Source organism: Drosophila ananassae (assembly GCF_017639315.1).
Source record: "Drosophila ananassae strain 14024-0371.13 chromosome Y unlocalized genomic scaffold, ASM1763931v2 tig00000097, whole genome shotgun sequence".
Classification (NCBI taxonomy): domain Eukaryota; kingdom Metazoa; phylum Arthropoda; class Insecta; order Diptera; family Drosophilidae; genus Drosophila; species Drosophila ananassae.
The window spans coordinates 203,698-264,645 of NW_025319059.1; the positions used below are offsets into that span (position 1 = coordinate 203,698).

The following is a 60,948-nucleotide window of genomic DNA, read 5'->3' on the forward strand; positions in this document are numbered from 1 at the left end:
AAACTTCAAAATTGGAGTTTTGCAAATAACCTAAAGCTTAATGGACCGAAATGTAAACTTATGTCTTTTTACCGATCTAGTCCTCACCAGGCTATGTACTTTCTCTATGGGAACGCCTTAAAACGATTAACTTAGGTTAACGATCTAGGTGTCCTATTAGATTTGAAACTTAAATTTACCGACCATGTATATACCATGGTTAATAAAGCTATGGGTGTGCTTGGTTTTATTAAAAGATGGTCAAAAGAATTTAATGACTAACTTAACTAAAACGTTATATACATCACTGGTCCGTCCGATTCTTGAGTATGGATCGTGTGTCTGGAGTCCTCAATATGGAGTACACCAAGATCACATTGAATCTGTACAAAAAAACTTCCTTACTTTTGCTCTTAGGGGGCTTAATTGGGATGCAAATCTTTATCTCCCCTCTTGTCATAGTAGACTTTTACTAATCAACTTACCATCATTAACAACTCGTAGAACGATGCTGGGTGTCATGTTTTTATATAATCTTATTTATGGAAACATAGACAGTCAGCATTTACTAACACGCTTAAACTGTAACATTCCTAGTAGAAGGACCAGAAACTTTCGTCCTCTGCTCCTCAGCCATTGTAGTTCGACATATGCCCAACACGATCCGTTCAGGGTATTATGTTCGGACTACAATGGTCTCTACCACATCTTGTCACTTTGCTCTACTAACAATCTTAAATCGCTTATATTAACCGCCTTATCTGTGCAACACTCTTCCTCGTAATATCTTTCTCCTAATCCTCGCTTATCTATCTCGGATCTATTCCCGCGATTCGAGCCGTACGTTACGCGGCAGCGTCCCTCGGTCGGTTGGACGGGAGGTGGGCTGTACGTATGCAGTGGGAACCGCGCAAAATTATGACATATGGCAAAGAGAGCGAAATAACAAAAGAAACAAATAAGATAATTAGAAATAACGCCTTAAGAATCTGTATCTCAGGTTTGAACGGATCAATTTCAGAAACCTTGTTCTCACTAAATCTAACTGATCTTCATAATGCCCTAGCAAAAGTTCAAGAGCTTGAGTCAAATAATTTTAGAGCTCAATTTGCTAACAGATATTATGGCTTTCAAACTGAGACAAATAAACAAGCCAATTTCTTTAGGTTCAATCCAGCCCAGCAAAAACCAAATTACAATAAACCACGGGCAGGTTATCAATGGGTAAACCATCAGAACCAAAATTGGCCTCAGCGTAATAATCATGATTCTTATGATAATTTCCAAAGACAAAATTTCCAAGGTCAACAAAAAGAAGAACCGATGGAAATAGATCCATCAATACAAATTCTTAATAGACCTAAATGGCAATCAAATAATTTCCGTCAACGGAATTATGCATCCCAATCCCAAGATCGTCCGTATTTCAATCATCCAAATCAACAAAATTTTAGTCGTCCGAATAATACTTTCCACCAAAATCAAAATGGTCCAAATTTTCCGATAAAAAGGTTACATGAGGGAACAGTAAATCACCCGCAAAATAAAACAATGAAAGTTAACAACATACAAGAAGATTGTTTTTTAGAAGAAGGTACAAGGAACAAGGAAGAAGGAACAAACCTACCTTATTTAGTACGAATCAACAAAAAATATAACAAAGAATTTATAGTGTTAATCGATACAGGCGCAACAGCTTGTTACGTTAATAGCAGAATATTTTCAAATAAAAACGAACTTCCAATACACAAAAGAGTATCAACGGTCAATGGATACTCGATAATAAAATATTACCAAATAATAACAATTTTTAATACAAAATACATCTTTTATGAAATCGAAGGGTTAGAAACTGACTTGTTAGTCGGCTATAACTTACTGAGAAAAATAGGAGCAATAATAGACACGAAAAGAGGTGTCATTTGCTATCATGGGAAAGAGGAAAAGTTACTTTTTCATAGTAAAGTGTTTAACGAAACAACTTCGCACACCGAGGAAAAAAGTAATCATTCTCTAAATGAATTCATGATTAACAAATATTTCAACAAGATAAAAGAATCCAAAGTCAAATTTGAAATAAACAGCACAAAGTCCGACGCTTCAAGTGATAATGTTTCTATTAAAACTCATGATTATAATACTGAAGATTTGACTTCAATTTCTCAAGCTTCGGTCACAAACGATATAATAAATAATATTCAATTAAAACCGGAGGGCCAAATGGAAAAACTCCGAGAAATAATTACAGAACATATAAAGGAGGAACACACAAAAATAAATATGCAAATCCCGTTCAGAACGGATATCAGAGGCGAAATAAACCTCGAGCACGACAGACCAATATATAGTAAGCAGTATCCTTATGCCCAATCGGTGGCAGAATTCGTGAATAAAGAAATTAAAAGAATGTTGGATGAAAATATAATCCGACCCAGTAGGAGCCCATATAATTCTCCAGTACTTGTAGTGCCAAAAAAGGGGTATAATGAAGACGGCACTCCAAAATTAAGACTTGTAATCGACTTTAAAAAATTAAATGAAAATACAATTCCTGATAGATACCCAATGCAGGACCCAAGCGTTATTTTAGCCAATCTAGGAAAAGCAAAATTTTTTTCCACAATTAATTTGGAATCGGGATTCCACCAATTACTTATGTGAGAATCAGACATATGTAGAAAAAACTTCTTTTTCTATAAATAACGGAAAATATGAATATCTGAGAATGCCTTTCGGGTTAACAAATGCTCCAAGAATTTTCCAACGAGCCATGGATGATATACTAAGGGATCAAGTAGGAAAAATCTGTCACGTCTATATGGACGATATTATAATCCTTTCAAATTCATTAGAAGATCATTATAACGATCTGGCCAAAATAGTTAACATTTTATTAGAAGCAAACATGAAAATTTCCTTAGAAAAATCCAAATTTTTTTAAAGGAGACAAGCTTCCTTGGTTACGTAGTTTCACACAATGTAATTAAAACGGACCCAGAAAAAATTGCGGCAATTCAAAAATACCCAATACCAAAAAATATTAGGGAACTCAGAAGTTTCCTTGGATTAACAGGCTACTGTAGAAAATTTGTCCGCAATTATGCTTTTATAGCAAAACCATTGACCACGTATTTAGGAGGCCAAAATGGAAAAATATCAAAAAATATGTCCAAAAAAATGTTAATACAGTTAGATGATGCCGCCATAAAAACGTTTAACGACCTCAAACAAAATTTATCAAATCAAATCGAATTAGTCCAAGCAGATTATAGTAAAAAATTTATTCTAACAACAGACGCTTCAAACCTAGCACTGGGAGCGGTACTATCACAAGAGGGCAAACCGATAACGTTTATATCAAAGACCCTAAATAAAACTGAACAAGCGTATGCAACTAATAAAAAGGAATTATTAGCAATAGTTTGGGCATTAAAAAATCTCAGAAATTATTTATACGGAGTAGTAGGAATAGAAATACATACTGATCATCAACCGCTAGCGTATTCTATATCCGACAAAAACCCAAACATAGAAATGAAAAGGTGGTATTCATTTATACAAAGCTTTACTCCAATTATTAAATACTAACCAGGAACAACGAATGTCGTGGCAGACGCTTTGTCGAGAATACAGATCAATAATCTAACCGAAACAGATTTATCAGATAATGGATCAGAAAATAATACAATCCATTCCGCAGAAAGCAGTTTTGAGAATGTAATTGAAGAAACAAAAAAGCCACTAAATCAATTCAAAGTTCAATTCCTAATCACTACTGAAAGATTCACTATTCACGAATCAATAAACATATTCAATAACACAAGACATATTATTGAATATGACACTCCAGAAAATTTAGTATCAATTTTGAGAGAATACATCCAACCAAATGTAACTGTAGGCCTCCATTGCACACTAGAAGATCTATATATTATACAAAAACCTTTAAAAGATAACTTTGTAAACAAATTTCTTTTTACAAAAATTTTTGTCCAAGACGTAGAGAACGATGAGGATAAAGCCATAATTATTGAAGAGACTCATTGCCGCGCTCACAGAGGTTTAAAAGAAAATTACAAACAAATAAATAGATTGTATTATTGCCCACAATTATTTATAAAACTAAAGGAATATATAAAAAACTGTACAATTTGCAACCAGAACAAATATAATAGACATCTGATAGAAATACCAATAGGCGAAGCACCCATACCAGTTAATGAAGGCGAAAATCTTCATGTCGATTTATTTTACGCAGATAAAAAAACGTTTCTTACTTGCATCGACGCATACTCAAAGTTTCTAACAGTAAAGGAAATCGAAAATAAATCTAATATTGAGAATAAAGTTTTGGAACTCTTACAACATTATCCTTTAGCAAAGATAAACATGACAGACAATGAACCAAGTTTTACATCAGCACAATTCAGATCATTCGTAAGCAGAAGTGGTCTAATAATACATTTCGCTGATCCAAGGCACAGCACTTCGAATGGGCAAATTGAAAGAGCACATTTAACACTTACAGAAATAGCTAGGTGTATTAAAGATGAATATAATCTTACAGATTATTCAGAAATAATTATAAGAGCTGCTCAAAAATATAATCAAAGAATTCACTCGGTGACAAATGAAAAACCATCCGACATTTTATATAATAAAATAAATCATAACAATATTCCAATAAAACTACAACAGGCTCAAACTAACATGCTGAGTACCCATAACAAAGACAAAAAAGAAAAAACATATAATGTAGGAAAGATAATATACGAGAAAAAATATTAGGAGAGAAATAAGTTAAATCATAGATACAAAAAACAAGCAGTTAAAGAAGATAAAAAAAATAAAGTAATAATAAACAACAGAAATAGAATAATTCATAAAGATAATATTAAGTTTTAAAAAAATCCTTTTCTAACTTACAGGTGACACTGATTCTCGCACTACACCTATTTCTGATCATAGTATCAACAACGTCCGAAATTATAAATTATTCAAATCATGACTTCTTCCTTTAAAAAGACAGTAAAGATGTCCTAACCTATGACTCTTATGCTGAGTTATTCCATGTCACCAACATTAGTTTTTATAAAGAAATTATTGAGACAGAGTACAACCACATAAAAAATACTAACAATGAGAAATTATATTGGGAAATTTCATACAATTTAAAAACTATTAAATTAATTTTATCACAATTACTCCCATCAAGAACTAAAAGGGGTATTAACGAAAATTGAAAATAATAACAAACAGCAAATTATAAATTCCAAATTGTTTGAGGAAATAAAAACACTCTCATATAATTTAAAATCAGTTTTTACAAGTCAGGAATTACCTTTAAGAAAACATCGTTTACACTTGATTACTTATGATTTACAAAATTTAATAGACACAATAACTTTAGCAATGATTGATGTATTTAATACCAAAATTCTAAACAATGACGACATTGAAGAAATATATAAACATGAATTAAGACCTGTAGTTAAAACAGACTTAATGGACATTTCAGAATTTAAAATTGCTTTGCATAAAGAATTATTTATAGTCTATATAAAGTATCCAATTATTAAAAATAGATGCGACATATATTACGCCAGAGCAATTTCTCATAATGATGGAAAATTAATTTTAAGTAATCAAGTTGCAAAATGAGAGGATACATATTACGAAGTAGATAATTTTAAAAATGAACTATTCAATAATTATTGTATATTAAGCAAAGAAAAATCATGTTTAACTCGTCTTCTAAACGGTGAAAAATCATTATGTAATAAAATAAGAGAAAAGAATAAAAAAATAGACATAATTCAAGAAGGTTCCATATTAGTAAATGGAAATAATATTGTAAATGATTCTTACTTGCAAGGATCATATCTAATAACGTTCAATAGCACCACAATAATTAATAATATATCATATACGAATATAGAAAATAAGATATTAGATTATATTACAGCCCACAATTATAATAATTATAAAATATCCGAATATATTATTTCAAACAATTTGGAACTATCATTTGATAAAATAAATACACTAAACCCATTTATTCAAATTAAAAAGACAAGAATACCATTAACACGGATTGTAATAACACTAACTTCAACATATTTAATATGGTTATCAATTTCAAAACTAAGAAAAATTTATGTCACCATAAAACCACGGCTTAAAAATATTTTTCAAAGAAATAATCTGCCAGACATAGAAAAACAAGAAGAAAACATCGTGGCAGAATTAACGGCTCATTTAAACTCCATCTCTGCACCGTCTTTTAAATCGGACGCTTTAACTTAGAAGGGGGAGTGTTATCCAACCCCTGCTTAACTAATCTAATACAATATATAAACATAATTTTAAATCACAGAAGCCTCTGCTGGATGAGTCATATCCTGTTTGTCTGTCTTCCCCTCATTCGTGTCTGAGAACCACCAAGCAATTATCCCACACTAAACATCCAGCTCTAACTGTAAACATATTTCTGAAACTTTTCCACGGTCTGAGCCAGACTGATAAACAAGTTTCTCTTAATGTCTCTTAGAACAATTGTTTAGATTTACAAATAGCCCTTTTTGAGGTTTCTCTCTTAAACCGAAGTTTGATGGTAAACCGATAAGATTAGCAAAGGCAGTCTTGTCTTGATTGAGTTTTCAATCGGGATCGCACTAAGCTCAAATAAAATATAATCTCGGAGTGAAAAGTAAGTTTAACATTAAAAGTCGATTTAAGTGAAAGATTGTTAAAATATAAGAAATAAAATAAAAATAATTTTTTTTAATAAATAAACTTCGGAACAAATTTAATTCGCACTTCATAGTTATGGCATAATACTAAGCATAAAACATCACAGGGTACTGCCAGGACACAAACTACAACTTTGTGTTGACAATATCCTCTCGCGACTCTGTGGTCTCCACTTCGTTCCACTTCTGGATCTTGCCAGAGCCAAAGACCCAGAAAAAGAGGGCGGGCAATATGTAGGCAACAGCTCCAATGATAAAGACTCAATGCCACTGATCGATGGTGCTCTAACGGTGAGAGAAAGCTATTAAACTCAATAAACTTTAGAAGAATCCTGCTGACAAACCTCTTCTTTTGTAAAGGCTGCCACAATCAAGGGCGAGAAGATTCCTGGCGTAGTTCCAATGCAGTTAATGATTCCATATAGAGTACCCGCATAGTTAGGTGCCAAGTCCTGGGAGTTGGCCAAGTTGGAGGCAGTGGCAGCTCCGTTGAATCCCAGCGAAATGGTCATAATGGCCACACAAACGTAAGGATCTCGTCGAAAGTAAGCCAGAATAATAAGCATAACACCTGGCAAGATGTGAGCTATCCAGGAAGGAAACAAATAATAATATTACAAAAAATAAAAATATGAGCAAAAAGGGAAGATCATCGGAGATACCTTGAGTGATGAGTTCGAAGAAGGGATCCATGGCACAATAAATTAAACAAAAAATAATTATAATAAAACAAATAAAAATGCTTTTAGTGGGATGCCGTTAAAAAAAAAAAAAGAAGAAAATAAGATATGAGACCAAAAGTATAATTTTTGATGGACGAGAATCTTCAGCCCGAAGTTTGGAAGTAAGGTATAATCACACCGAAATAACAAATAAGAAAAATTAAACTAGAAAATTAGAGGTCAGTCCACAAATACCACGTCTGAATGACGTGAATCTAAAGACGCCTTTGATGATAGGCCAAGTATTTTTTTAAATTTAAATAATAATTAAAATAAACTTAAAAAAAAATAATAAGAAAAGCAGTGAGGGGCGTGAAGCTGATAGAGATCATGATAGGATCCAAGGGATGGAAGTAAAAATAATTAAAAAAAAAAAAAACGAGAAAATAAGAAAACAACCGAATCCTCGTATAACCGAGGCCCAGAACTTGACAATTTCTTATTTTCAGTTCAAATAAAATAAAATGAAAAATAAATATGAAGAAAAAAAGTAGATGTTGTTTGCTTGAAAGCCACTATTTATACGAAAATCTCAGAGCCATTCTCTGAAAAAGTTCAAAGGTTGCTTTGTTGATTTTCAGTTTTTTGACATCTTACTCCTGTACTGTTAGTAACATTAGTAATGTTACAGTTAGTGTTATTATTCTCTAAAACACTTGAATAATGCCCCAAAAGAATAAAAATAAAGTAAACCTTATAAAGGTGCCTTCCACTTTATAAGATAAGCTACCATTGTTCTCATCACCTCCACGGCCCTCACAATCGTCCCCCATGTAGTCGAGAGGAATGCCATATCTCAAAAAATGCAAATAATCCACAAATGCAGAAAAGTGCAATGTAGAATTTTTGGACAAAATGGTTGCTTCAGTGACTCGGCAATAATCTGCACGGCTTCAACCTCGGCCATTTTGTGCGCTATTTATGGTAATTGTGCTAGAGTTGCTAAAACCGCCGCCGCGTTATTTTGCGTACTGGACTAAAATTAGTTAAACAAATTAAAATATACAACCCAAGGGAAGGGGTGCCCGCAGGCTAGAGGTGGGACAAACACAATCGATATTTCGATGATCGCATATATCGATGCATTGACCCTCACTACACTCGATTAATACATTCGGTGTACTGTTATCCATAATTTGCGTTTGTATAGCGGTTTATATATATAATTTTTATAATGGTTTTAAAAATAAACTTTTCTAATGCCAAAAGCTTTTTATTTTATACTGTTATATTTTATAGCTTACGCATTAAAGCATTATATAATTTGTTTATTGACGCACTAATCGCTTAAAAGAGAATGTTAATTAACCATCAAAAGCTGCGCTTTATTGCATGTCCTCACATCGATTAGCGTTTGACTATTTAGTTCAAATTTTTTGTCTGAATGGAGAACGCAATTAACTTCTGCAATAAAAAACCCCCCAGCCAGGCTAAGGTCGTTGTGCCAATCTTAGATCAACTGGTTTTGCCAGTAATTCACAGCCCAAGTGCGCTAAATAACAACAAATTATATTTGTTAATAATTAATACAAAGCTAAAGCTTTAATAGGACTCTCCAAAAACAAGCGCACTTCATAGTTATGGCATAATACTAAACATAAAACATCACAGGTGACTGCCAGGACACAATCTACAACTTTGTGTTGACAATATCCTCTCGCGACTCTGTAGTCTCCACTTCGTTCCACTTCTGGATCTTGCCAGAGCCAAAGACCCAGAAAAAGAGGGCGGGCAATATGTAGGCAGCAGCTCCAATGATGAAGACCCAATGCCACTGATCGATTGTGTTCTAACGGTGAATCCTGCTGACAAACCTCTTCTTATGTAAAGGCTGCCACAATCAAGGGCGAGAAGATTCCTGGCGTGGTTCCAATGCAGTTAATGATTCCATATAGAGTACCCGCATAGTTAGGTGCCAAGTCCTGGGAGTTGGCCAAGTTGGAGGCAGTGGCAGCTCCGTTGAATCCCAGCGAAATGGTCATAATGGCCACACAAACGAAAGGATCTCGTCGGAAGTAAGCTAGAATAATAAGCATAACACCTGGCAAGATGTTAGCTATCCAGGAAGGAAAAAAAATAATAATATTACAAAAAAAATATAAATATGAGCAAAAAAGGAAGATCATCGGAGATACCTTGAGTGATGAGTTCGAAGAAGGGATCCATGGCAAAATAAATTAAGCGAAAAATAATTATAATAAAACAAATAAAAATGCTTTTAGTGGGAGGCCGTGGAGCTAATAGAGATCATGATAAGATCCACGAGTTATAAAAAAAAGACTAACAAAAAAAATTTAAAAAAAAAATAAGAAAATAAGATATGAGACCAAAAGTATAATTTCTGAAGGACGAGAATCTTCGGCCCGAAGTTTGGAAGTAATGTATAATGACACCGAAATAACAAATAAGAAAAATTAAACAAGAAAATTAGAGACCAGACCACAAATACCACGTCTGAATGAAGTGAAAAGGAGTGAGGGGCATGGAGCTGATAGAGATCATGATAGGATCCAAGGGTTGGAAGTAACAATAATTAAAAATAAAAAAAAAAACGAGAAAATAAGAAAACAACCAAATCCTCGTATAACCGAGGCCCAGAACTTGACAATTTCTTATTTTCAGTTCAAATAAAATAAAATAAAGTGAAAAATAAATATGAAGAAAAAAAGTAGATGTTGCTTGCTTGAAAGCAACTAACTGAATGACTGGGAATGTACGAGAGACCTCTATTATACGAAAATCTCAGAGCCATTCTCTGAAAAAGTTCAAAGGTTGCTTTGTTGATTTTCAGTTTTTTGACACCTTACTCCTGTACTGTTAGTAACATTAGTAATGTTACAGTTACTGTTATTATTCTCTAAAACACTTGTATAATGCCCCAAAAGAATAAAAATAAAGATAAGATAAGATTTATAAGATAAGCTACCATTGTTCTCATCACCTCCACGGCCCTCACAATCGACCCCCATGGAGTCGAGAGGAATGCCATATCTCAAAAAATGCAAATAATCCACAAATGCAGAAAAGTGCAATGTATAATTTTTGGACAAAATGGTTGCTTCAGTGACTCGGCAATAATCTGCACGGCTTCAACCTCGGCCATTTTGTGCGCTATTTATGGTAATTGTGCTAGAGTTGCTACAACCGCCGCCGCGTTATTTTGCGTACTGGACTAAAATTAGTTAAACAAATTAAAATATACAACCCAAGGGAAGCGGTGCCCGCAGGCTAGAGGTGGGACAAACACAATCGATATTTCGATGATCGCATATATCGATGCATTGACCCTCACTACACTCGATTAATACATTCGGATTATAGTGTACTGTTATCCATAATTTGCGTTTGTATAGCGGTTTATATATATAATTTTTATAATGGTTTTAAAAATAAACTTTTCTAATGCCAAAAGCTTTTTATTTTATACTGTTATATTTTATAGCTTACGCATTAAAGCATTATATAATTTGTTTATTGACGCACTAATCGCTTAAAAGAGAATGTTAATTAACCATCAAAAGCTGCGCTTTATTGCATGTCCTCACATCGATTAGCGTTTGACTATTTAGTTCAAATTTTTTGTCTGAATGGAGAACGCAATTAACTTCTGCAATAAAAAACCCCCCAGCCAGGCTAAGGTCGTTGTGCCAATCTTAGATCAACTGGTTTTGCCAGTAATTCACAGCCCAAGTGCGCTAAATAACAACAAATTATATTTGTTAATAATTAATACAAAGCTAAAGCTTTAATAGGACTCTCCAAAAACAAGCGCACTTCATAGTTATGGCATAATACTAAACATAAAACATCACAGGTGACTGCCAGGACACAATCTACAACTTTGTGTTGACAATATCCTCTCGCGACTCTGTAGTCTCCACTTCGTTCCACTTCTGGATCTTGCCAGAGCCAAAGACCCAGAAAAAGAGGGCGGGCAATATGTAGGCAGCAGCTCCAATGATGAAGACCCAATGCCACTGATCGATGGTGTTTTAACGGTGAGAGAAAACTATTAAACTCAATAAACTTTAGAAGAATCCTGCTGACAAACCTCTTCTTTTGTAAAGGCTGCCACAATCAAGGGCGAGAAGATTCCTGGCGTGGTTCCAATGCAGTTAATGATTCCATATAGAGTACCCGCATAGTTAGGTGCCAAGTCCTGGGAGTTGGCCAAGTTGGAGGCAGTGGCAGCTCCGTTGAATCCCAGCAAAATGGTCATAATGGCCACACAAACGTAAGGATCTCGTCGGAAGTAAGCCAGAATAATAAGCATAACACCTGATAAGATGTGAGCTATCCAGGAAGGAAACAAATAATAATATTACAAATAATAATATTACAAAAAAAAAAAAATAAGAAAATCAGTGTGGACGGAAGTCCTTGAGGTGGCGACCTGCATGCCTAGGCGTGCGCGAGGAAACTCTATATATAGCCGAAGAACAAAAATTTTCTGTAGGCAACCGATCTAAATGAATGATATACCAATCGAAAGGTATTGTTTCAATTAGATAATTTTTGTCGAAACATATTCCAAAAGTTATTTGGTTTGGGAGGAATTAGGGTGAAAGTAAAAAAATTTTTAATCACTAAAGTGGGGCTGGTGGACACATTTTAGTCCCAAGATAGAATATTCGCATTCTAGAGCTAAATACGCGTGGATTGGTATCTCAATCGACCCGATCCGACATTTCATTCAGAAGTTATTCGATTTTTTCTTCTTCTTCAAAATGAAGCCAGTTTGCGTCGGTTTTTCTGTTTGCACTATTTTTTTCTTAAAAATTCTGAAAAAAATTGGAAAATGTTTGTTACTATCATATGAGCAACTATTGTTCTACAACTTTTTGAAATACCTTAAGCGTACGTCAAAAAATTAAAAAAACTTTGTTAATGAAAAAATGCATAACTTTATAATTAAGAAAGATATTAAAAAGAGCTTTACACCGCTGAAATGGTTTTTTAAATATCAATTTCACTTTCTTTGAGACCAAACGTCTATATAGTACAAAAAAAAAATACACTGAAAATAAACTTTTTTTTAAGAAAAAAAATTATTTTTTTTAAATTTGCTCGACTGATCCTTTTTATATTGCACGTGTAGATAGCTTTTGAGATGAGGCAACTTTTGATATACCGCTCATATCTGGCAAAATCCGTTAACTCAAGATATAGTCCTGTAAGTGCAGCTACCCATTTTGTGCAGCCTCCTGTGAAGCTTGCATTTACTTATACATGTGTGTGTATTTGATTGGCAACTTTGCTTTTTGGAGTCTGCATATATTTGGTCAATACCCTAAAAAATATGGAGCATATGTTTTCAGATTTTAGTTTATTTATTTAAAAATAAAATCCAAATAAAAAAGGGCTTTAAAAGTAAAACGTAAACATTGACTCATCTGGGACTCGAACCCAGGCCCTCCGTATTAGGAACCACGACGCTCCCCACTCGGCTAACCTCGAACTTTGTTGATGTAATTCTGCTTTTTGTTTCAGTGTCTCATGTCTTAATAAGAAGACCTGCAAATGCACAATTTTGCGAGTAGAAAGATTTATATGCATATAATGCATATAAATAAAACTCTGCTTTACTTAAATTACAGCCACCAACGTTTTTGGGCCAAATTATGGATAAAAAGCTATAAAAAAACTAGGCAAAGCAACTCCGCCAATACTTTTCTAATATTTATTATTTATTATTTCATATCGCACACCCAAAATAAATTGTTACATTCAACAACTGGTTTAACTAGAAAAGTTTTTTTAATATTTTATCTTTGCGCATTTATTTTAGATATAATACAAGTAGTGTATCCACAGATACACTTAATGTATCTGCAAATACCCTAGATAACGAATCCCCCATAAAACCAGTATACCCTGCCATACCTATCAAATCGTATATAAACAACATTCCAGAGCCTACTGTGGGAATAATTCAAATAGGCTAGACACAAACCCTTTCCCATAGCATTATCATTGGCATCCAGACATAAACATAGACGTAAACCATTCACACGCCTTTATCGACGACAGTAGACGTAAACATCAAACCCCTTTTGCTCCAAATTCATAAACAAGTGCCCATCCTGGGAACCTACATGTCAGCATAAAGCTCTGACCAATCAAAACTATTCAACCAAAGTCCATCTATGCTGCCAGCGTCGCTGACACCGATAAAAGCTATAGTTATAAGAAAATTGAATTTGTAAAATCAGTTTATAATCAACGATCAATCCAATAGGATATCTATATAACTCATTCTTGAATTTAATAATAAAGCTTATAAAATAAAAATCCTAATTTTTATTTTTTTATTTTAAATCGGGAATTAAAACATATAATTTACATGTTTATTATATGATTGATCGAATATGCCATAAATTTTTTTTTTTTATAAATTAGAAGGATGGTACTTAGTACAGATTGCATTGTGGGCAATCTTATCCGATTTGCAAAATTTTATTAGGATAATTGGCTTAACTTTGTTGTTTTTGAAGCTAGAATGATGGGACTATCTATTGTTTCCGTTTTGGGCAATCTCATGTTTCATAAGAATTGGCCAACTATATCCTATTGGCAGCTATAGGATATATAACTGAACGATCGGAAATGGCACAACCTTTCTATTTTTACAGATGCTTGGGGCTGTTTCCAATATTTTTATTAGAAATTTTGTTGATGGTGAAATTCTCATAAGGATCGGACAACTATATAGGATCCGATATATATAATAATAATATAAGCTTCTGCTTAACTGCAAAGGTATATTAACTTCGACTCCGCTTGAAGTTAGCTTCCCTCTCTTGTTTTTTTTTATAATTTATTATATAGTGGAACTCTTATAAGTATAGGCCTCTCATCTGTTAATTTGTTAAAACAATTTGGTTTCCCAAAACTACGAAACAATTTTGGATTTTAAATACATTTTTGGGCAAATTTTTAATTAAAATTTTTAAACTAACCAAATTCCAAAACCTCTTTAAATTAAAAATACGTATAACTTCAGAGCCACTGAAGCTATCGAAAAATTCTTTACGTCTTTGGAAAGGTTTTTTTATTATTCCACCTTCTTGAATGTCAAAAGCTATAGACTTAAAAAAAAAGAGCTATAGCTTAAAAAGCTATAGACTTAATACTTACAATTAAAGTATTACTAACTGTGTGAATCGCCAGTCCAGAGGTTACTTCTATATATATATATTCTATATATTATGCGTTCTGTTTTAAATAATTGAAGATCAATATATACAAAAAAAACATTTGATATCATATAAAAAAACCTCTTGACGAGGTAAAGTACCGGTGACGAACCTGCATGTTATCCAACCCCTAGCTTAACTAATCTAATACGATATATAAACATATTTTTAAAATCGCAGAAGCCTCTGCTGGATGAGTCATATCCTGTTTGTCAATCTTCCCCTCATTAGTATCTGACACCAAGCAATTATCCCAGACTAAATGTAATCCAGCTCTAAATGTAATCATATTTCTGAAACGTTTCCACGGTCTGGGCTAGTCTAGTAAACAAATTAGCCGGCTCGCCGCCGACAGTCCGAATTTGATATATCTCCCGATCTTACCAGTTTTCACCAATGAGTTAACACTATTGCATCAGCCAATTGTCCGTTCTCTTAATGTCTCTTTGGGCAATGGTTTAGATTTACAAATAGCCCTTTTTGAGGTTTCTCTCTTAAGCCGAGGTTTGATGGTAAACCGATAAGATCAGCAAAGGCAGTCTTGTCTTGATCGAGTCTTGAATCGGGATCGCACTTAGCTCTAATAAAATATAATCTCGGAGTGAAAAAAGTGGGCTTAACATTAAAAGTCGATTTAAGTGAAAGTTTGTTAAAATATAAGAAATAAAATAAAAATTATTTTTTTTAAAAAATAAACTTCGGAACAAATTTAATTGGCGCCCAACGTGGGGCCATGCTAAAAAAAGGTGTTTCAAAAATAAAAAAATTAATAAAATAAAAAATTAATTTAAACAGAAATAACGGCGTGGTCCTAAGAAAACACATAAGTTCCCTTAGAAAATCGGTGAAAGTTAACCCTCAAAAGACAACTTCCAAAAAGATTATATTTTAAAAAAAGAAGAATATAATAATTATAATAAACAAAAAAACTTTTAAAAAAGACTTAAACAAAACGCAAAAAAAACATCTATCTAAATAAAGTGAAAAACAAAAAAAAAAAAAACTAAATGAAATAAAATTAAATATTCAAAATAACATTTCAATAAAATAAACAATATATATTGTTAACAAAAAAAACCAAGACAATCAAACAAAAAAATCACAAAAAGACAATCAAAAACAAAATCAAAAAAAAAGTGTAAAAAAATCACAAAAAGACAAAAAAATAAGAATAAATAAAACACAATAAAACACAAATAATAAGAAAGTGTAGAAAAACAATAAATGGCAAAAATCGCAAGAAAGTATAAAAATATAATAAAAAAGTTAAAATTGCAAAATAATATCCATCGAAGGAAGAATAAAGAAGGAGAGAAGACGCAGAGGAGAGACGAAATCAAAAAGCTACAAAGCCGCTGTGAAACAAGAAGACATCAAACAACCAGAAAAGAATTATCAACACCGTGAGGATAATTATAATTATTAGTTATTAATAATAGATATAATATCTAAATTCATACTATACATTACCAAAAAAGAAAGAAATTACTAAAAATAAAACAATCTGGAAGATATAATTAAAAGTTTAGAAAATTTGAACATGGCAAACGGAGGTGGAGATAACACACACATGATAGGTAGTGGACTAGGTAGTAGCAGTAGCATAACGATGGAATTAATAAACAGACTAATTAATGTCCAATTGAATGATTAAAACGCAAAGGTAGATGATCTAACCTCGAAGTTAGAAAATAAAAGCAATTCAGTAGAAGATTACAAGGTTCAGATAATTGACCCGAACGTTACCTGTGAAACAACTTTGGAGGTGGTAAAAGCACTTCCCAAATTTTACGGGGAGCAAACCCAATATGTAGGCTGGCGAGAGGCAGCAGAAACAGCAATGGGACTATATAAAATAAACAGTGAACAATATTTTATTGCATTAACAATATTAAGAAATAAAATCATGGGAACGGCTCATGATGCGCTTACAAACCATGGTACAGTGCTGAATTTTAACGCCATACTGTCTAGACTGGATTTTATCTAGATAGAAGGTCTTCTGGATATCTAGATAGAAGACCAATCCACGTACTAGAAGAGTTAAGCAGAGTTAAGTATTCTAAGACAGGGAAAATTGTCAGTAACAGAATTCTGTAATGAAGTCAATAAAAAAACAAGAAAGGAAAGCTAACTTCGGGCGGTGCCGAAGTTGATATACCCTTGCAGTTGAGTCGCAGTCCGCTAGGTGGCGCCACGCATCTTATATTATTAGATATATAGCGGATCGTATATAGTCGGCCGAGCCTTATGAAATTTGGCATATCGAATTATTTTGCCAAAAGAGGAATCCATTGAAACTCCCATGCTTCTAACTTGAAAAACAACGTAGTTATAGCATTTCCGATCAATCAGTTATATGACAGCTATAGGATATAGTTGGCCGATCCTTATGAAATTCGACAAATCAGATTTAATCTGTACCAAATCCCATCTTTCTAACTTAAAAAACAACAAAGTTATGCCAATTTCGATCGTTCTATGACAGCTATAGGATATAGTCGGCCGATCCTTATGAAATTTTGTACATTTTGTACTCAACCCTCCAACTTAAAAAACACCAAAGTTATGGCATTTCCGATCAATCAGTTATATGGCAGCTATAGGATATAGTCGACCGATCCCGGCCGTTCCGACTTATGTACTACCTGCAAAGGAAAGAAGGGTGTGTGCAAAGTTTCAACTCGATAGCTTTAAAACTGAGAGACTAGTTTGCGTAGAAACAGACAGACAGACGGACAGACAGACAGACGGACAGACAGACAGACAGACAGACGGACAGACGGACAGACGGACATGCTTATATCGACTCAGGAGGTGATCCTGATCAAGAATATATATACTTTATAGGGTCGGAGATGTCTCCTTCACTGCGTTGCACACTTTTGACCAAAATTATAATACCCTCTGCAAGGGTATAAAAACAGCGTAAAAATCACAAAAAGACAATCAAAAACAAAATCAAAAAAACAGTGTAAAAAAATCACAAAAAGACAAAAAAATAAGAATAAATAAAACACAATAAGAATAATAAGAAAGTGTAGAAAAACAATAAAAAGCAAAAATCGCAAGAAAGTATAAAAATATAATAAAAAAGTTAAAATTGCAAAATAATATCCATCGAAGGAAGAATAAAGAAGGAGAGAAGACGCAGAGGAGAGACGAAATCAAAAAGCTACAAAGCCGCTGTGAAACAAGAAGACATCAAACAACCAGAAAAGAATTATCAACACCGTGAGGATAATTATAATTATTAGTTATTAATAATAGATATAATATCTAAATTCATACTATACATTACCAAAAAAGAAAGAAATTACTAAAAATAAAACAATCTGGAAGATATAATTAAAAGTTTAGAAAATTTGAACATGGCAAACGGAGGTGGAGCTAACACACACATGATAGGTAGTGGACTAGGTAGTAGCAGTAGCATAACGATGGAATTAATAAACAGACTAATTAATGTCTAATTGAATGATTAAAACGCAAAGGTAGATGATCTAACCTCGAAGTTAGAAAATAAAAGCAATTCAGTAGAAGATTACAAGGTTCAGATAATTGACCCGAACGTTACCTGTGAAACAACTTTGGAGGTGGTAAAAGCACTTCCCAAATTTTACGGGGAGCAAACCCAATATGTAGGCTAGCGAGAGGCAGCAGAAACAGCAATGGGACTATATAAAATAAACAGTGAACAATATTTTATTGCATTAACAATATTAAGAAATATAATCATGGGAACGGCTCATGATGCGCTTACAAACCATGGTACAGTGCTGAATTTTAACGCCATACTGTCTAGACTGGATTTTATCTACAACGATAGAAGACCAATCCACGTACTAGAAGAGTTAAGCAGAGTTAAGTATCCTAAGACAGGGAAAATTGTCAGTAACAGAATTCTGTAATGAAGTCAATAAAAAAACAAGAAAGGAAAGCTAACTTCGGGCGGTGCCGAAGTTGATATACCCTTGCAGTTGAGTCGCAGTCCGCTAGGTGGCGCCACGCATCTTATATTATTAGATATATAGCGGATCGTATATAGTCGGCCGATCCTTATGAAATTTGGCATATCGAATTATTTTGCCAAAAGAGGAATCCATTGAAACCCATGCTTCTAACTTGAAAAACAACGAAGTTATACCATTTCCGATCAATCAGTTATATGACAGCTGTAGGATATAGTTGGCCGATCCTTATGAAATTCGACAAATCAGATTTAATCTGTACCAAATCCCATCTTTCTAACTTAAAAAACAACAAAGTTATGCCAATTTCGATCGTTCTATGACAGCTATAGGATATAGTCGGCCGATCCTTATGAAATTTTGTACATTTTGTACTCAACCCTCCAACTTAAAAAACACCAAAGTTATGGCATTTCCGATCAATCAGTTATATGGCAGCTATAGGATATAGTCGACCGATCCCGGCCGTTCCGACTTATGTACTACCTGCAAAGGAAAGAAGGGTGTGTGCAAAGTTTCAACTCGATAGCTTTAAAACTGAGAGACTAGTTTGCGTAGAAACAGACAGACAGACGGACAGACAGACAGACGGACAGACAGACAGACAGACAGACGGACAGACGGACAGACGGACATGCTTATATCGACTCAGGAGGTGATCCTGATCAAGAATATATATACTTTATAGGGTCGGAGATGTCTCCTTCACTGCGTTGCACACTTTTGACCAAAATTATAATACCCTCTGCAAGGGTATAAAAACAGCGTAAAAATCACAAAAAGACAATCAAAAACAAAATCAAAAAAACAGTGTAAAAAAATCACAAAAAGACAAAAAAATAAGAATAAATAAAACACAATAAGAATAATAAGAAAGTGTAGAAAAACAATAAAAAGCAAAAATCGCAAGAAAGTATAAAAATATAATAAAAAAGTTAAAATTGCAAAATAATATCCATCGAAGGAAGAATAAAGAAGGAGAGAAGACGCAGAGGAGAGACGAAATCAAAAAGCTACAAAGCCGCTGTGAAACAAGAAGACATCAAACAACCAGAAAAGAATTATCAACACCGTGAGGATAATTATAATTATTAGTTATTAATAATAGATATAATATCTAAATTCATACTATACATTACCAAAAAAGAAAGAAATTACTAAAAATAAAACAATCTGGAAGATATAATTAAAAGTTTAGAAAATTTGAACATGGCAAACGGAGGTGGAGCTAACACACACATGATAGGTAGTGGACTAGGTAGTAGCAGTAGCATAACGATGGAATTAATAAACAGACTAATTAATGTCTAATTGAATGATTAAAACGCAAAGGTAGATGATCTAACCTCGAAGTTAGAAAATAAAAGCAATTCAGTAGAAGATTACAAGGTTCAGATAATTGACCCGAACGTTACCTGTGAAACAACTTTGGAGGTGGTAAAAGCACTTCCCAAATTTTACGGGGAGCAAACCCAATATGTAGGCTAGCGAGAGGCAGCAGAAACAGCAATGGGACTATATAAAATAAACAGTGAACAATATTTTATTGCATTAACAATATTAAGAAATATAATCATGGGAACGGCTCATGATGCGCTTACAAACCATGGTACAGTGCTGAATTTTAACGCCATACTGTCTAGACTGGATTTTATCTACAACGATAGAAGACCAATCCACGTACTAGAAGAGTTAAGCAGAGTTAAGTATCCTAAGACAGGGAAAATTGTCAGTAACAGAATTCTGTAATGAAGTCAATAAAAAAACAAGAAAGGAAAGCTAACTTCGGGCGGTGCCGAAGTTGATATACCCTTGCAGTTGAGTCGCAGTCCGCTAGGTGGCGCCACGCATCTTATATTATTAGATATATAGCGGATCGTATATAGTCGGCCGATCCTTATGAAATTTGGCATATCGAATTATTTTGCCAAAAGAGGAATCCATTGAAACCCATGCTTCTAACTTGAAAAACAACGAAGTTATACCATTTCCGATCAATCAGTTATATGACAGCTGTAGGATATAGTTGGCCGATCCTTATGAAATTCGACAAATCAGATTTAATCTGTACCAAATCCCATCTTTCTAACTTAAAAAACAACAAAGTTATGCCAATTTCGATCGTTCTATGACAGCTATAGGATATAGTCGGCCGATCCTTATAAAATTTTGTACACGAGATATTTTGGTCAAATATAACATGTGTGGAAAGTCTCAACCCTCCAACTTAAAAAACACCAAAGTTATGGCATTTCCGATCAATCAGTTATATGGCAGCTATAGGATATAGTCGACCGATCCCGGCCGTTCAGACTTATATACTGCCTGTAAAAGAAAGAAGGGTGTGTGCAAAGTTTCAACTCGATAGCTTTAAAACTGAGAGACTAGTTTGCGTAGAAACAGACAGACGGACAGACGGACCGACGGACAGACGGACATGCTCATATCGACTCAGGAGGTGATCCTGATCAAGAATATATATACTTTATAGGGTCGGAGATGTCTCCTTCACTGCGTTGCACACTTTTGACCAAAATTATAATACCCTCTGCAAGGGCATAATGAACTTATTAATAAATAAAACCATTATGACATATGGTAAAGAGAGCGAAATTACAAAAGAAACAAACAAAATAATTAGAAATAACGCATTAATAATCTTTATCTCTGGTTTCAACGGATCAATTTCAGAAACCCTGTTCTCATTAAATCCAACTGACCTTCCTAATGCCCTAGCAAAAGTTCAAGACCTTGAGTCAAACAATTTTAGAGCTCAATTTGCTAATAGATATTATGGCTTTCAAACTGAGACAAATAAACAAGCCAACTTCTTGAGGTTCAATCCAGCCCAGCAAAAACCAAATTACAATAAACCACGGGTAGGTTATCAATAGGTAAACCATCAGAACCAAAATTGGCCTCAGCGTAATAATCATGATTATTATGATAATTTCCAAAGACAAAATTTCCAAGGTCAACAAAAAGAAGAACCGATGGAAATAGATCCATCAATACAAATTCTTAATAGACCTAAATGGCAATCAAATAATTTCCGTCAAGGAAATTACGCAGCTCAAAACCAAGATCGTCCGTATTTCAATCATCAAAATCAACAAAATTTTGGTCGTCCGAATAATACTTTCCAACAAAACCAAAATGGTCCAAATTTTCCGATAAAAAGGTTACATGATGGAACAGTAAATCACCCTCAAAATAAAACAATGAAAGTTAACAACATACAAGAAGATTGTTTTTTAGAAGAAGGTCAGGAATAAACCTACTTTATCTAGTACGAATCAACAAAAAATATAACAAAGAGTTCATAGTGTTAATCGATACAGGCGCAACAGCTTGTTACGTTAATAGCAGAATATTTTCAAATAAAAACGAACTTCCAATACACAAAAGAGTATCAACGGTCAATGGATACTCGATAATAAAATATTACCAAATAATAACAATTTTTAATAAAAAATACATATTTTTTTTTTAAATCGAAGGGTTAGAAACTGACTTGTTAGTCGGCTATAACTTACTGAGAAAAATAGGAGCAATAATAGACACGAAAAGAGGTGTCATTTGCTATCATGGGAAAGAGGAAAAGTTACTTTTTCATAATAAAGTGTGTAACGAAAAAACTTCGCACACCGAGGAAAAAGGTAATCATTCTCTGAATGAATTCATGATAAACAAATATTTCAACAAGATGAAAGAATCCAAATCAGATTCAGTCAAGGTTGAAATAAGCAGCACAAAGTCCGACGCTTCAAGTGATAATATTTCTATTAAAACTCATGATAATAATACTGAAGATTTGACTTCAATTTCAAAAGCTTCGGTCACAAACGATATAATAAATAATATTAAATTTAAACCGGAGGGCCAAACTCCGAGAAATAATTACAGAACATATAAAGGAGGAACACTCAAAAATAAATATGCAAATCCCGTTCAGAACGGATATCAGAGGCGAAATAAACCTCGAGCACGGCAGACCAATATATAGTAAGCAGTATCCTTATGCCCAATCGGTGGCAGAATTTGTGAATAAAGAAATTAATAGAATGTTGGATGAAAATATAATCCGACCCAGTAGGAGCCCATATAATTCTCCAGTACTTGTAGTGCCAAAAAAGGGGTATAATGAAGACGGCACTCCAAAATTAAGACTTGTAATCGACTTTAAAAAATTAAATGAAAATACAATTCCTGATAGATACCCAATGCAGGACCCAAGCGTTATTTTAGCCAATCTAGGAAAAGCAAAATTTTTTTCCATAATTGATTTGGAATCGGGATTCCACCAATTACTTATGTGAGAATCAGACATATGTAGAAAAAACTTCTTTTTCTATAAATAACGGAAAATATGAATACCTAAGAATGCCTTTCGGGTTAACAAATGCTCCAAGAATTTTCCAACGAGCCATGGATGATATACTAAGAGATCAAGTAGGAAAAATCTGTCACGTCTATATGGACGATATTATAATCTTTTCGAATTCATTAGAAGATCATTATACCGATCTGGCCAAAATAGTTAACATTTTATTAGAAGCAAACATGAAAATTTCCTTAGAAAAATCCAAATTTTTTTTAAAGGAGACAAGCTTCCTTGGTTACAATGCTTCCTTCCACACAATGTAATTAAAACGGACCCATAAAAAATTGCGGCAATTCAAAAATACCCAATACCAAAAAATATTAGGGAACTCAGAAGTTTCCTTGGATTAACAGGCTACTGTAGAAAATTTTTCCGCAATTATGCTTTTATAGCAAAACCATTGACCACGTATTTAGGAGGCCAAAATGTAAAAATATTAAAAAATATTTCCAAAAAAATGTTAATACAGTTAGATGATGCCGCCATAAAATCGTTTAACGACCTCAAACAAAATTTATCAAATCAAATCGAATTAGTCCAACCAGATTATAGTAAAAAATTTATTCTAACTACAGACGCTTCAAACGTAGCACTGGGAGCGGTACTATCACAAGAGGGCAAACCGATAACGTTTATATCAAAGACCCTAAATAAAACTGAACAAGCGTATGCAACTAATAAAAAAGAGTTACTAGCAATGCCTTTGCTGATCTAGGTGCTGAGGTATGGGCATTAAAAAATCTCAGAAATTATTTATACGGAGTAGTGGGGATAGAAATACATACTGATCATCAACCGCTAGTGTATTCTATATCCGACAAAAACCCAAACATAGAAATGAAAAGGTGGTATTCATTTATACAAAGCTTTACTCCTACTATTAAATACCAACCAGGGACAACAAATGTCGTAGCAGACGCTTTGTCGAGAATACAAATCAATAATCTAACCGAAACAGATCTATCAGATAATGGATCAGAACATAATACAATTCATTCCGCAGAAAGCAGTTTTGAGAATGTAATTGAAGAGACAAAAAAGCCACTAAATCAATTCAAAATTCAACTCCTAATCACAACTGGAAGATTAACTATTCACGAGTCAATAAGAATATTCAATAACACAAGACATGTTATTGAATATGACACTCCAGAAAATTTAGTATCAATTTTGAGAGAATACATTCAACCAAATGTAACCGTAGGCCTCCATTGCACACTAGAAGATTTATATATTATACAAAAACCATTAAAAGATAACTTTGTATACAAATTTCTTTTTACAAAAATTTTTGTCCAAGACGTAGAGAACGATGAGGATAAAGCCACAATTATTGAAGAGACTCATTGCCGCGCTCACAGAGGTTTAAAAGAAAATTACAAACAAATAAATAGATTGTATTATTGCCCACAATTATTTATAAAACTAAAGGAATATATAAAAAACTGTAAAATTTGCAACCAGAACAAATATAATAGACATCCCATAGAAATACCAATAGGCGAAGCACCCATACCAGTTAATGAAGGTAAAAACCTTCATATTGATATATTTTACGCAGATAAAAAAATGTTATACTCAAAGTTTCTAACAGTAAAGGAAATCGAAAATAAATCTAATATTGAGAATAAAGTTTTGGAACTCTTACAACATTATCGTTTAGCAAAGATAATCATGACAGACAATGAACCAAGTTTTACATCAGCACAATTCAGATCATTCGTAAGCAGAAGTGGTCTAATAATACATTTCGCTGATCCAAGGCACAGCACTTCGAATGGGCAAATTGAAAGAGCACATTCAACACTTACAGAAATAGCTAGGTGTATTAAAGATGAATAAAATCTTACAGATTATTCAGAAATAATTATAAGAGCTGCTCAAAAATATAACCAAAGTATTCACTCGGTGACAAATGAAAGACCATCCGACATCTTATATAATAAAATAAATCATAACAATATTCCAATAAAACTACAACAGGCTCAAACTAACATGCTGAGTACCCATAACAAGGACAAAAAAGAAAAAACATATAATATAGGAGAAATAATATACTAGAAAAAATATGGGGAGAGAAATAAGTTAAATCATAGATACAAAAAACAAGTAGTTAAGGAAGATCAAAAAAATAAAGTAATAATAAACAACAGAAATAGAATAGTTCATAAAGATAATATTAAGTTTTAAAAAAAAGTCTTTTTTTAACTTACAGGTGACGATGATTCTCGCACTACACCTATTTCTGATCATAGTATCAACAACGTCCGAAATTATAAATTACTCAAATCATGACTTCTTCCTTTACAAAGACAGTAAAGATGTCCTAACCTATGACTCTTATGCTGAGTTATTCCATGTCACCAACATTAGTTTTTATAAGGAAATTATAGAGACAGAGTACAACCATATAAAAAATACTAACAATGAGAAATTATATTGGGAAATTTCATATAATTTAAAAACTATTAAATTAATTTTATCACAATTACTCCCGTCAAGAACTAAAAGGGGTATTAATGAATTAGGAACTGTGTTAAAATGGTTAGCTGGCACCCCGGACCATGATGATGTTGTGACAATAGAAAACAAAACTAACGATCTTATTGAAAATAATAACAAACAACAAATTATAAATTCCAAATTGTTTGAGGAAATAAAAACACTTTCATATAATTTAAAATCAGTCTTTACAAGTCAGGAATTACCTTTAAGAAAACATCGTTTACACTTGATTACTTATGATTTACAAAATTTAATAGACACAATAACTTTAGCAAAGATTGATGTAGTTAATACCAAAATTCTAAACAATGACGACATTGAAGAAATATATAAACATGAATTAAGACCTGTAGTTATTACAGACTTAATGGACATTTCAGAATTTAAAATCGCTTTGCATAAAGAGTTATTTATAGTCTATATAAAGTATCCAATTATTAATAATAGATGCGACATATATTACGCCAGAGCAATTTCTCATAATGATGGAAAATTAATTTTAAGTAATCAAGTTGCAAAATGCCAGGATACATATTACGAAGTAGATAATTTTAAGAATGAACTATTTAATAATTATTGTACATTAAGCAAAGAAAAATCATGTTTCACTCGTCTTCTAAACGGTGAAAAATCATTATGTAATAAAATAAGAGAAAAGAATAAAAAAATAGACATAATTCAAGAAGGTGTCATATTAATAAATGGAAATAATATTGTAAATGATTCTTACTTGCAGGGATCATATCTAATAACGTTCAAAAGCACCACAATAATTAATAATATATCATATACGAATATAGAAAATAAGATATTAAATTATATTACCGCCCAAAATTATAATAATTATAAAATATCCGAATATATTATTTCAAACAATTCGGAACTATCATTTGATAATATAAATACACTAAACCCATTTATCCAAATTAAAAAGACAAGAATACCATTAACACTGATTGTAATAACACTAGGTTAGGTTAGGTTAGGGCGGTGATGCAAGGGGGTCATAGAATACCCCCTCACTTCCACTTGAGCCGCAAGGGCTCCTTGTGCTGCCGCTGGAGCAAGGGTTTCACCGAGATGCTACCCCCCCCCTTCCTGTCTACCAGGGTGCGTATAAATGCCTAGACTTCCTATGGCGGCCCATGGTCCCAGCCTGCTTTTTTTATGAAGGCAACCAGTCCGCGTGGAGAGATCTCTGAGAGATCGCTAAGGTCCGAGAGTTCTTCGGACCCGAAGTGTTTGAGCCTGCTGCGTCCGAGTGCCGGGCAGTGGCATAAGAGGTGCGATACCGTTTCTACCTCCTCTTCATCCCTGCAGCTCCTGCAGAAATCATTGTGGGGGACTGCAAGCCTGGCCGCGTGCTCGCCTATCAGCCAGTGCCCAGTGATTGCCCCAATCGCAAGGCTGCATTCCGGTCTAGTCAGAGCAATGAGTCTAGCCGATCTTTTCTGAGAGCGTGTCGGCCAGATCAAACGTGATGTTTTACAGGTTTGGAGATTATTCCATTTCCTATTGGCTGCCATTTGGCTGGTCGAAAAACTCCCTGCACTTTAGCCTGCAAGTAGCCAAGGGTATGCCTACAAGTTCTTTCTCCGGTAGGAGAGGGTTGGTAGTCCCTGCCCTAGCTAGTTCATCTGCAGCACAGTTTCCCTCGTGGTCCCTGTGACCGGGAACCCAGATGAGGTAGATGTCAAGCTGTTCAGCCATCTCGTTGAGAGATCTGCGACAGTCATTGACTGTCCTGGAGTTGGATGAGAATCCGTCAAGTGCCTTGAGCGCTGCTTGACTATCTGAGAAGATACATATTGTACCCCGATTTCCCCTTAGAGCTGGGGATTCAAGTGCTTCCTTAATGGCTACTACTTCAGCCTGGAACACACTGCAGTGGTCAGGGAGTCTGAAGGACTCCTTTAGGCTCAGATGATCGCCAAAATAACCGCCTCCCACCTGGCCGTTAAGTTTTGATCCATCTGTATAGATATGAATGGAGCCCTCCGGTCCCGGTATCCGGGCTTCCCATTCCTCCCTCGAGGGGATTAAGACTTTGTAGTTAGTGGTGGGTTGGTCGACGGGCACACAGTAATCCGTACCCCCCTCAGGCATGAAATGTTGTAGGTCCAGTCTGGTATGACCGAAACTATTTTTGCTTCATAGGTTTGCCTCCTGCAGTCTTATTGCTGCCAGAGTAGCTGTCTTTACCCCCATCAGTTCAACTGGTAGTAGGTCAAGTATAGTGTCTAGGGCATCACTAGGCGTAGTGCGTAGACTGCCTGTCATACAGACTTCCGCCATGCGCTGCATCTTCCTGAACTTTTCCCTGCATGAGGAGTTGTCTAGACAGACCAGACAACAACACCATAGAATAGAATTGGTCTGATGATCGCTGTGTATAACCATCTGACCATCTTCGGGGACATTCCCCATTTCAGGCCTACCGCCTTGCGGCAGGTATAGAGTGCTATTGCCGCTTTCTTAGTCCTTTCAGCGGTGTTCAGCTTCCAGTCCAGTTTCCTGTCTAGTGTGATACCTAGGTACTTCGCACTATCACTAAGAGCAAGTGTTTCTCCTAGGAGCTTCGGAAGTCTTAAGTTAGGTATTTTGTACTTCCTGGTGAACAGCACGAGCTCTGTCTTGGATGGGTTGACTCCCAGCCCGTTCTTTTGCGCCCAGGCCGACAGAACTTCGAGCTTCCCTGTCATTAGGTCGCATAGCGTCTGTGGGAATTTCCCCACGAAGGCAATAGCAACATCGTCCGCGTACGCAATGATCTTACATCCGCCACCCTCTAAGGAACGTAGTAGGCTGTTAACCGCCACGTTCCAGAGTAGTGGTGAGAGTACACCTCCTTGTGGGGTGCCCCTTTTGACGTATCTTCGAATAGTCGAACCTCCAAGTGTAGCCTCGACACTCCTGTTAACCAGGATCTGCCGTATTAGGTGAGTTGATCGATTGTCTATTCCAAGTCCCGTCAGTGCGTCGATTATTGAGCACGGTAGGATGTTATTGAAGGCCCCTTCTATGTCTAGAAAAGCCACAAGTGCGTATTCCTTAAAATTAATCGCTCGTTCGGCGATCATAGTGATATCGTGCAGGGCTGTTTCTGTTGATCGGCCCCTTTTGTAGGCATGCTGAGAGCATGAGATGTCGTTTGGGTTAATGTTAAGTTGTAGATGGAGACTTAAGAGTCTTTCCATCGTCTTAAGGAGAAAGGAAGACAGACTTATAGGTCTGAAGTCCTTGGGGGTGCAGTGGGATGGTTTCCCCGCCTTGGGTATGAATACAACCTTCGTGCACAGCCATGCCTTTGGTATCATACCAGTAGTGAAGACTGTGCTGAAGATTTTCTTAATCCATTTCCTTAGGTTAATACCGGCTCTGGATAACTGAGCTGGTAGAATACCGTCCGGTCCCGGAGATTTGAAGGGTTTAAAACTGTCCATTGCCCATTTCAGGTTTCTGTCACTAAGTAGGTAGTTGAGCGAGCCCTGATGACCCTGGCTACGCATCACCTGGGTTGTTCCTTCCGAAGAGCAACCCGGGAAGTGTGCGTTGATAAGGGTCTCCAGGGTTTCCAGGTTTGAGGTTGTCCAGCACCCCTCCGTGTTCTTAATGTAACCTGCGATGGGGGCTGTAGTAGAGAGAATCTTTCTTAGGCGGGCGGCCTCTGATGTCCCCTGAATGTTGGTGCAGAAATTGGCCCAGGCAACCCTCTTTGCCTTGCGCAATTCTTTGTTATATTGCCTAAGTTCAGCTTTATAGGTTTCCCACGCCTCGTCTGTGTTGGTACGGTGCGCGTGGTTGAAGGCCCTACGTGCATTTTTTTTGTACGGGGCTAAAGACGAGGTCCACCACGGAGGCTTCTTCGATCTGTTGCTACCTATCCTTTTTTTGGGGCAGGCCTTGTGGTAAGCTTTTGCACTAGTCGCAGTAAGCTTGTCTACCATGGCGTTAAGCCCCTCATAGGTCTCGATGGTCTCCGAAGGCGGTTCGCCTAAGGATCTATCTAGTATATTTTTATAGAGCTCCCAGTTTGCCTTTCTAGAATTTCGTACTGCTTGCTTGGTAAAGTTTTCAAAATTTACTACTATCTCAATATAGCGATGGTTTGAAAATGAGTGTTTGTCAAGGACTCTCCAGCTGGTGATTGCATCAGCCAGGGAGTGCGAGAATAATGTGACATCAAGAACCTCCCTTCTGTTCTTAACTACGAAAGTGGGTTCTGAACCTCTGTTACCCACTAAAAGCTTAGAGCTGAGGATAAAATCGAAGATTGACTCACACCTCTCGTTTGTGTCAGTGCAGTGTGATGAGCGTTGGCATCGCATCCTATTATTAGGTCGATGTCCTTCCTTTCGCTGTCTTCCACAAGCCGCCTGAGTAGCGAATGGGGTGGAGGTCCTAGGTGGTCGTGACCCATATATGCCGAGCATATTCTTAGATGGCCGTCTGGGCCCTCTATCGATGCGGCTACGTGATCTTCATTGCTGAAATTTGGTAGCAAGAAGGTATTGAGGCTTTTCTTTGGGAGTATGCATGCTCGCTTTTTACCTGTTACATCGGCTGTGTACAGCCTCCAACGCCCCCAGACCGAGAATCCTGTCTCCGTGGATCCAGGGTTCTTGGATGAGGGCCACGTCAGCTCCATCCTCTGCAAGATGGAGCAGGAGGGCGGCGGAAGCCACCTTACTGTGATGGAGGTTTATCTGCAGGAATGTCAGGGACAACCTTTAGATTCTCCACCACAGTAACCTCCGCCTCGGTGTCGGAGCCCAGCAAAGAGTCCTCCTCCATGCCGACGCCACCAAGAGCCCTCGCCAGGTCACTCTCCTCTGAACTGTACCCTTCCAGAATGTCCTCCTCCACATCCGACATTCCTTCTGGGCGGACCTCTTCGGTCGGTTCCCCCGAGTCTAGCTCCTGTGCGTCCATCTCCAAGTCGATGCCTCCAGGTTTACTCTTCGCATCCGACTTGTAGATCCTCACCGCAACGTGCTCGAACCCGTATTTGATACGGCTACCGGCACCCTCCAGGATCTTCGCAGTCTCCTCATTAAGAGTGAGGACAACCCGTCTTCTCAGTCCCACTGCTTCCTCCACCTTGGCGACCCTCCAGTCCGCCGTAGGGAGTGTGGGATTGCAGATTTTAAGCATGGCCAGAATGGTGTCAGGGTCCGCCGGCTTCTCTGTCAGCCATACGCGGGCCCTCGGTTTGCTGGGGATCTTGTCCCAGTCCACCGCCTCCAATCTGGCTCCTGGGTAGACCTCCCCAAGCGACGCTATCATTCGCTTGTAGAGGCTTACAGACCTCGCATCTTGGCACGCTATCACCTTGATGCTACCCTGGTACCACCCTGCATCTTCGCAGTCCGGTGGGGGTCCTCCGCTCTTGAGCATCTCCTCCATGAAGCGCCCATGCAGCTCATTCACTACCTTACGCCAAAGCTCCTTGGGGATCAGGCCATCTTTGGAGCCATTATCAATGACCCCAATGATGGTCCTGCCCTTGGTAACTTCGGCGAAGGATCTGCTACTCTGTGTCTGCACCTTCTTCTTCTTAGCTAGGGGCGCTCCACCGTCGGTCGACCTCTGCCTTTTCGCACTCTGTGCACTCTCCTTGGCAGAGTCGCCTACTCCTGTCGGCTTTTTTGGGTCCAATCTGGCTCCCGCTCTTGCTGGCTGAAAGTCAGGCAGGATTTCCCTCGCCCACTTTATAATTTCAGCCTGATCGGGATTGGACTCCGCCGATGGGTCTGCCCTCATTAGGATGAAGGCCGCTCTCCTCCTATCTTTATAGGAGCCCTTCCGCTGCAGGGGGCCAGCAGTCGTCGGACCGGGGCCTTCCTTAGGGTTGCCGCCGGTGCGAAAGGAGCTCGATTCAGGGATCTTACCCCCCACACCGTTCGGTGGTCCCATAGTGGGCCCCGTTTTGGGGGTCGGTGCCTTGGCATCTCCCCCTACACCGGCGCCGCTCGCCTCCGGATGTTGTCCCTCAGTGGGGAGCTTCGCCATCCCAGCATCTCTTTGGCCTCTATCTGCCTTGGAGATTGACGGATCCGAGATCCCATTTCCGGACTTTCTTAGGGAGTTCCGTTCTCCACTGTTTGTTTTTTTTGTTATAGTGTTATTGTTCATTTTTGGACCCACGAGTAGGCGGGAAGGGGTTCGTCCATCATGACATAGCCCGCTTGTCATGATAAGCCTGGCTAAAACTGAGGGGTCGGCCGGTCCCCCAGAGTCCGCATATTAACGTCCGTGCATCCCCCGGACATGCATCCCTCGGCATATGCTGTTCCACCTTGGATTGGGGTGATTTGAGGAAGGGAGTTTTCTTCTCCCCGCCCGACTACAATTAGCCAGCATCCTCGGCAGAGACATGACCTAACCGGGACCTGTTACCAGCCGCCCTCACGTGGAGAGTATAGTCGCACTACCATCGGTGTACACAGTTACGGCACATGAGCTCATGCGTTTCTCCCCCTGTTGTACCCGATTGGCTGACGGCCTGTAATAACACTAACAATTTCAAAAATAAGAAAAATTTATGTCACCATAAAACCACGGCTTAAAAATATTTTTCAAAGAAATAATCTGCCAGATATAGAAAAACAAGAAGAAAATATCGTGGCAGAATTAACGGCTCATTTAAACTCCATCTCTGCACCGTCTTTTGAATCGGGACGCTTCAACTTAGAAGGGGGAGTGTTATCCAACCCCTAGCTTAACTAATCTAATACGATACCTAAAACAAATTTAATTTACATGCGAAACCCAAAATATTTGATATCAATTTTAGTGACGAAAATATGCTATATAGGTGATCAAAATTGCATATAAAAAATATTCTTGTTCGGCAAGTGCAAGAAAAACAAAAAAAAAAAATCAGTCACTCGCCGCAGTCAATCAGTTGCGGCGGTGGCCGCAAGTTGAGGTGGGACAAACACAATCGATATTTCGATGATCGCATATATCGGTGCATCGACCCTCACTACACTCGATTAATACATTCGATTTATAGTGTACATGTTATCGATAATTTGCGTTAGTATAGCGGGATTTTTATAATGGTTTTAAAAATAAACTTTTCTAATGCCAAAAGCTTTTTATTTTATAGCTTACGCATTGAAGCATTATATAATATGTTTATTGACGCACCAATCGCTTAAAAGAGAATGTTAATTAACCATCAAAAGCTGTGCTTTATTGCATGTCTTCACATCGATTAGCGTTTGACTAATTAATTTAAATTTTTTGTCTGTATGGAGAACGCAATTAACTTCAGCAAAAAAAAAAACCCAGCCAGGCTAAGGTCGTTGTGTCAATCTTAGAGCAACTGGTTTGGCCAGTAATTCACAGCCCAAGTGTGCTAAATAACAAAAAATTATATTTATTAATAATAAATACAAGGCTAAAGCTTTAATATGACTCTCCAAAAACAAGCGCACTTCATAGTTATGGCATAATACTAAACATAGAACATCACAGGTGACTGCCAGGACACAAACTACAACTTTGTGTTGACAATATCCTCTCGCGACTCTGTGGTCTCCACTTCGTTCCACTTCTGGATCTTGCCAGAGCCAAAGACCCAGAAAAAGAGGGCGGGCAATATGTAGGCAACAACTCCAATGATAAAGACCCAATGCCACTGATCGATGGTGCTCTAACGGTGAGAGAAAGCTATTAAACTCAATAAACTTTAGAAGAATCCTGCTGACAAACCTCTTCTTTTGTAAAGGCTGCCACAATCAAGGGCGAGAAGATTCCTGGCGTAGTTCCAATGCAGTTAATGATTCCATATAGAGTACCCGCATAGTTAGGTGCCAAGTCCTGGGAGTTGGCCAAGTTGGAGGCAGTGGCAGCTCCGTTGAATCCCAGCGAAATGGTCATAATGGCCACACAAACGTAAGGATCTCGTAGAAAGTAAGCCAGAATAATAAGCATAACACCTGGAAAGATGTGAGCTATCCAGGAAGGAAACAAATAATAATATTACAAAAAATAAAAATATGAGCAAAAAGGGAAGATCATCGGAGATACCTTGAGTGATGAGTTCGAAGAAGGGAACCATGGCACAATAAATTAAACAAAAAATAATTATAATAAAACAAATAAAAATGCTTTTAGTGGGATGCCGTTAAAAAAAAAAGAAGAAAATAAGATATGAGACCAAAAGTATAATTGTTGATTGACGAGAATCTTCAGCCCGAAGTTTGGAAGTAAGGTATAATGACACCGAAATAACAAATAAGAAAAATTAAACAAGAAAATTAGAGGTCAGTCCACAAATACCACGTCTGAATGACGTGAATCTAAAGACGCCTTTGATGATAGGCCAAGTATTTTTTAAATTTAAATAATAATAAAAATAAACTTAAAAAAAAATAATAAGAAAAGCAGTGAGGGGCGTGGAGCTGATAGAGATCATGATAGGATCCAAGGGATGGAAGTAACAATAATTAAAAAAAAAAAAAACGAGAAAATAAGAAAACAACCGAATCCTCGTATAAACGAGGCCCAGAACTTGACAATTTCTTATTTTCAGTTCAAATAAAATAAAATGAAAAATAAATATGAAGAAAAAAAGTAGATGTTGTTTGCTTGAAAGCCACTATTTATACGAAAATCTCAGAGCCATTCTCTGAAAAAGTTCAAAGGTTGCTTTGTTGATTTTCAGTTTTTTGACATCTTACTCCTGTACTGTTAGTAACATTAGTAATGTTACAGTTACTGTTATTATTCTCTAAAACACTTGAATAATGCCCCAAAAGAATAAAAATAAAGTAAACCTTATAAAGGTGCCTTCCACTTTATAAGATAAGCTACCATTGTTCTCATCACCTCCACGGCCCTCACAATCGTCCCCCATGGAGTCGAGAGGAATGCCATATCTCAAAAAATGCAAATAATCCACAAATGCAGAAAAGTGCAATGTAGAATTTTTGGACAAAATGGTTGCTTCAGTGACTCGGCAATAATCTGCACGGCTTCAACCTCGGCCATTTTGGGCGCTATTTATGGTAATTGTGCTAGAGTTGCTAAAACCGCCGCCGAGTTATTTTGCGTACTGGACTAAAATTAGTTAAACAAATTAAAATATACAACCCAAGGGAAGGGGTGCCCGCAGGCTAGAGGTGGGACAAACACAATCGATATTTCGATGATCGCATATTTCGATGCATCGACCCTCCCTACACTCGATTAATACATTCGATTTATAGTGTACATGTTATCGATAATTTGCGTTAGTATAGCGGGATTTTTATAATGGTTTTAAAAATAAACTTTTCTAATGCCAAAAGCTTTTTATTTTATAGCTTACGCATTGAAGCATTATATAATTTGTTTATTGACGCACTAATCGCTTAAAAGAGAATGTTAATTAACCATCGAAAGCTGCGCTTTATTGCATGTCTTCACATCGATTAGCGTTTGACTAATTAATTTAAATTTTTTGTCTGAATGGAGAACGCAATTAACTTCAGCAAAAAAAAACCCCCCAGCCAGGCTAAGGTCGTTGTGCCAATCTTAGAGCAACTGGTTTGGCCAGTAATTCACAGCCCAAGTGGGCTAAATAACAACAAATTATATTTATTAATAATTCAGTCTCTCGTTAGACATTAGACTTTAAGGTGTGACCATTGGTCGAGTGGGAATATACCATTCCTGGTATGATGAGGACTTAGTTTGCGAACTAAGGCCGTGTGTGGTTTCGTTGTGTTGCTAGATCTGGTCCTTCTTTTTTTTTCATCTCTGCTTCGTATTGAGCTAGACGTGTGGACTTTACTGCTAACATTATTTGACAAAAGATGAGCAACAAAGGCAACGAGGACTCGCTGCATCAGTCCTCGCCTACATCTATTTACAATCGCTCCTTTCACAGTTCACCTTTAGTCAGCGACAGCAGCAACTCGTCCAGCGGCAATGGCCAGTCCATGGACTCGATGAACTCGATGCTATACCACCAGCAGCCTCAGCAGACTACACAGCAGCAGCAGCAGCAGCAAGGATATACCAGCCTGGGCAACTCCAATGGCAGCGGATTGGGATTCAGTCTGGCGAACGCCTCCACGCGTTCTTACTCGCCAGAGAGCCAGAACAGCAGCCAGTCGATCAACGAGCCCAACTTGCTGGACATGATTAATCTACTTTCCGTGAATAGTAACAAAATGAACTCGATGCAGCAGCAACATCACCGTCAGCAGCAACAAGTACAACAGCAGCAGCAGCAACACCACCATCATCACCAACACCAGCAGCAGCAGCAACAGCAGCAGCTCCAGCATCAATATGCCAATATGCACCGAAATTACGAGCAGCAACTGACCTCCAACGCGAGTGGCCAACAACAAATGAACTTCGAGCCGAACAACGGCGTGGGTTTAGGAACGGCCGGCGGAGGCAATGATAGCTGCCTCAGTCAGTGCAACCTGGAGAACTTTGCCAGCGTTGATATGGAGCTGGCCAAGCTTCAGAATCTGCAGCGCATCAACACCCTGAAGCTGCTGCAGGCACAGACGCAGCAGATGCCGCTGCTCAACCAACTTTTGCAGAGCTATGCCGGCGGGGCCATCGGCAGCGTATCTGGATCGCGTGGCCAAGTTCCACAGGAGCTCGGCGGCCTTGTGCGATGCAACTTGCACTTGGAGCGGGCAGCTGCCGCCGCGTTCACACCGCATGCTCAACTACTCTCCCAAGGTCTTCCTCGGCGGCATACCATGGGACATTAGTGAGCAATCGCTCATTCAGATCTTCAAGCCGTTCGGTTCCATCAAGGTGAAGTGGCCCGGCAAGGAGCAGCAGGCAGCGCAGCCCAAAGGCTATGTGTACATCATTTTTGAATCTGACAAGCAGGTTAAGGCTCTGCTCTCGGCCTACGTTGTCCACGTGGATGATTCTCACAGCGGTAGCAACTACTTCTTCAAAATCTCATCGCGTCGCATCAAGTCAAAGGATGTGGAGGTCATTCCCTGGATAATAGCGGATTCAAATTTTGTACGTTCTAGCTCGCAGAAACTGGACCCAACAAAAACAGTTTTTGTGGGCGCCCTTCATGGTAAGCTGACTGCCGAGGGCCTGGGCAAGATAATGGACGACTTGTTCGATGGCGTCCTATACGCCGGAATAGACACGGACAAGTACAAGTATCCAATCGGCTCGGGACGAGTAACTTTCAGCAACTTTCGTTCGTACATGAAGGCCGTTTCGGCCGCCTTCATCGAAATTCGAACCACAAAGTTCACCAAGAAGGTGCAGGTAGACCCATACCTCGAAGATGCCCTCTGCTCAATTTGTGGCGTTCAACATGGCCCCTACTACTGTCGGGAGTTATCATGTTTCCGATACTTCTGTCGCAGCTGCTGGCAATGGCAGCATAGCTGTGACATCGTCAAGAATCACAAACCCTTGACCCGTAACTCGAAATCGCAGAGCCTGGTGGGCATCGGTCCATCCCAGTCAACCGTCTCGCTGTCGTCGTACACTCGCAGTGTGAGCGGCGAGAAAAAGATCCCTCAACACCAGCACCAGAACAATCAACAGAATCAAAATCAGCATCATCATCAACAAAAACAGCAGCATCATCAGCTCCATCAACATGCCAATCAGCAGCAACAACAGCAGCAGCAGCAGCAACAGCAGTCGCAGTCTCACAATCATTTGAATCTGATGGGCAACTCGGGAGCCGCAAATGCAACGGCTGCATCCTTGTACAACTTTCAGCAGCAACAGCAGCAGCAACAGCAACAACAGCAGCAGCAGCAGCAACAGTTGCAGCAGCTCCATCAACATCAGACGATCTAGACTGCTGCGGCTTTTTATCCGCACCGTTTTAACGGATATTTCGACACCCAGAACGAGGTGAGAAATTTCGGAATTTTAGGCAACGCAGAAGAAATGGGGCCTGACGTATTTGCAGACGTAATCATGGAGTCGATGCAGATCCGGCCTCACCATCGCCGTCATTATCATTGTGACCACAATTTTATTGATGTGTATATTAGACCAGTACGATATGAAGCTTAAACTTTGGATTTCCTTTAAGGAAAATTGGTTTTTGTCTTAACACGAAACACGAAAGAGGACTCATACACAACGCATTCATACTATTTTTCGATAATCATGCTACATATCAGCATTTGGAGCTGGCATTCGAATGCTCAAACGACAGATGAACGAACTGGGCAGTTTATTTAACCACACTCATTCATCATCACCTAACTAGTTATGTTACTTATAAGTTTCTGCTAAGGAAGCAGCTTATACTTCTTAATTGTATATGTCTAATTTTAAGCGAACGAAACTGCGCAGGAGCAGGAGCAGGAGCAGAAGAAGGCCAGGTCAGGAGGAGCAGGCTAGGACTTATTACCATTATTATTTTTTTGTTATGTTTTGCGCTATTACTGAGAAATTTTATATGGTTTCTTTTTACATAGCCATGCCCAGCGGGGCTGCCGCGTGTAATTATGATTTTTGGATTGTCCGCAAAGCGTTTATCATCATCGAATTTCAATTTTTAAGACATTTTAAAAATTGTCAATTCGTTTAACTTAACCAGTCGCCCTTTAATTTTTTTTGTCACTCATTGAATTGTTATGAACTTCATTTTCTCTATATATTATTTTTTTTTTCTGTTTAATTTTTGTTTTGAACTAGTTTTAAGCTTATCCTTGTTTAAAATTAGAGCTACGCCCGATTGATGATTGTTGAACTTTGTTTTAAGAAAAGTATCTTTCTTTAGCTTTATTGGCTGTTTCAGTTTTAGAGAGCTTAAGGCCCCCTATAATTTATGTCCCACATTATTTTTTTCATGTATTTTGAGAAAGGATCTCCATGCTTAACAATCTATCACGTATGTATTGATAAAATATTACATATTGTACTCTAATAGGCTTCATTTAATTTAAAGTTATTCATTTTGTACGCCTACCACGAATGGAATGGTAATAACCTAAAGCTTAAATCGAAACTAACACCTATTCCAAGACTAATGGAAAACTATCAAATATATACCGCAAATCAAATCAAATCAAAATCAGTCAGAACATGACATGGAACACCACCAGGGGAACGAACAAAGAAATCCCGAGACCCCGCGAGGAGAAGGCTTAACTTATCCGACAAGACCCCGCGAGGAGAAGGCTTAACTTATCCGACATCAGAAGTGGGATACGGCCCTAACCAAACTACTTCTAGAGACGTATTCGCGCTGTTAGAACAACAAACCCGGAACTTTCTGGAACTGGTTAAGAGGCTACAGATGCCGGCGAGTGAGCTGCAACCGACTAGTGAGATTTGCTTGCCGAAATATAATCCGGACGTTGCTGGTGTGGATGCCACGCAGTGGTGCGCTACGGTCGACATCATCTTACGAGAAAAACCATTAAGTGACAGCGCTCTTATATTAGAGTTAAGTAAAGCTTTGGAAGGCACAGCGGCGCAATGGTTATCCCAAATATGTTACCCGGGAATAACTTGGCAACAGTTTCGGCAATTGTTTGAGCAGCGATACGAGACTTCAGAGACGCCGGCCGCCGTCAGGGGCGCACGCAGGGGGGGGTTTTGAGGGGTTCGAACCCCCCCCAAAATGTTGAAAAAATTGCAAAATTAACGGGAAAATAAAAATATAAATTTCATGTTCATTCAAAAATGGCGCCATGCTCATAGTTGTGGCAGATACCACGAGAGCGCCACTTACAAAATGAGTAACTATATTGATATATTGATAACCTATAAAATAATGTGACGTTTATTTACGACCTGCCCAACAAAAATGTCTAATGCAAAGATAACATCATTTTTCAAACCAAAAAATGCGCCAATTTTGGACCCTAATATTCCAAATACTCCATTTCCCGAACAAGTTCAAAATGAAAATGAAAAGGCCATGAAAAACACTGCGAAAAGATTAAGATTAGAGGATTCAGATTCTTTAGATCCAGCACGTCACGCACAGAGCAATGGAGTAGCAAAAAGAGTGAGAATAAAGCATATTAATAATTTGTACATTCGAAACACCCCAGCGTTAATTATTCACTTTTGAGGGTTGCAGTTAAATGAACGTAATAAATGAAATTGATAAATCTGAAATCAATACCGAATAAAAAAACAACGGGGATAAAAATAAAGAATAACATTTAAATTGATATTTAACAAAATAAAATGAATATGGAATGATGTTGTAACAAGTAGAATATGAATAAAAATCATAGAATGTGCAAAAATAATCATCTAAAAGTTCTCCTTCTTCGCAAAAGAACTTTTGGGAGAAATTGCGAAGCAATTTTTCAATTGGTTTTTATTATTTGTAGGGTCCACCTAACAACGTTGAAAAGTTTTGTAGAAGACAATTAGACGATCATGAAAAGTACGAGCTCCTCGTGAATGTGTGGACACCAGATGTTTCTTTCAAATTCCCATCATCGGGTATCAGAAATCTTAAGTTTCAACTTTCTTTGCTGCGAGCATTCCCCTGGTTGGCTTATTCAACTGTTGAAGATGGAGCTTATTGTGTACTCTACATCACTATTACATTGTGAATTAGTCATGAATAAATTATAAATATTCACATTCAAACTTAACTTACCTAACCCCCCCCCAAAAATATTTCCTGCGTGCGCCCCTGGCAGAGAAATATTGGCTCAAGGGTTTACAGTAGAAGTCTCCTATGATAATTTTAGAATTGTTCAATCTAAAGTTGTAAACATTTGTGAAACCGTTCAACCTACTAATTTTGGATAATATTGAAACGGAAATGGTTGAAAATGAAAAAGAAATTTTAATATCATTGCTAAAGCAACATTCTCTATCTTTTGTCGAAGGCACTCCACAAACACGTGTGAATACTGGGGAAATGCATATTCGTTTGATTGATTGGACTAAGACTTTGCAAAGGCGACCATATAGGTTTAGTCCAAGCGAACGGGAGTTAGTACGTGATAAAATTAAAGAATTGATCGAATATAAAATTATCAGGCCTAGTAACTCACCATTTGCGAGTCCTGCATTATTAGTAAAGAAGAAAAACGGCTCAGCAAGACTTTGCGTTGATTATAGAGAATTAAATAAGAATACCGTAGCTGATAAGTTTCCATTACCGTTAATATCAAATCAAATAGCTAGACTTAGGGGAGCTAAATATTTCACTTCTCTTGACATAGCTAGCGGGCACCTTCAGTGTTTCAGAGATCTGTATTAAAGGCACTCGGCAGTCTTGCTCATTCGTTTGTAATTGTTTATATGGATGACATATTAATTGTTTCAGAAACGAAGGAAGAAGCGTATGAACGTTTGAAACTTGTATTAGATGTTTTAGTGAAGGCAGGATTCACTTTTAACATTTCAAAGTGCTTTCTTGAGAACTTCAGTGCGCTACCTGGGCTATGAGATACAAGCGGGGGAGATACGTCCAAATTCTAACAAAATAGAATCACTAGTGGCGTTGCCTCCACCAAAGTCAGTTGCTTCTTTAAGACAGTTCATTGGGCTAGCGTCTTATTTTCGTCAATTCATTCCAGTTTTTTCTCAACTGATGAAGCCTTTATATTTTCTCACGTCTGAAAAGATTAGATTTGATTGGCAAACACAACATGTACAAATTCGCAGTAAAATCATAAGTGTGTTAACAAATAAACCTGTTTTGATTATTTCTGACCCTCAATTTCCCATACAACTGCATACCGACGCCAGCTCTATCGGGTATGGCGCCATCCTTTTGCACCACATAAACTCTAAACCCCATGTGGTTGAATACTTTAGCAGAGCAACTAGCCCCTGCGAGTCCAGATATACATCATATGAATTGGAAACGTTGGCCGTTGTGAATGCCGTGAAACATTTTCGTCACTATCTACATGGGAGGAAATTCGTAATTTTTACTGACTGCAACTCAATCAAATCTTCTCAAAATAAAGTCGAGTCGAGTCGAAATTGAATACAGGTAGGAAAACGTATGGCACACGTTGACTTTTTATCTAGGTGTCAAAAAAATAAGTCAATACCAAATAAAGTAGAAGAAAAACGAATTGACTTAATAGAAATATCGGAGAACTGGATACTGGTAGAACAACAAAAGGATCCAGAAATATCAGAAATCTTAACTAAGTTGAAGAATGACGATTTACCATTAGCATTAGTTGCCACTTATGAAATTAGATCAAATGTTTTGTATAGAAAGATTCAAGGGAATTCAAGAACTCGTTGTTTACCTGTAGTTCCTCGTACTTTTCGCTGGTCATTTACAAATCAGGTGCATGAGTCTATCATGCATTTAGGTTGGGAGAAAACACTTGATGAAGTGTATGATCATTACTGGTTTTCTGGTATGGTAAAATACGTTCGAAGATTCGTGGAAAACTGCATTACATGCAGAGTGTCTAAGAGTACGTCAGGAAAACCTCAAATGGAATCACACCCAATTCAAAAAAAAGGCATTCCTTATTAGCATCCTATATCATTCCTTTTCCCTGGATGCTAATACTTGTATAAACGCAATGAAATCTTCGATTGCCATTTTTGGCGTACCAACACGTTTGTGCAATTTTGTTCTAGCCAAAAAAAACCATTACATCTAATTGGAACGGGCGCAAGTCGAGCCAACGGTCAAGTTGAAAGGGTCATGAGTACACTGAAGAATCTTTTGACGGCTGTTGAGACAAGCTCTAGACCGTGGCAGGACGCACTAGGGGATGTACAGTTAGCTCTTAACTGTACAGTTAATCGTAGCACTAAGTGTAGTCCTTTAGAACTTTTGATTGGTAAAGTTGGGCGACCTATTGGGTTGATACCTATTAGTGATACCGAAGATGAAATTGACAAGATTAAATCAAGGGAGTTGGCCACTAAGAACATGGAGGACGCCGCTAGATATGAGAAGATAAAATTTGATAAAAATAAGGCTAAAGTAATAAGGTTCTGTGTGGGGGACTTTGTGCTGCTTAAAAACAGCGAGAGACAGCAAACTAAATTAGATCCTAAGTTCAGAGGACCCTTTTTGGTGGTCGAGGTATTGGACGGAGACCGATACGTTTTAAAGTCTACACAGAACAATAGGCGTTACAAGTATCCACACGAAAGTTTGCGAAAGTTACCGGTAGTGCAAATTCCAGAAGAGCTTGATGTAAATTACAAAGAACAATATCAGTTGGAAAAGTCTGTTGAAAAAGAAAGTGTTCGTGAAGCCATGTGATTGGCGATGGACGAGAGTTGCTTTATAAATGTGTTTGATGAATTCGTGAAGCCATGTGATGGACGAGAGTGTCTTTAGAAATATGTTTGATGAATTCGTGAAGCCATGTAATTGGTGATGGACGAGAGTTGCATTAGAAATATGTGTGATGAATTCGTGAAGCCAAGTGTTGGGCGATGGACGAAAGATTTGTTTGATGAATTCGTGAAGCCAACTGTTGGGCGATGGACGAGTAATGAGATTAATGAATTTGTGGACAATTTAATTTGTTAGAAAATGTGTGAAGCCAATGTGTTTGGTGAAGAATTTAAAAATCGGCTTGTAAAAGTTTAGTTATGTATTTTGGATTACGAAATAACTATTTTAACTGATTAATGTATAATTTGAAAATGATTTATTGATCCTTTGTATGGAAATGGTTTATTAGAGAACATAAGAGATATGTTAAAAATAGAAGTTCAGTTATGTTAATGAACATTATATGAAGTTAAGATTATGTGATTAAGTTCTTTGAAAGCATTTAATAAAATTAAAAAGTGGAATGAAATTCAGATGTTGATTATAGACACGAGGACGTGTATATGTCAGGATGGCCGTGTCGGAGAGGAGGAAATTCAGTCTCTCGTTAGACATAAGACTTTAGGTGTGACCATTGGTCGAGTGGGAATATATCAGTCCTGGTATGATGAGGACTTAGTTTGCGAACTAAGGCCGTGTGTGGCTTCGTTGTGTTGCTAGATCTGGTCCTTCTTTTTTTTCATCTCTACTTCGTATTGAGCTAGACGTGTGGACTTTACTGCTAACATTATTTGACAAAAGATGAGCAACAAAGGCAACGAGGACTCGCTGCATCAGTCAGAACATGACATGGAACACCACCAGGGGAACGAACAATGAAATCCCGAGACCCCGCGAGGAGAAGGCTTAACTTATCCGACAAGACCCCGCGAGGAGAAGGCCTAACTTATCCGACATCAGAAGTGGGATACGGCCCTAACCAAACTACTTCTAGAGACGTATTCGCGCTGTTAGAACAATAAAACCGGAACTTTCTGGAACTGGTTAAGAGGCTACAGATGCCGGCGAGTGAGTTGCAACCGACTAGTGAGATTTGCCTGCCGAAATATAATCCGGACGTTGCTGGTGTGGATGCCACGCAGTGGTGCGCTACGGTCGACATCATTTTACGAGAAAAACCATACCACAAATTTCCATCGCGTTGGTTCTTGGGCACATGGCTAATTTCGACCGGCGTTTGAAGCGAATGATACACACAACGCATGTTAGCAATCGACGAGAACTGCAAGCGGAGTTGCAAGTATTCTCAGCGCAAAGAGAGCGCCCTAATGCAACGAACTGGGAACCAGAGACGAAGCGAGCTAAAACTGCGGAAATCAAATGTTACCAGAGTGGAAAACTAGGCCGCAAAAAGCAAGACTGTAGATCCGGATCCCAGGTTTCGACAACTTGAAAGGAGTGGCGGTCAGCGCACCCACGTCATGGAAGGACTAACGTAACGTGCTACAGATGTCAGGAGCCGGGACACATAGCCACTAATTGTCAAAAAAAAGTGCAGAACGCTGGATTGGGAGTCAGAACAGAAAAAAGAGTGGAGCTATGCGCTATAGTGGAGCCTCAATCGAGTATGCTGATCAATGGTGAGAGATTTCCAATAACATTTGATTCGGGAGCAGAGTGCTCATTAATTAAGGAAAGCGTTTCTAATAAGTTAGCTGGTAAGAGAATTCATAGCGTTACTTATTTAAAGGGGATAGGTAATGCCAATAACTACAGTACCTCACAAGTTAAAACAAACATCATGATCGATGGCAACTCCTTGGTTATTTTGTTTCATATAGTACCAGACGAATGTATGAAAAATAATATTGTAATCGGCAGAGAAATATTGGCTCAAGGGTTTACCGTAGAAGTCTCCTATGATAATTTTAAAATTGTTCAATCTAAAGTTGTAAACATTTGTGAAACCGTTCAACCTACTAATTTTGATAATATTGAAACGGAAATGGTCGAAAATGAAAAAGAAATTTTAATATCATTGCTGAAGCAACATTCCCTATCTTTTATCGAAGGCACTCCACAAACACGTGTGAATACTGGGGAAATGCATATTCGTTTGATTGAATTGACTAAGACTGTGCAAAGGCGACCATACAGGTTTCGTCCAAGCAAACGGGAGTACGTGATAAAAATAAAGATTTGATCGAATATAACATTATCAGGCCTAGTAACTCACCAGTTGCGAGTCCTGCATTATTAGTAAAGAAGAAAAACGGCTCAGCAAGACTTTGCGTTGATTATAGAGAATTAAATAAGAATACCGTAGCTGATAAGTTTCCATTACCGTTAATATCAGATCAAATAGCTAGACTTAGGGGAGCTAAATATTTCGCTTCTCTTGACATAGCTAGCGGGCACCTTCAGTGTTTCAGAGATCTGTATTAAAGGCACTCGGCAGTCTTGCTCATTCGTTTGTAATTGTTTATATGGATGACATATTAATTGTTTCAGAAACGAAGGAAGAAGCGTATGAACGTTTGAAACTTGTATTAGATGTTTTAGTGAAGGCAGGATTCACTTTTAACATTTCAAAGTGTTTTTTCTTGAGAACTTCAGTGCGCTACCTGGGCTATGAGATAGAAGCGGGGGAGATACGTTTAAATTCTAACAAAATAGAATCACTAGTGGCGTTGCCTCCACCAAAGTCAGTTGCTTCTTTAAGACAGTTCATTGGGCTAGCGTCTTATTTTCGTCAATTCATTCTAGGGTTTTCTCAACTGATGAAGCCTTTATATTTTCTCACATCTGAAAAGATTAGATTTGATTGGAAAACACAACATGAACAAATTCGCAGTAAAATCATAAGTGTGTTAACAAATAAGCCTGTTTTGATTATTTTTGACCCTCAATTTCCCATAGAACTGCATACCGACGCCAGCTCTATCGGGTATGGTGCCATCCTTTTGCACCACATAAACTTTAAACCCCATGTGGTTGAATACTTTAGCAGAGCAACTAGCCCCTGCGAGTCCAGATATACATCATATGAATTGGAAACGTTGGCCGTTGTGAATGCCGTGAAACATTTTCGTCACTATCTACATGGGAGAAAATTCGTAATTTTTACTGACTGCAACTCAATCAAATCTTCTCAAAATAAAGTCGAGTTGTCACCTAGGATTTATCGATGGTGGGAGTTCCTACAAACATTTGAATTCGAAATTGAATACAGGGAGGAAAACGTATGGCACACGTTGACTTTTTATCTAGGTGTCAAAAAAATAAGTCAATACCAAATAAAGTAGAAGAAAAACGAATTGACTTAATAGAAATATCGGAGAACTGGATACTGGTAGAACAACAAAAGGATCCAGAAATATCAGAAATCTTAACTAAGTTGAAGAATGACGATTTACCATTAGCATTAGTTGCCACTTATGAAATTAGATCAAATGTTTTGTATAGAAAGATTCAAGGGAATTCAAGAACTCGTTGTTTACCTGTAGTTCCTCGTACTTTTCGCTGGTCTATCATGAGTCTATCATGCATTTAGGTTGGGAGAAAACACTTGATGAAGTGTATGATCATTACTGGTTTTCTGGTATGGTAAAATACGTTCGAAGATTCGTGGAAAACTGCATTACATGCAGAGTGTCTAAGAGTACGTCAGGAAAACCTCAAATGGAATCACACCCAATTCAAAAAAAAGGCATTCCTTATTAGCATCCTATATCATTCCTTTTCCCTGGATGCTAATACTTGTATAAACGCAATGAAATCTTCGATTGCCATTTTTGGCGTACCAACACGTTTAATTGCCGATCACGGGCACAAAGTTTGTGCAATTTTGTTCTAGCCAAAAAAAACCATTACATCTAATTGGAACGGGCGCAAGTCGAGCCAACGGTCAAGTTGAAAGGGTCATGAGTACACTGAAGAATCTTTTGACGGCTGTTGAGACAAGCTCTAGACCGTGGCAGGACGCACTAGGGGATGTACAGTTAGCTCTTAACTGTACAGTTAATCGTAGCACTAAGTGTAGTCCTTTAGAACTTTTGATTGGTAAAGTTGGGCGACCTATTGGGTTGATACCTTTTAGTGATACCGAAGATGAAATTGACAAGATTAAATCAAGGGAGTTGGCCACTAAGAACATGGAGGACGCCGCTAGATATGAGAAGATAAAATTTGATAAAAATAAGGCTAAAGTAATAAGGTTCTGTGTGGGGGACTTTGTGCTGCTTAAAAACAGCGAGAGACAGCAAACTAAATTAGATCCTAAGTTCAGAGGACCCTTTTTGGTGGTCGAGGTATTGGACGGAGACCGATACGTTTTAAAGTCTACACAGAACAATAGGCGTTACAAGTATCCACACGAAAGTTTGCGAAAGTTACCGGTAGTGCAAATTCCAGAAGAGCTTGATGTAAATTACAATGAACAATATCAGTTGGAAAAGTCTGTTGAAAAAGAAAGTGTTCGTGAAGCCATGTGATTGGCGATGGACGAGAGTTGCTTTATAAATGTATTTGATGAATTCGTGAAGCCATGTGATGGACGAGAGTGTCTTTAGAAATATGTTTGATGAATTCGTGAAGCCATGTGATTGGTGATGGACGAGAGTTGCATTAGAAATATGTTTGATGAATTCGTGAAGCCAAGTGTTGGGCGATGGACAAAAGATTTGTTCGATGAAAAAAAAAATAAGAAAATAAGATATGAGACCAAAAGTATAATTTCTGAAGGACGAGAATCTTCAGCCCGAAGTTTGGAAGTAAGGTATAATAACACCGAAATAACAAATAAGAAAAATTAAACAAGAAAATTAGAGGTCAGACCACAAATACCATGTCTGAATGACGTGAATCTGAAGACGCCTTTGATGATAGGCCAAGTATTTTTTAATTTTAAATAATAATTAAAATAAACTTAAAAACAAATAATAAGAAAAGCAGTGAGGGGCGTGGAGCTGATAGAGATCATGATAGGATCCAAGGGATGGAAGTAACAATAATTAAAAAAAAAAAAAAACGAGAAAATAAGAAAACAACCGAATCCTCGTATAACCGAGGCCCAGAACTTGACAATTTCTTATTTTCAGTTCAAATAAAATAAAATGAAAAATAAATATGAAGAAAAAAAATAGATGTTGTTTGCTTGAAAGCCACTATTTATACGAAAATCTCAGAGCCATTCTCTGAAAAAGTTCAAAGGTTGCTTTGTTGATTTTCAGTTTTTTGATATCTTACTCCTGTACTGTTAGTAACATTAGTAATGTTACAGTTAGTGTTATTATTCTCTAAAACACTTGAATAATGCCCCAAAAGAATAAAAATAAAGTAAACCTTATAAAGGTGCCTTCCACTTTATAAGATAAGCTACCATTGTTCTCATCACCTCCACGGCCCTCACAATCGTCCCCCATGTAGTCGAGAGGAATGCCATATCTCAAAAAATACAAATAATCCACAAATGCAGAAAAGTGCAATGTAGAATTTTTGGACAAAATGGTTGCTTCAGTGACTCGGCAATAATCTGCACGGCTTCAACCTCGGCCATTTTGTGCGCTATTTATGGTAATTGTGCTAGAGTTGCTAAAACCGCCGCCACGTTATTTTGCGTACTGGACTAAAATTAGTTAAACAAATTAAAATATACAACCCAAGGGAAGCGGTGCCCGCAGGCTAGAGGTGGGACAAACACAATCGATATTTCGATGATCGCATATATCGATGCATTGACCCTCACTACACTCGATTAATACATTCGGATTATAGTGTACTGTTATCCATAATTTGCGTTTGTATAGCGGTTTATATATATAATTTTTATAATGGTTTTAAAAATAAACTTTTCTAATGCCAAAAGCTTTTTATTTTATACTGTTATATTTTATAGCTTACGCATTAAAGCATTATATAATTTGTTTATTGACGCACTAATCGCTTAAAAGAGAATGTTAATTAACCATCAAAAGCTGCGCTTTATTGCATGTCCTCACATCGATTAGCGTTTGACTATTTAGTTCAAATTTTTTGTCTGAATGGAGAACGCAATTAACTTCTGCAATAAAAAACCCCCCAGCCAGGCTAAGGTCGTTGTGCCAATCTTAGATCAACTGGTTTTGCCAGTAATTCACAGCCCAAGTGCGCTAAATAACAACAAATTATATTTGTTAATAATTAATACAAAGCTAAAGCTTTAATAGGACTCTCCAAAAACAAGCGCACTTCATAGTTATGGCATAATACTAAACATAAAACATCACAGGTGACTGCCAGGACACAATCTACAACTTTGTGTTGACAATATCCTCTCGCGACTCTGTAGTCTCCACTTCGTTCCACTTCTGGATCTTGCCAGAGCCAAAGACCCAGAAAAAGAGGGCGGGCAATATGTAGGCAGCAGCTCCAATGATGAAGACCCAATGCCACTGATCGATTGTGTTCTAACGGTGAATCCTGCTGACAAACCTCTTCTTATGTAAAGGCTGCCACAATCAAGGGCGAGAAGATTCCTGGCGTGGTTCCAATGCAGTTAATGATTCCATATAGAGTACCCGCATAGTTAGGTGCCAAGTCCTGGGAGTTGGCCAAGTTGGAGGCAGTGGCAGCTCCGTTGAATCCCAGCGAAATGGTCATAATGACCACACAAAAGAAAGGATCTCGTCGGAAGTAAGCTAGAATAATAAGCATAACACCTGGCAAGATGTGAGCTATCCAGGAAGGAAAAAAAATAATAATATTACAAAAAAAATATAAATATGAGCAAAAAAAGGAAGATCATCGGAGATAGCTTGAGTGATGAGTTCGAAGAAGAGATCCATGGCACAAGAAATTAAACAATAAATAATTATAATAAAAAAATAAAAATGCTCTTAGTGGGAGGCCGAGCTAATAGAGATCATGATAAGATCCACGAGTTATAAAAAAAAGACTGACACAAAAAATTAAAAAAAAAAATAAGAAAATAACCAAAGACCAAAAGTATAATTTCTGAAGGACGAGAATCTTCAGCGCCATTTTCTGAAAAAGTTCAAAGGTTGCTTTGTAGATTTTCAGTTTTTTGACATCTTACTCCTGTACTGTTAGTAACATTAGTAATGTTACAGTTATTGTTATTATTCTTTATAATGCCCCAAAAGAATAAAAATAAAGTTTTCTAAATAAATAAACTTACATGGTGAGCAGAAGGCCTTGCGCATTTTAGTGACCGTCAACCAGCCCGGCTACGAATCCAATCCGCCACTGCTCCGAATCCAAAGGCGCAGAGCAGACGTGCCACATGTGGCAAGCTTGAGAGGAAACCGGCGGAGGAGAGATTGAAGCCCAGGTTCAATGGAGGAATAACAGGGACCAGAAGGACAGCGAAAGAACCAATTCCTTGTATGGAGGCCATTTCTGTAATAAATAATTATTAGAAAAGCTTTTAAGATAAAATTTACTCTGACGAACTCACCTTCTTGTTGCTGAGGGTGTTGCCCAAGCTATTTTCAATGTATTTCCTCTCTTTGAGGCTGATTGACGTGTGCTGGGCAGGAGTATCGGCCACCAGATTGTGGGGGTCGCTCGTTGGTTCAAAGCAAAAAAAAAATAAAAAAAATAAAAGTAATTTGAAAATTTTTTGGGAAAAAAAAAGAAAACAAAAAATAGTAAACAAAAAACATATGGTCTTATTTACCCCTTGAACGCAATGCAGCTAATTAAAAATATCGATAGGCTCAGCTGACCCCAATTGACATTCACCCCCCACCACAGCTGCTCCCCTTTTTGGGAATTCACCCACCCACGTAAGCACCTGTCAAAAAGTGACAATCCCAAAAGATGCATTTCCTGTCTGCCACCTGATTTCACTTTTATTCTGAATCTCGCTGCGGGCAGACCTGTGCATCTGTGGATTAAAATATTAAACCAGTGACTTAACCTCGTGGAGGAGAAAATTAGTGTGTGATTTTTATAAGAATAGAGGTGAGAAAATATTAAGCTCCATGCCATTCCCTGCATTGGCATAGTGTATATTTTCCCGTTTAGCGGATTTTTGTCGCTGGATGACCCTCGATGCCCGTGGATTTGGAGGCACCACCTGGCCCAACCCCGGCATCCATCATAAGCACCAGCATCACCACCAAGCTTCAGGGATTATTTTTACGACCCGTCGCCGAAATTCCGCCGGCAACATCAACCCCTCTGCCTGTGGAGTCTTGGATTTTTTTTATGTATTTTTTTTATATAAAAAAATTACAAATATCACGTAACTACAACTAATAAATATCCCCGCGAGAGAGGACAAAAAATCCAGCAATTTCGAATACCATTTAAACTTCGAAATTCAATTTCAAAATGTCAATTTTCAAATCCTATAATTCACCAAATGAAAAAGAAGAAAAAAAAAAGGAAAACCTAAAAATCCATAATTATCAATTTTTATATCATTTTCTGAAAAGTCTTGAATTATTATTTCTAAGCAATCCCATTTAAAAAAAAAAAATTACTTGTTAAGCCCCAAAACCGAATTATTCTCTTTAATTATCTTTAATTATCTTTAATTAACTTTAAGTATCTTTAATTATTATTATCTTTACTATTGAATTGTTCTAAATACCGCCACATTAATATTAATTATCATCGAAAATATCTTTTTATGGTTAATGAAAACCACCTTATGTTAATTTATTTTATAAGAGATTTTCCTGAATTATAACGTTAACTAAAATGAATTTATATTAGACCTTTTGTTTGGGCACCGGAAGTAATCTCGCCACCCATGCAGTTAAATAACAGTTAGCCACCTCAAACATCTTAGCCAAGGAATTTTCTTTTTTTCTTCACCCCCAACACAATGCTATTTAGGAATCCTTCTCCCAGGATCCATCCTATTCGATCTACAACGATTCGTGTGACGACCATGTCCATACTGAAGGTACAAGAACCACTCCCACTTTCCCTGAGCACGGCTGGAGCCTGTTAGTAGATCGAAGTACCTTCAGGACATGTGCCCAAACCGTTACACAATTATGGCGCCCAACGTGGGGCAACGACGCGGCTTTAATTATCCTTTAAGGATATTCGAAAATATAAAGTTGCAATGCCCGATTTCCTTTAACCTTTTGTTACCCCGAATAGTATTTTTTTTTTGTTTTTTTTCCTCTTCATTCAAAGTCAATTCTTTAATTTCTTTTTTTTGTTTGATTAGGTTTTTTTAATTGAGATTGTTCATGCTCCTAAGCTGGGAGTGTGTCCCTCTTTAAGGAAGTTAATCAAACAAACTTCTGTAGTATTTTTTTTGTGGAGATTTTGTTTTTTTTTGATTGAGATTGCTCAGGCTTCGCAAGTATGGAGTCTGTTCCTTTTCAAAAACAAGCGAAACTCCAGTAGTAATTTTTCATTCCGGTTTTATTTTTATATTTCTACTTGAATTGAGATTTTTTTTTGTTTTCGCAAGTTGGAAGCGGATTACTCTTCAAGGAAGAAATTCATTTAAATTTTATTAGAATCTTTTGGTCATTTTTTTGGATTGAGATGGTACAAGCTTTGGACGAACGGAGCTTTTCCCTCTCCAAATACGACATTTGAAATTAAATAAATAATTTTAGTTCCTTGGCTAGGAAGAATAAAATAAAATAAATAGGCTTTTAACTAATGGCGAGAGTTCTGAAGGATAAGTCCCAATTCAAATTTATAAACAATAATTTGATAACGAAAATTGATAATTCACCTTTATTGATCAACAGTACCCATACATATAAAATTTCTTTACGTAACAAAACATCCATTACCCCACTGAAATTATTAGGCAAATTAAAAGTAACAATTATAATAATCATTCAATATCATGGCGGTTAGACGAAGTCTTGAAAATATCCCTGCATTGTCACAGCCTAGGGAATCTCATATTTGCACCATTTGCAATGAAGCTAATGAGGAAGCAGAATGGACTATAACCGCATGTAGGCATCAATTCCATTTGAGGTGTCTCACAACTTGGCTTGAAACCAACGCCACTTGTCCACAGGTGAAGCCCGACAGTTGATCGAGGTAGTGCCATCGACTGGCAATAGTCCGCGTACAGGCACCATTCCGCGTACACGGCCTCAGACCAGGCAGGGCTCTCGTAATAATCGAGTTGCCACCACCATTCCCAGGGTAACTCGGAATACCATGCAGAATCCCGAAAGGGCAAACCATACGCGAAGTTCTTCGGCTGGCAACGGCGTCTCAGAAGAGCGGGTACACCAAATAATAGCAGGGGCCTTAGAAAATCAGATGTCGAGCTTGGCAGCGTCAATCTCTAATCAAATTAGTGCCACCATGGCAAATTTAAATTTGGGTCTAAGTCGTAGAGGATCACGGGGCGAAATTCCACTCGAATGGGATAATGAGGTACCCAGTTTTGTGTCAAGGGGTAACCCACCTCGCGATAATTTCCGAGAAAACGTTCCGTCAAGAAATCGTTTAAGCAATCACTCAGTAGACAGACCAGATAGAGTATCTAGCGTAATTTCAAACTGGAACCTCAAATTTAGCGGATCCAACGGGGAAATCCCTATCGAGGATTTTATATATCGAGTGAATATTTTAACCACTCAGTGTCTAGATGGAAATTATGATTTGCTGTTTCAATTTGCGAACTTATTATTTGCGAAAGATATCAGGATCAACGATCAGATCGCGATATCAAAGAATCTCTACGACGTCGGAAGCAGGGAAACACTGAAACCTTTGATGACTTCCTAGATTCGATGTTAGGGATCGCGGACGCGTTAAGAGATCCGTTGTCTGACTTCGAAATAACGGAAGAGGTCCGACATAATCTTAGGGCGGAATTGAAACACGAGTTGTTGCATGTTCCAACCCCAACCTTGGCGGTGTTGCGCACTGAATGCCACAGGCATGAAGAGTTCTTCAAAGGATTTCGTAATAGAGACGTCCCGCGAACAAATACTCGACCTTCGCTTAACGAAATTCAATTCATTAACCAGACGGAGGAAGATTTTGATGGCGACCAGGAATCAAATGAAGTTTGTGCCATTCGTTCGACGGACAAAATCAAATGTTGGAACTGTGACAAAATAGGACATCGTTATCAAGATTGTTTAAAAACTCGTCGCATATTTTGTTATGGGTGTGGGTCGATTAACACCTATAAGCCCAATTGTTCGAAATGTCATCCCGGGTCGGAAAACCGATCTCGGGATCCCGATCCGGGATGACATCGAGACCGATCCCGCCAAAACCATTAAGCGAATATCCTTTTCAAATCTCGGAACCAATCAAATCAGAACTCGATGAAGACGAACTTAACGTAAACCCTATCAAATTTACTCCCTATCATAGACGTTTAGACAAACCACTATCGGACGGTGAAAATAAGGACAGTTTAACAGCCTCAAGAGTTAAAAGTCGTAGCGCTGAGCGCATTCAAAATTATTTTAGAAACGTTCGGGAGCTAAAGAAAGTCGTAATTTCATCACTCTTACACAAGCATAACGACATTCGTCCGTTTTCACAAATACAAATATTAGGTCAGCCATATTTAGCTCTGCTGGATAGCGGAGCCAACAAAAGTGTAATAGGTGGTGCTTTAGCGAAACGCATACTGGCGGAGAAAAATAATTTTGAGTCCCGAAAGGGGATGGTAAAAACCGCCGATGGGCAAATGCAGAATATCACCGTATCATTGACTTTTAACACCAAGCATGACAACATAGAGTTTCTAATAGTACCGTCAATAAATCAGGATGTTATTTGCGGCATGGATTTCTGGAAGAAATTCGGAATTTCCTTATCTTTAGTGGGAAATATAAGTTAGATAAACCAAACCGAAGGCGAAACGGAAAAAGACCAAATTCATCTTTCTCCTTCGGAGAAGCGTCGTTTAAAATCGGTAATAAATTCTTTTCCGTCCTTTGAGGTAGACGGGTTAGGGAAAACTTCTCTAGTAGAACATTCTATCGACACAGGGGAGGCCAAACCTATCAAACAGAGATTTTATCCTTTATCCCCTGCCAGGGAAAAACTTTTATGTGAAGAAATTGATAGAATGATCGCACAAGATGTAATTGAAGAAGCACCTTCATCAGCGTGGTCATCACCAGTAACGCTGTTAGTAAAACCAAACAAGGTTCGATTCTGTCTAGACGCAAGGAAACTAAATTCAGTCACCATAAAAGATGCTTATCCGATGCCTATATTAGAAGGGTTGTTGAGTCGATTGCCACCCGTGCACTGTATTTCGAAAATTGATCTCAAAGATGCCTTTTGGCAAATCGAGTTAGATTCTCAATCAAGGGCGAAAACAGCGTTCACAGTCCCCAATCGACCGTTGTATCAATTCAAACGTATGCCATTTGGATTGTCCAATGCGCCGCAGACACTCTGTCGACTAATGGATATGGTGATTCCATATAATATGAAATCTCATGTTCTAGTTTACCTTGACGATTTATTAGTTCTATCTTCAACATTTGAGGATCATCTGAAACACTTAGCCGAAGTAGCTGTCCAACTTCGAAAGGCGGGGTTGACCATAAATGTCGCGAAAAGTCAATTTGGTTTGAAACAAGTACAGTACTTGGGTTTCATAGTAGGAGAAGGAACGTTGCAAACCAACACTGAGAAGGTTAGAGCAGTAGCCGAATTTCCCGTTCCCAGTACTCAGAAACAGCTAAGGCGGTTTTTGGGAATGACTGGTTGGTACCAGCGGTTCTTATCCCAATACTCCACCGTAATATTTCCACTAACGGAGCTCTTAGGAAAGAAGGCGTTCAAATGGAATGAGCAAGCTCAATCCGCATTTGAAGAAATAAAAAAGAGACTATGTTCAGCACCTCTATTAATGCACCCCAACTATGAAAAGCCTTTCATTGTCCAATGTGACGCATCTTTTCATGGAGTGGGAGCGGTACTCGCTCAGTTAGATGACAACAACGTAGAAAGACCAATTGCCTACATGTCAAAGAAATTAAACAAGGCTCAGCGTAATTATACCGTAACCGAAATAGAGTGTTTGGCTGTTTTGGCAGTTTTGAAGTTTCGAATGTACATCGAAGGGCATCCTTTCAAAATTGTTACGGATCATGCCAGTTTACGGTGGTTAATGAAACAGACCGATCTTAGTGGTAGATTGGCCCGATGGGCACTCAAATTTCAACGATACACCTTTCAAATTGAACATCGAAAGGGATCGCAGAATATAGTTCCCGATGCGCTTTCTCGTTCTTTCGAAGAACCGGATGCGGTAAATGCTATTGAGTTAGAGCTTTCACCAACAATTGACTTAACGTCAAGTGCCTTTCGAAGTGCCTAACGTCAAGTTTATCGAAGCCGGATTATCCGATTTCCAGGTTATCGACAATTTCCTTTACCATCGAAATTGCTTTTCCACAACTGGAAATAGAGATGAGGTTTGGAAATTGTACGTTCCAACTGCCCTGCGAGAGGATGTTATCTGCTCTAGTCATGTTTGGAAATTGTTTGGAACGTATCCGACGAAATTTCTTTTGGCCAGGATTGGCTTCAGACGTTCGGCAATATATTGCAAAATGTGAATTGTGTAGGACGTCAAAGTATCCAAATCATAGCAAAAGACCACCTATGGGAAGCCAGATCATCAGTGAACGACCATTTCAAAGATTGTATATTGATTTTATAGGGCCTTTTCCACGATCGAAAAAGGGCAATATAGGTATTTTCATCATTCTTGATCACTTTTCCAAGTTTACCTTTCTAAAGCCTGTTCGGAAGTTTTCGTCCCAGATCATTATCGACTTCTTAAGGGATGAGATCTTTGCGTGTTTCGGAGTTCCCGAATCCATTGTAAGTGACAATGGATCGCAATTCAAAAGTCATGAGTTTGCAGCATTTCTTACTAAGTATGGTATTAAGCATATCTGCACTGCATCGTACGCCCCTCAAGCTAATGCCGCCGAACGAGTTAATCGCTCCATTAACGCAGCGCTCCGAACCTATGTACGTCATAATCAGAGAGAGTGGGATATCATCCTGCCCAGTATAAACTGCGCGTTGAGAAACTCCATACATCAATCAGTCGGAGCTGATCCTTACCGTATTGTGTTTGGTCAGTACATGATAACGCATGGAAAGGATTACGGATTAAGTTGGATCTGTTAAATAGTGGAGCAGGACATATAGAAAGAGAAGACGAATTTACAAACATTCGTGATGATATTGGGAAATACTTAAAAAGGGCATTCTCGAAAAATAGAAGGACGTACGATCTGAGAGCAAGACCAAAATCGTTTGAAGTAGGGGAAGAGGTTATTAAACGAAATTTTCAGCTTAGTAATTTGGCATCGAATTTTAATGCTAAATTGGGGCCAATCGGCATCAAAGCCAGGATAAAACAGAAAGTTGGCTCTGCCATTTATAGATTGGAAGACCTTAAGGGGAAGGAGCTAGGCAATTTTCATGCTAAGGATATCTGGAAGGCCTAATTCCAACTCGCCGACCTTTTTCAGCTTTTATTTAGGCATGACTACCAAAATAAAACCTGTGATGTGGGGGTCGCTCGTTGGTTCAAAGCAAAAAAAAAAATAAATAAATAAAAGTAATTTGAAAATTTTTTGGGAAAAAAAAAGAAAACAAAAAATAGTAAACAAAAAACATATGGTCTTATTTACCCCTTGAACGCAATGCAGCTAATTAAAAATATCGATAGGCTCAGCTGACCCCAATTGACATTGACCCCCCACCACAGCTGCTCCCCTTTTTGGGAAACCCACCCACGTAAGCACCTGTCAAAAAGTGACAATCCCAAAAGATGCATTTCCTGTCTGCCACCTGATTTCACTTTTATTCTGAATCTCGCTGCGGGCAGACCTGTGCATCTGTGGATTAACATATTAAACCAGTGACTTAACCTCGTGGAGGAGAAAATTAGTGTGTGATTTTTATAAGAATAGAGGTGAGAAAATATTAAGCTCCATGCCATTCCCTGCATTGGCTTAGTGTTTATTTTCCCGTTTAGCGGATTTTTGTCGCTGGATGACCCTCGATGCCCGTGGATTTGGAGGCACCACTTGGCCCAACCCCGGCATCCATCATAAGCACCAGCATCACCACCAAGCTTCAGGGATTATTTTTACGACCCGTCGCCGAAATTCCACCGGCAACATCAACCCCTCTGCCTGTGGAGTCTTGGATTTTTTTTATGTATTTTTTTTATATAAAAAAATTACAAATATCACGTAACTACAACTAATAAATATCCCCGCGAGAGAGGACAAAAAATCCAGCAATTTCGAATACCATTTAAACTTCGAAATTCAATTTCAAAATTTCAATTTTCAAATCCTATAATTCACCAAATGAAAAAGAAGAAAAAAAAATGGAAAACCTAAAAATCCATAATTATCAATTTTTATATCATTTTCTGAAAAGTCTTGAATTATTATTTCTAAGCAATCCCATTTAAAAAAAAAAAATTACTTGTTAAGCCCCAAAACCGAATTATTATCTTTAATTATCTTTAATTAACTTTAAGTATCTTTAATTATTATCTTTACTATTGAATTGTTCTAAATACCGCCACATTAATATTAATTATCATCGAAAATATCTTTTTATGGTTAATGAAAACCACCTTATGTTAATTTATTTTATAAGAGATTTTCCTGAATTATAACGTTAACTAAAATGAATTTATATTAGACCTTTTGTTTGGGCACCGGAAGTAATCTCGCCACCCATGCAGTTAAATAACAGTTAGCCACCTCAAACATCTTGTCCATACTGAAGGTACAAGAACCACTCCCACTTTCCCTGAGCACGGCTGGAGCCTGTTAGTAGATCGAAGTACCTTCAGGACATGTGCCAAACCGTTACAAGATAGAACCACACGGCCACCACAATCAGGACGAATATGACCACGGAGTAGAAGGCCCATCTCCAGCCCAGGTTCTCAATGATCACTCCACTGATGGGCCACGTAATGACCGTGCCAAAGGTGCCGCCCATAAGGGAGGCCACAAACTTGCCCTTCTCGTCCGGCGGCGACCATTTGGATACCAAGCTATCGCAGCAGGGATACACCACTCCGTTGAGAAAGCCGATCAGGAAGCGGATGGCAAACACTGCATACTTGTCCCAGGCCGCGGCCGCCGGAGTTAAGGCTGTAAGGATGCCGGCCACCAAGCAGCTGTATCCTGCCACATTCCGGGCTCCAAGCATTTCGGCCAGGGTTCCGGCGGGCAGGGAAGCGATCATGTTTATGGCTACATGATTCCAATAGGCACCCAACAGCAGGGCCTGGTCCGATTGAGTCCAATTTTACCGAGGTCCGTACTGTAATTAAATTTAAAATATATTATTTAAGCCATTACTTCCATCATAAATGAATCATAAATATCTAGGAAAGTTCCAAAAACAATTAGAGAGGGTTTGCTAAATGGGAGATATTTTTAAATCCCCAATACAAAAACATTGACTCAAAAAAGTGTTAATTTAATGATTATAAGTAAGGTAAAATTATTAATTTTTCCTCATAAAGTAATTTGGCTTTTCCCTTTAAAAATATCATAAAACTCACATCTGGGAGTCCTTGAAATAGTGCAAGCTCTAAGCAACAAGCACCAGCCCCATTCCTGGCCATAAGGTGTTTGAAAAGGTTGAGCGAATCCGCGAAATATACATTCCCTCGAGCTGCTAAAGTTATTGGGTCTGACTTGGGTCGACGACATGTTAACGGGTGCTGGTTGCGTGGAGGAGCTAAAGACAATCAAGTCTGAAGTAACTCAGGTACATCAAAACGCTGGGTTTGAATTGAGTAAGTGGTTTTCAAACTCGATTGAAGTTAGTGCATCCGAGAGCACCGTTAAGCCAATAACACTTTCGGACACAGAGCTGACTAAGGCATTAGGAATCACTTGGGTTCCCAAAGATGACGTGCTTAAATTTGAAATTAATACTTCAGTCATGGGTCAAAGGGCGACTAAGCGGAACATTCTTTCGGTGACATCAAAGTTATTCGACCTCCTTGGCATCGTTTTTAACGAAGCCGGAAGATAAGTGGCCAACGAGTCCCCGGTTTGATCCGTCACCAGAAGTGTTGCAAATGGAAGTAAAAAAGAATGTGGTCGGATTAACCACAATGGTTTCCACTTCATATTTATTGGAAGTGATAGAAGGATTTTCCTCGCACTTAAAACTGCTGAGCGTGTTCGTTTACATGTTCCGCTTTATGAAGAAAAGTAAAAAAATTAGTGGTTCCCTTTGATAGTGTACCTGTGTCAAATATCAAGAAGCATTTAATAAAATTGTCCAGATAGTTCAAGAGCACGAGTATCAAGAGGAAATAAAAACTATTCGAAAAAACCTTGTTGTTAGTCCAAGTCTACAGAAGCTAAATCCATTTGTCCATGAAGCTTCTCGGGCTGGGCTTGCCTTTTCGTTATTGCGGGTCGAGGGGCGACTAGCTAATGCTCCTATATCGTACGATGCGAAGTTTCCATTATTGTTGACGATGCGCTCTCAATTTGTCCACAGCTATGTCCGATACTTGCACAAGTCGAATTTTTATGTGGGTCCACGAGCACTGGAGAGTCTCTTGCGACAGCGTGTTTGGATAGTAAACGCGCAGGAAGTCTGCAGTCAGATAGTACGGTCATGCATACGCTGTTTTAAATGCAAGCCTCATCTGATGACTCAAATCATGGGAGATTTACCTATAGATCGAATGGCTCTCCGCCCATTCTCCATATGTGGCGTGGATTTCTGTGGCCCTATTAAATCGACGCTGAAAATTCGTGGTAAACCACCCTACAAGTCTTACATTGCCCTTTTTGTTCGATTTGCGTCCAACGCAGTTCATTTAGAAGTAGTATCTGACTTATCAACTGATTCCTTTTTATTGGCATTTCAAAGTTTCGTCGGGCGCCGAGGATGTCACAGATCGTGCACTGCGACAACGCGACGAACTTCGTCGGAGCGAATCGAGGACGAGGCTGACCAACTGCGACAATACGCATCAAAAAAAAGGATGCGTATTTGCGTTCATACCGCCGCGGGCTCCGCACATGGGCGGACTATGGGAGGCAGGTGTCAAATCTGCAAAGCGTGCAAAGGGCAACGCGAGATTGACCGCAGAGGAGCTGCAGACCGTCCTCGTTGGAATCGATGCCGTGATGAATTCGCGGCCCCTGTGCGCACTCAGTCAGGACCCAAGCGACGGCAAGGCGTTGACTCCCAGGCACTTGTTGATAGGCGGCCGCTCATCGCCCCAT

At 38.0% G+C, this 60,948-nt stretch overlaps 1 protein-coding gene and 2 pseudogenes across 1 annotated transcript; 1 reads left to right on the top strand and 2 right to left on the bottom strand.

Annotated features, from left to right (window-relative positions):
* Positions 1-11,195: 11,195 nt before the first annotated feature.
* Positions 11,196-11,687, bottom strand: LOC116655074 (sialin-like). Its single transcript, XM_032452127.1, has 2 exons — positions 11,505-11,687; positions 11,196-11,445 (listed from the first exon to the last, which is right to left on the bottom strand). Exons 1-2 carry the CDS (start codon positions 11,670-11,672, stop codon positions 11,287-11,289), a joined length of 327 nt encoding a protein of 108 aa, XP_032308018.1. The 5' UTR covers positions 11,673-11,687; the 3' UTR covers positions 11,196-11,286.
* A 21,245-nt stretch (positions 11,688-32,932) lies between these two features.
* Positions 32,933-60,536, bottom strand: LOC116655071 (annotated as a pseudogene).
* LOC6503341 lies at positions 35,361-37,534 on the top strand (annotated as a pseudogene).
* Positions 60,537-60,948: the final 412 nt, after the last annotated feature.

Bases quoted from the DNA above. Each gene is read 5' to 3' on its own strand.
- LOC116655074 (XM_032452127.1), bottom strand. From the start codon at position 11,672: ATGACCATTTTGCTGGGATTCAACGGAGCTGCCACTGCCTCCAACTTG. The intron at 11,446-11,504 runs GTTTGTCAGCAG...TCTCACCGTTAA, and splicing joins CAGCCTTTACAAAAGAAGAG to AACACCATCGATCAGTGGCA.